At 33.6% G+C, this 72,089-nt stretch overlaps 1 protein-coding gene and 2 long non-coding RNA genes across 5 annotated transcripts; 1 reads left to right on the forward strand and 2 right to left on the reverse strand.

Annotated features, from left to right (window-relative positions):
- Positions 1–5,747: 5,747 nt before the first annotated feature.
- Positions 5,748–29,075, reverse strand: LOC113701962 (protein arginine N-methyltransferase 1.5-like). Its single transcript, XM_027222884.2, has 23 exons — positions 28,723–29,075; positions 21,639–21,756; positions 20,391–20,500; positions 17,694–17,783; positions 17,498–17,563; positions 16,618–16,697; positions 16,461–16,536; positions 16,283–16,369; positions 15,765–15,849; positions 15,412–15,503; positions 15,263–15,298; positions 15,095–15,163; positions 13,857–13,925; positions 13,717–13,770; positions 13,570–13,644; positions 10,629–10,721; positions 10,405–10,508; positions 9,740–9,788; positions 9,532–9,618; positions 8,839–8,944; positions 8,524–8,611; positions 6,657–6,750; positions 5,748–6,410 (listed from the first exon to the last, which is right to left on the reverse strand). Exons 1-23 carry the CDS (start codon positions 28,858–28,860, stop codon positions 6,327–6,329), a joined length of 1,950 nt encoding a protein of 649 aa, XP_027078685.1. The 5' UTR covers positions 28,861–29,075; the 3' UTR covers positions 5,748–6,326.
- A 13,775-nt stretch (positions 29,076–42,850) lies between these two features.
- On the reverse strand, positions 42,851–48,735 carry LOC140011411 (uncharacterized). The gene is made up of 2 exons (XR_011818565.1): positions 48,183–48,735; positions 42,851–47,554 (listed from the first exon to the last, which is right to left on the reverse strand). It is a non-coding gene; the product is annotated as an uncharacterized lncRNA (long non-coding RNA).
- A 303-nt stretch (positions 48,736–49,038) lies between these two features.
- Positions 49,039–55,404, forward strand: LOC113701477 (uncharacterized). Of its 3 annotated transcripts, XR_003450921.2 has the most exons (8): positions 49,044–49,356; positions 49,480–49,555; positions 51,848–52,000; positions 52,330–52,418; positions 53,396–53,451; positions 53,739–53,872; positions 54,154–54,202; positions 55,138–55,404. It is a non-coding gene; the product is annotated as an uncharacterized lncRNA (long non-coding RNA). The 3 variants fall into 3 exon arrangements; XR_011818564.1 differs by having other exon boundaries at positions 49,039–49,356; positions 52,330–52,423; positions 54,154–55,404; XR_003450920.2 differs by having other exon boundaries at positions 49,046–49,356; positions 54,154–55,404.
- Positions 55,405–72,089: the final 16,685 nt, after the last annotated feature.

The following is a 72,089-nucleotide window of genomic DNA, read 5'->3' on the forward strand; positions in this document are numbered from 1 at the left end:
CATGTGGATTGTTATAGGTGAAACCACATTTGTGAGTGTCCTCAAATGTCTTGATTTGCACACTACCTTCCCTACTCAATTTTCTAGCATAGATAAGCCAGTCACACCCTTCACTTCTACACTTAGCCCTCAATCTTATTTTGTCCTGCTTCACAAATTTACATGGTCTGCCCTGTCTTACACTATAATTTGTGATAGCCAACTTGCACTCATTTAGACTACTCAACAGCTTTTTTAACTCTAATTTTGGATTGTCAATATCTTTAGAGTTGAAGACTGTATGTTCAGTGCTGGTTTTTTCATCATCATGTTCATTCACAATTTCAAAATCAGATTCAGAAGATGGGGCAACATCATTGTCCTCTGGCATCACCAAATTGTCATCCCTTTCAATTTCAATTGGCTTATTTTTCTGAAAATTCTTATGGTGCTCTACACCTAACTATTCAACATTTTTGTCTACATTGTCACGCAACTCACTATCATCACTATCAGTCATATTATAATCAGAGTCCACTGCTCAGAATAGGGTTGCAAAACGAACCAAGCTGCGCGCGAGCGGCTCGAGTCAAAGCTCGACTCGAGTTCGATATTGATCGAACTCGACAATATCGAACTCGAGTCGAGATCGAGCTGGCGAAATCGAACTCGAGCTCCAGTTCGAGTTCAAAATATTAAGTTCATTAGTTTGCGAGCCTGCTCGTTAGCTCGAGTATATATATATATTTTTTTATTTTAATAGTAAAATTACATATATATCCCTAATATTTTATTATTTATTAAGAAAAAATAATTAATTATTATTTTTATTAGATTAATTTCTAGAAACTCGAGCTAACGAGTTGCTCACGAGTCAGAAATTCGAGTTACGTTCTGAGCTGACAATTCGAACTGCTCGTGAGCCAGAAATCGAGCTACAACTTGCGAGCCTTGTCGAGTCGAGCTCGAGCTCAATTTTCTTGGCTCGTCAAGCTCGGGCTCAAATTCGAGCTCACCTGTTATTAAGTCGAGCTCGACTCGATAAATCCAAAATTCGATTCGGCTCGACTCGTTTGCAGCCCTAACTGAGAAGAAGGATTCACTCCCTGAATCAGAATCATTATTATTATTCCCATTAGCCTCATTGTCATTCCCTCCCTCTCTATGGTCAGCATTAGGTGTATTAAAATTGTCATTACCATCAGCCCCTTCATTCTCACTAATCGGATATGGATCGTAGCCTAATTGTTGAACAAAGATTTCATGGAATAAGAACTCAACATACAAAATAATTTCCCTATTTAAACCACCATTCCTCTTAATATATCCATGCAATTGTCTACTTGTTTCTATCCTTATAAAATTGCTATTTTCCCAACTATAATACACTTTGTGTCCATACAAACCAGCATTTTCAGTCAATCTATCTACTTCAAAAACACTTAAACCTATGCTTTCAACATAGTCAATGACACATGCATCTCCACCCTCATAACGTGGATGAGGAGTGTAGGAAGTTAACCCTCCATGGTGACAACTTAGAGTCATAAGTGTGCTGCCTTGTTCTGATAAAAAAATGCACATATCAACATTCAATAATCAACAGGGCATACATTAACATTAACAACAATGCACTCAATAATGCATAAATGTCATAATCACAAATAAGGAGGACATCTTATGGACCCATCTTAATATCATAATCACAAATAAGGACCACATGCATATTATTCAAACATTGTCAGCTCTGACAATCAGGTTAAAAATAATTAATCTTTTTAACCCAATACAAGTCAAAGTAACCAGAATATACCCACAATGCAAACCTCAAGGACCACATCTAAATATTATACTCACAAAAGTTAAAAATTTTTACATTTAACTCTTTATCTATATACCCTAGAAATTTTACCGTAATTTGGGGGTGCACGATTGTTGAATTCTTTCTTCTGAACTGACATTTTCTCCATGTTCAGTTAGGGGTGTGCATTCGGTGCAAATTCGGTAATTCGGTGCACTGAATTCGGTGAATTCGGTTATTCTACCTGTAAAAATTTAAACCGTTTTCAATTCCGAATTGGGCATAACCGAATTCATTCCGCAACCGATTTCAAATTCGAAAACGGTAATGAATTCGGTTAAACCGAATTCATCTATGATTTATAAATTATTACTGATTTGATCCCTAAATTTATTCATAATTGAACACATTACTTATGTTCTAATCATTTTGTGGTTTAATTGGCATTTATTTGATCACTTATACCTAGAATCCTTAGTCTATGATTTAAGAAACACATAAAAAGTGATTAATTTAAACTAGAATAAACCTTAGACTATACAATGATTGGTGATAATTTATGAATTTATAATTTACAATGATTAATTATAAGCAATATTAGTTAGTAGTTACAATTAATTTATAATTTACACTGATTAATAATAAGTAATATTAGTTACAAACTTACAAATTACAATGATTAGTGATAAGTTATATTAGTTACAAACTTATAATTTATTTCAAATCAAAATAAAACTTATTTACTTACACATGTTATTGTGAAAGTCAATACACTAATACATTGATTTGCAATTCACATACATTCACTTATAGTCTTACACTGCTTAGTTGTCTTGTCTATACTTAAAGCCTTAAGATTAGTAAATAGATAATATGAATTTTAACTTATTTGATAACTTATGCCTAAAATCATTAGTCTATGATTTAAGGAACACATAAAAAGTGATTAATTTAAACTAGAATAAACCTTAGACTGTACAATGATTAGTGATAATTTATGAATTTATAATTTACAATGATTAATAATAAGTAATATTAGTTACAAACTTACAAATTACAATGAGTAGTGATAAGTTATATTAGTTACAAACTTACAAATTACAATGAGTAGTGATAAGTTATATTACTTACAAACTTATAATTTATTTCAAATCAAAATAAAACTTATTTACTTACATATATTATTGTGAAAGTCAATACACTAGTACATTGATTTGCAATTCATATGCATTCACTTACACTGCTAACTACTTAGTTGTCTTATCTATACTTAAAGTCTTCAGAATTAAGATTAGTGAATAGATAATGTGAATTTTTATGTTAAATATGTAGAGTACACTAATACTTGCAAGTTAGAGATTACACATTCAAATATTCAATAATTCAAACATGAATGATGTATCAAATTACCAATATCTAAATTTAATTACTAATTATGTTTATTGTTTAATATTTAGTATTATACATATATGTGTTAATTATTATCTAATTCTAGTCATGTTACTCATGTATAAAATAATAAGTATTATAGTTATCTTATATTGTTATGTATTACTATATATTGGTATTATTATAGTCATATAACAATTAACAAATACTAAAATAATATATTGTACATTATTATATATTATTATTATTATAAGTACATGATATGATGATAAATTGATAATACCATATACTAATTATTATTAATAGCATTTACCTATATAATATAATAAAGTATTAGTAGTATATACTAATACTAAATAGCATTTATCTATATATTATATAATTTTATATACCAATTTGGTAATTCAAATGCGGTAATGCGGTATCCGATTTCAATTACCGAATTTGAATGCGAAATCAGTTATTACCTAATTCATAATCTCATTACCTATTTCATACCATATTAGAATTCGGTGAATTTGGTACGTACCGAATTTGTACCAAATTACCAAATACCCGATTTCAAATTACCGAATTGAATTTGAAATCGGTTATGAATTCGGTAAGAACCGAATTTGCTCACCCCTATGTTCAGTGGCCTTCAATCACAAATTAAAAAGCTCCACTCAGAGGATGGAAATATTTCAACCAGTGGGAAAGGGGGAAACTTGGAGAAGAAAAGCAACGGTTTAGAGAGAGTAAAAATGTGGGTTCTATTTTGTTGGTTTTCACAAATATTTGGGCTTTGGTTAACGGCCACGTGGTCTTCTCCGTTCAAATTGAGTAATTTCTCGTTTTTTGACTAAATGTGGCAAAAAATCATTAATTCATATACTCAATGTGTTCTGACGAAAAGTTTGGGGACTAAATGTGTCTTCATGTCAAAGTTTGGAGACGAAAAGTGGATTTTTCCCTTTATTTTTTTAACTTTTCCTTTTCCTTCAATTAAAAGAAACCTACAAGCCAATGAAAATTCATGCTAAAATGAATTGAGTAAATGACTAATAAATAGATAAGTAAAAGATAAAATTTCAAGAAAAATTTGGCAAATAAGATGAAAACAAAACTACATGAGATGAATATGAACGAAAATTTGGTATCTATAATTGCAATCTACATGGTTTTAGGGGGCCCCTCCAATAAAATTGCCGAATATTTCCACTGAAATTTTAATTGTTTTTGAATTTTTTGCAATGGTATTATTTCCCTTTAATTATGTGAAAATGTTTTTGGAAACTACCTTGCCCAACTCCCTCCCTTTCTCGGCCGCTCCATTACCAACCCCCCCCCCCCCCCCCCCCCCAAAAAAAATAGATGGAGAGTCTAGAAGGATTTAATCCTTTTGGAGTTAAATAGATGAATTCATTTTCAATTCGATTTAAGCAAATAACGTGCACACTATGCTTAACTGCTTAAACAAAAAAAAACCTAATTCTTGTCTACTAAAGGTGTTCATCAGTCATTAATCAGGAATTTAGTAAACAAAATATTGGACGTTTTCAATTTTTTCTTCCAAGACCAACATCCAATTACCATCCAAAATTTATTTTGACAAATTGAATATTGGTAATTAGATTTCGGTCGGATAACCGATAATATCCAATATCCAAAATATCAATAGTAAGCCAAAAAATTTTCATTTTCCTCCAAAAAAAAAAACTATTGCACCAAAACTAAATCCCATATGGTTTTATATCCATAAAATTCATTCAATTTAGCTCAAACAAGCATAATATATTAAAAAATGATAATAAACGTTAGCACTCCTAATCATTGGTCATTATCGCATTAAAAAAAAAAAAAAAAGGAAGCTAGTCAACATGCATGCGTTTCGCCATTTCCACTTTCCAGCGTTATAACTAATCAGTTGCAAGAGAGTTTAAAAATAAGTAATTAAGTACTTTTAGTAGACTAGTCAGTAGCCAATAGTTAATAGATTAATATTACACACACACATACATAATAGCATTTGTATATAATACCAATTCTGGAAGTTGGGTTAATAATGGAGAACTACAAGATTCTACTTTTAATATCCGTTCCCAAACTATTTTCTCATACATTATATGTTGGATATACTCCAATTTATTGAATTCCATTTTAACAAAATCTGATATCAATCGGATTGATTGATTTTTTATTTTTATTTTTACATGTGTATAATAACAATTCTGGAATTCGGTCGGTAATCTAGAACTCAAAGCTCTACTTTTTGTCTTTCTAAACATTATATATTGAAAATGCTTCAGAATTCCATTTTACCGAAATATGAAATTTTGATCCAAATTAGCTTGACTAATTTTTCCAATTTTCCGAAATTTGAACACCCATAACTAACTACAACCTATTTACACCCTACCATTTGGCAATTCCACTCCGTAGAGGATGACAACAACGCCGCTTTGGCTAAATGTTTATCATCATGAACGGATAGCATCACAACATGTTTTTTAGATGCTTCAACTTTAGACCGAATTTCTTCACACATTATATTCAAATTGGTTCTAAGCAAATTCGAGGGTACCAGCATTGTCATCTCTTTTGGGGGCCAGTTGAAGAATTTTATGTAGAGAAATAGCTCGACTCATGCTGTATCATATGCATGAAACAGAATTTCTAGGTATTTTGTCCAAAGGAAGCAACTTGTATGGCTTAAACGATGCATTTCCAATGGGCAATACCTGAGCTTACAATTTACTTTTCTGTTATTTGTACATGAACCATAATCTGGAATTCAACAAAGTATAATAAATGTTCTCACAAAATTGAGTCTTTGGTGGACATTCTCTTCCATGTTATTAACCTTATCCCCTCTAATGCCCGCAAGATGTAAGCATGTTTCTGACGGAAAAAAAAAAAACCACCAACAGACTTCCAAACAGAAGTCAACAATCTCTCCTGTTGCTTTCATGAAGGTCGATCTTTTTCCCACTGTAAAGGAGTTAATGGATGAAGAGGTTGCACCAGCATGTGCCAAATAGGAATACAGAGGGGCTCTGTCATCATTGGCATCCATCTCATCGTAAGCAGAAACTAAACTGGCAAGTGCTTTCTTTCTGCACTAGATCAGCTATATCAAATCCGCCTCACTTCCATGTAAGACCTTAAAAGGGAAGTCCTAAAGGCCCACCCAATATGACCGACCATTAGGGTTTTGTACAGGTGTAGAGACAGGAGAACTTACGCACCATTCATACCAAACCTAGTTCACATTGAAGGAAAAGCAATGCATCAGTACATAGTTACCAAAGGCAGAGCAGAAGAAACGAATCTCCTGCTTCCAAATAAAGATCCTGCCCAAGCAATGGCAGGGAGCTAGGAACTGGTTCAAGAACAAAAGAGGTTTTTCTAGGTCCGGGGAACAGAACAGGTGGTGGTGATTGTGGAGAGTATAAAGTTTGATTAAATATCTAGATAACTACTTAAGCATGCAAAGCAAATCAAGTACCTTGGTAGAACCACAGCAACGCCATAGGTGAACTGTTAATGGAATACCCGGCTGGACGCAGACTGGTGTCCTCAATGGGAAAAAGATCGGAAACCTGCAAGATCAAGATCGTTATCAAGTTAGAAAACACCAGCATGCTCTGTAAGCTATTTAACATTTTAAGTTTTTACATAGTGAAGATGTAACAGGCTTCCAGAGATAAGAGGTATCTGGGAAACAAAACTTAAAACATTTACACACTGTTTTTATGGTAGATTCTAGGGCTCATGCATGTGTATTTGCACTTCTGTTATAGAGATGAATGCAAAACCCAAAAAAATACATACATACATATATATATATATGTGTGTGTGTGTGTGTGTGTGTGTGTGTGTGTGTGTGAAAAGAACATGCTTGGGGATTTAGGAATGGAGAAAAAGAAACATTTGCCACACAAATGCGCTTAAAAGAGTAAAAAACATATTGTCTCAGTGGTATGTTTCTACATCACTCAACTATGTTCAAATGTGATTCTTAAATGCATAGTTTACGCACTGTCAGTTTTAGAGTAATCAAAGGAAATATTAAACAAGTCACCTTATGGTCTTTGGGATCCTTCAATGCACACATAAGAAAAACAAGAACTTAAGCATTTCAGGGGGGAAAAAAAAGAAAGAAAAAAACTATCCCTCAGCCCATTCCATTTTTTGTTCAATATCCCTGATGTCCCCAAACCCTCCCCCTTCGCACCACTTCACACATGCAAGCCCTCACCATCGACCTCATTCAATCCACAACCAAAACCAGAAATATTTAAATATTTCTTGTTTGAAGAGTACAAATGGTGCTTGAATATATTTTTTTTTAATTTGAAATTAGGCAGTGATGATCAATCAATGGTTTAGTAAGAGATGCAAACTCTTTTTAAAGGTAAAGCCAGATGCTTGCATTCTACCTTGTACAACACTAAGCAGTGAATATTTTCAAGTTCCTGCGAATGATGTTAATAAGAGGTTTGCCAAACTGGGCATTAGGAAGGCAGTGCAGCAGGATGGGCTTGATGGATGAGCCAAAGTGGGCCCAGATATGAGTGGTAGGGAAATTCAATAGGTGCACAAGCTGGGCTCAGGAAGGAAGAGTAAATCACTAAAGGAGGATTTTGTGTTAGGGGCTTCTAGGAGCAGCAGGACTGGTAGACTAGATTGGTGAAGGAGATGAGGAGGGATGGGAGATGCTGAGGAAGTGGAGGTTTTGTTCCTGGGTGGTTGGGGTCTTTTGGGAAGGTTGGGGAGGAAGGGGGGGTGCGTGTGTTGTCAACTTGCACCTGAGGTGAATTTTCAGGGTCAATGGATTGAATCTAGAAGGCAGCAGAATCAAAAGTTATAGCAGGTGGTGGTGTTTTTTTTTTTTTTTTTGGGTGAGGGAGGGTTTTCTGGGGAGCGAGGGAGGCAGCAAGAAGGATGCAGGAAGCAGAAATGGTACAATAGAGTATAGGTATATTATGCATGGACAGTGGTTCTTCTATAACAAATTAACTATAAATATTAACACTTTGAGGCTTCAGAGAATTTAGTTGCAATTCCAAATGGATAAGAGATCCCTTGAGATTTTTCCATGTAACATTTCCAAGAACTCAGCTTTTCAAAATTAACTCATTGACACCATCTACAAATAGAAGGAAATATGCAAAAGGATGGTTACTATTTCAAACAACAGAGGCACAGAATTGGGAACTTAGGGAATCCATCATTATCAACTTAAGCTCCATTTTTGAAGGTCTTACAGTAACAATCATTGTGAAGATATACATGCATAAGGTTATTACTCATTACGTCAGGCTTACTACATAATTTGGTAGGCAGAAAAACAAAAGCCACGCAAATCATACCAACTAAACATGTTAGATGTTGCTGTTGATAGCTCAATACCGAGATGTACGTCTTTATAAAGTGTTGCATCAAAGTAGCCAGCAAACCCTATAAATAGGGGCTAAACAGTTAGTCACAGGTAGATATGAAATACTTAAACATAATCAAAGTATATGAAGAAATGCGTTTCTGTAATGAAATTATGTAGTGGCACCCAATCTATTTGCCTAATATTTCAAATCCTAATTCCTGATGGCTATCTATCAAATGCTTAATCCAATTCCCAACAGTACATATGACTAGATATAAAGTAATATAACTTTAGCTATACCTACCATGAACCATTGCTGATCCAGTGTTGCAGGGAATCTCAAACTCAAGTTTCTTATACCGATCATTTTTTCTTTTAGTTGAGCTCTCTGGATGAGCAAAAGTAAACACCTAGCAAAACAGATAACTATTTTAGCTAATTCCTGTCAATACACATACATAAAGAAAAAATTCACTATAGCATTGTATTAACTATAATACAGGCACTTTTGGCATTTTTGTTCTTTAGGTTTTCAGGTCATAATTCTTTTGGTATTCAAGGTCCCTTCGAGAGCTGGATTCAAAATTTGTCGTCAGCTTCTGTCACAAATGATGAGGATTCAGAGATATACATCGTAAGTTTTGCAAACCCTTGTTCAGAAGCCTATGGAGTACAAATAGAAAGCTGATGGTTTTCAAAGATAGTCATTGGAACGAATATGTCAGAAGCTACTGCTTTCGACAATGTAGAAATATCAAAAATCTCTAGCACAGTATTTTGTTCGAACAGCCAGTTAAGAGCCACTGCTCCACTTTCCAGATCTGAACAGATGAAACGTGGATACTTGCATTAGTTCAGCCATTTCTGCCTAAGCAATTGTTCTCGCAATTGTTATGCTTACAAAAAGTTAATGCGCATATGTTATACTTTTTGAGCCTTTTAAACAGAATTATCTGCAACTTGGTTCTCCAAATGTTTCAAAGAGAGATGAACTCACAGGTTGGGTAGAAGCCAGCCTAGCTACACGATGTAGTTTAACAACATAAGCGGTTTCAAAGTGCAAAAGATCTTTGTGTGATTTGACCTGCAATAAATACAAGATCAGCCCGTGCAACATGACAAACATTACAAAATTTCAAATTTCTAGCAAAATAAAAAAGAAAGGAAAAAGTTCGCTAATAGAACCAAATGACAACAGAATTTACATCATTGTAGAGTTTTGATGCCGTAATAGGTTGGATAAAGCTTGTATACCTGAAATGGGTCAATGACGCATGTGAATAAAGAATACATACCCATCAAATTTACTAGCTAAATTTACAACACGTGAGATCAGTAGTTAGGAGAAAAATAAATCATTTCCACCCAAATGCACCATGCCAAATATTTAAATAAGTAAAACATACAAAAATAATACTTATTAAGAAGACCCCACCCATGCCACTATCTCCTGAAATTTCATTGCAAGTCCATGACATGTCTTTTACTTCTCCTGTTACATGGCATTTGTATATCCTTTCCCCATATTGCTCTCGAGATTCTAGTACTGGTCAAGCAGTAAAATTGACCGCGTTTCACCAATATTCAGTATTGGTCAAGCAGTAAAATTGGCTGCTCCTCACCAATATTCAGTATCAACAGCCACATACTAGCTTCCTATATTCCCATAAATGCCATAACTTATTGGTTATCAACTAAGAATGTTATGTACAGCCAATAATTCAGCATGGTTGTACAACTGCAGAAATGGAGATTATGATCACATTCTGGCCGCATGGGTACTACAACTGTCAATAACCCCCCAAGTTTGATGCGCACTGACACAGATAACCAAATTAGTAGTTACATAGCTTAGAACACAACTACATACGAAGAAGGAATTGAAATTCCATCAGGCTTCAAAAATCTTTGTGCTCCATCAAGACACTCTGGTGATAGCTCATTGTCACCAAAAGAACCCAGCAATTCGCTAACCTAAATAAGATGAGAATTATCAAGAATGTTAGCAGTTCTAGATGGAAAAGAAACCACGTTGCAGTCTTATGCAACTTCACTTCTCATCCTTATAAATTTACAAAGAAACATTTCACCTACCAGAACATCAGCTTTCTCGGGAGCATCCCAGCAACGCATGTCACAAGAAACTATAATAACTTCTTTTTCCCAGCCCTCTAGCTTGACCAAGCTCTGCTCAATAAATTTGCACAATGCTCACACAGGTCATGTGATATTAATACTTGCTTGCAAGTACAGAAAAACAGTCCATTCAGGAAGAAGTTAGGGGCAGACAAGCTACCATCCCATGCAGTTTGAAAACAAGAAAGCACACAGTTCTAAATGTTGTATATGCGTTCTTTGTTATAATTCGTTAAAAGGATAAGAGGAGGAAAAGTATTAACTCCATAAAACTTTGGAGAAAATAAATTGACAATCAATTACGATTGGGCTTCCCCAATGAGATCTTTAATCAATTCTTTCAATGCATTAGCAGAAAATAAGGATGAACAAGCAATTCACATTTGATTAGATTACTTAACAAAATTAGTTCTATTAAAAGAAGTACTAGCATAAAACCTAGAATTCAACTATCATACATTCTCACACTCTAATCCTTTTGTCCCTTTTGACTGGATCATGTGAACATCCACATTAGAGTTTTCATAGCATTCTGATTGGTTTTGCAAGGTCATTTAGAAACAATCACAAGCCTTTAATGCAATTCTGTGTTGAGTGAAATCAAACCAAAAAGTTCAATATTTTTCTCTGCTTTATGCAACAAAAGCATAGCAATGTGGCTTACAGAGAATAGTTTACACTTGTCACAATGATTACCACCAGTTCAGTTCTCATGTATAAGTAAAATGCACAACTTTAAATTTCATACATCTTAACATCATAAATATGAATACTTTTTTGCAAGTGGCCCTAAGAGTTCCTTTCTTAAATGAAGGCAACTTGTTGATGCCACAGGAATGGTGTGGCCTTAGACTCCATCTGCAGCTTGGACAAGGTTGGGCCACATGCACATATGCAGCCTGGCAAGCCCTGTAGTACATGAGAATTCTGAAGGCCCTGCTGAGTTTGGATACTGAATAGCAAATTCTAGCGGTTAGATGCATTTGATGGGCTTCTCTTAAGTGAGAGAAGTGAGGACTCATTTTGTTGCTCACAAATTAGGGTACTGAGAAAACTCTCATTATGTGGTTGTTCATTAAGAGATTAGGCATGCTCACATGAAGATAAACTGCTCTCAGTTAAACTGTCAACTCTTCTTTAAGAAATTGGGCCTTCTCACTTGAAGATAAACTACTTGCTGAGCTGAAATCTTGGGAAAAAGTTCATTAAGAGCATTAAAGAAAATTAGGATTCTTCAACTTGTTCACCTTTTCTACTATCGTCATATTCAACCTTCTCCACCCTGGCATTTTCAAGCTCCCTCCATCTTTCTTTCTGTCCTCTAATTTCATGCTCACAAGAAGACAAACTACTGTTTGAGCAGAAGTGCCAACTTTTCTTGTAAGTCTTTAAGCCTTCTCACTCAAACTATTTGTGGAGCTATAATCTTAGAACAAGGCTCTTTAAGAGCATTATTGAAAATTAGGAATTCTTTAACTTCTTCCACCTCTTCTACCCTTATATTATGCAAACCTCTCCACCACCCTGGCATTTTCAAGCTCAGTCCATCCATCTTCCTTTCCTCTTGAATATAATTGCCATCTTTGCATTGCACTCTTACGCTTCCCCTCCCTCCATCCCCCCTAAATTGTTGAAGTAGTAACAGTGTCAGTTCCAAAGATGAAAGTGAGTCCATTAGTCAAGTAGACTTTTCAGAAAAGAGAACAGATGTAACGGTTCGATATAGATGACAATGCAGGAGAGGGTTTTGATGTTGGGACGGAACATTCAGGTGTGTGAAGATGATAGTGAGTCCATTAGTCAAGTAGACTTTTCAAAAAAGAGAACAGATGTAACGGTTTCGGTATAGATGAAGATGCAGGAAAGAGTTTTGATGTTGGGACAGAACATTCAGGTGCATGAAGATGATAGTGAATTCGCAGGGGAAGAAAGAGAATTGACATGAGAGTTGCCCCAAATAGGAGAGGGACTTGACCTGAATTCTCCTCTAAAGGGGGACCTGGCCCTGATGAAGATGAACTTCCCAGGGATGTTGGGCTGGCCTTATTAAGACTGGCTTCAACCCCCAACAATGGGGCCCTAGTTGGTGACCTCCATGATTGGCCTCTTTCAACTGAAGTTGCGGATGGGCTCCACACTGGTCTCAAAGTATCTTCTCTCATGTTGTAGTTGGGTTAGGTGTAGAAAAATGCCCCTCTAGGACATTACCTACCTAAGGATCTAGGGTAAGCTATATGTGTCATCATCCAAATGCTCATATTTCAATCCATCTAGATGGGGGCACTAGAATAAGAATGTTAATTAGAAGCGTCAAGGGCTGTATCTAGCAAACAAGACCGAGGGAGCTCAATGTTTCTGAAGATGATCTTAGATAATCTCAACATGACAGAAATCCTCAATTGCAAAGATAAGTAATACGTCTCAACAGGTCATAAAATTGGGGTTCCTCCCCTTGCAATTTCTAGCTTTCCTTGTAACAATGAATAAATATAGCAACTAAGCAACATAGAAACTTTTATGCTACTTAACAATACAATGCATCAAAATTTACAGGATTATCAAGCTGCTATTTTGTCTGTCAATCCATGAAAAAATGCAGATTTTCAGATCTCCAACAAAAGCACCATATTCTACATCAATTTCACAAGCAAGCACCATTAATCATTTACTTAATATATTTCAGAATTGGATTTGAGGTTGCTACACCCCTTTATGGAAACATAATCCTTCTATGAGTTCTTCATCCCACAAATATAACAAGTGCAAAAATGAGGCCTGGAGCTAAAACAAACCCAACCAATAAAGTTGCAGAACCCTCAAAATGTGACTGCATGACTTAGGTCTAGGTTGGCAAATGCATTTATAGCACAAAGATGTGTATTCAGGAAATACAACTTACATGAAGAGTAATAATTGCATTTGGATTTTTTTCTACAGCATAAACTCTCAACTTCCTCCCTGTTTCTTCAGCTGCCTAAAAACAACAATAATCATTAGTTTCAAATCCTCTTCAACTATCATGTCTATATATGATAAGGCATATCACCTGCAATGCAGCTCTGACAAGAGGCCCTCTGCCCGCACCAACAACCATCAATACCTGAAAGTAATCAAACCAGAATCTTTCAGATTCACCAGCCATTATAAAGTTAAGTATATCACACCATTAGTGACTAAACATCTTACAGTAGTCAAAGCAGATGCTTCCTCATCCGAAACCCTATCCAGCAAAGCTTTAGAAATTGCTCTTTGGTACTGCCAGACGTAAAGCATCAAGTAGCATCAACATAAACTAGGTATCTAATTTAGCCAGTTACTTCATACTAATGTTTGAAAGGTGAAAGCATTAAGTAAGGTATTCGCAAATGGTGAGGCGAAACGAAAGTACCATAGGGTGGGGAAAATTCATATTTTTAGGTATTTTAACATTCAAATAATTCCTTAGATGTGAGATATAAATGCATTGAAAATGACTAAAAGGAAAGAGACACGCCATGCATGTCTGTTCAAGTGAAGAATTACTTTCAGCTATATTAGAATTTCAGAAAGGTAACACTGAACATTCATCCGGTATATGTTGGTAACAGGAAGAATGTTTTCATCATATTCGGTACGACCCTAAGCTATCACGTTCCACTTCCAACAAGCTTCAGACACTACTCCTCGTTGGCAACATACTTTTTTATTGTTTCAAATTGTTATGCTTTACTCCATGAATTTCTCCTTTTAAGCCTTTATGCAATCTCAACTGTTAAGAAAATGTAAAACAGAGCAATTATTTTCCCTTCCTCCTCTCCCGTGTACTTGCAGGCTTTTCAAGCTAAAAGTAAGTTGACTGAAGGCTCAGAACAATGTTGTATACATAATAAATCGTCCCAGACTGGCCCAGCTTGAATGAATATCTTGAGTGAGTCACATTTGCGCATGGAGGTGTTTCAGTTTGCTAGTTTTAACTCATGAGCCCACTTACATGTGTGTACAATTCTCTTCTGAAAATGTATACATTCAGATGAGTAATTGAATGGAAAAACTGTAAGTCAAATATCAGAAACAGTAAATGGAGATTCCCATGCAATTGAAGTTTGTGTGAAGGAAAAGACAAATTAGAATACACAGCATTTCCTTCTTAGCAGTCCACACTAGGTAATTACTTCGAAGACGGGCGAAAGAATGGCAATTTATAAAGTTCTTACAAATTTATATTTCTCCAAAATATGACATCATAATACACACACACAGATAAGATCTAATGATAATTACAGACAAGTAAGATTGTTATTTCGGAAGAAAAAAGTAGACATATAACAGTCCATGGTGTTTCATCATAATTTTTCTAGCCTATCTAGGATAACTATTCTGCAATTTTCAAGTAAAGGCCAGTCAGCAGGTCCATGGCAAACATGGCTTTCCGAATCAGAACATACCTGTATGTATTTTACTGTGTCCTTCTCAAATGTTTCATAAGTTTGAGCCTCCAGATTATCCATGAGAGGCTGCAGTGGAAGACAAATGACAAAATCCAACAATCAGTGAAAAAGGATTGCTGTCTGAATTTGAACAAAGCAAATAAATCTGAAGTGGGAACATTGTACCTGCAACGGTGATTGCAAGTAGTCCCTGTAGCCAAGCTGATAAAACAGCAACAGTCAAACAATGCATGATATACTACCAACTAAAAAACAAAAACAGGAAAAAAAATCACTGTATGTGTGCCTTTCTTGTATCAGACCGGGGAGGCTACCTCAAAGCGTTCTTGCTCTGGAAGAGGATCCATCCTTTGATACAGATAAGCAACATAGTCCAAATAGGAACGCAAAGGATGTAGATGAAGACCTGACTAAGAAGATAATTATAAGGTAGAGGACACTAAACAAACTACTTCATTATGATCAAAAAATCTAAAGCATTAAAACATAGGAAAACCATCTCAATAATCACAACAATGCAGCTTCATTTCTCAACCACTGAAAGTGAACAGAAGAATAACAGAATAATAAAAAAGAACTTCTCCATCAAAAAGAAAAAGGCAAACTCCAAACATGTTCAACAAGTATTTGTAAGGCACTTTTCAATGGCTAAACGACTATGAGGTACCTTCATTGTGGTTATCAGAATTATTGGCAGTTGTATCCAAATTTCCAGGAGGCAGACTGTGTAATTGTTCCCCAGAAATCACTATCTGAAATATATAACAAGATTAACTCAAAAAGCAGAGAGACAGAGATCCATAAAATTTTAAAAACACTGCACATCAACACACTTAGATGACATGGAATCACTTTATAAATGATGGCCAAGTCATTTTGCAGGATAGGACACCAACCATTTGCTAACACAGTCGAGGAGGAAAAAAAACAGATCCACATTCTTCACAGCCCTCTTGCTAATGAACTAGCTAGTACTATCAACAGCATATTAACTAATACGACAATTAAACTACCTCACTAGAGAAGAACTCCATGTATGATTTATGAATTTAATTTGTAAGGCAAAAAAAAAAAAAAGCAAAATGAACACCAAAAAAATTGCAAACAACAGAGATAAGAGACATAATGCCTTTGTAAACCAAATAGAACATCCCTCAAGACATAACAATTGAAAAAGAATGCTACCTGAATTGAATGATTGAAAAATGCTGCCATCAGGTTTTGGTGGCGTTTAGATAGACATGGATAGCCTCGCGCATTCGTTAGAAAAGACTGGCAAAGCAGTAGAGTTATATTCCTAAGCACCTTATATCAATGGAAAAAGCAAAGCAAGACAGCCCTGCGAGACAGCAGGAATACATACATTGCTACTGATAATGGCTGCTTTAACAGATTCGCCAAACCACCGTCCAAGAGAATTTGCAGAAGGTAATGAGGGCCTAATAAACCAATAAAATTAGCTTTCGGAAGTTTGTGAATTGGAAAGATGATCTACATTTTAAAAGGTCATGAACACTCACAAAACATCAAGTGCAACTGATAACTGACTATGATGTTCACATAGTAGACGAAAAGAATTCCACAAGTCCCAAGAATCAATCTGCAATTCATGCAATCAGATAAAAACAAAAGTCACAAAAAAGAAAATCATACATTACGTGTGCAAGCCAAGTGAAACTGTAATATACTTTCAATTACTTTTCATATATCCACAAATCTACTTACTTTTTGGTATGTAAAACACACTTGAAACTGTAATAAGGAATGCTAGAATAGATCATATTGCAAATAAGAAACCCAAAAACATTTTAAACCTTAATTTGGAGGGTCACTCTTTTTTTTCTTTCATTTTGAGAAGGTAATAATTTTATAAAGATGCACCAAGAAGGCACAGCTCAAGATTAAAACAAAAAAAAAGAAGTTATCTTCTTAGACCACATGACCCCAATCACAAAAAATCAACAAAAGAATGACTAATAGCTGAGTAATTGGCATATATCCATAAAACTAAGGGTGTCACAGAATTAAAATTTGAGCTCTTCTTGATTTTGATGGTTTCCATTGGAAACTTTGCTGTTCCACACTCTCCACAGCATCCAAAAGATACACAAATCACATATCTCATCCAGCTCTCTTCCTTTTGAGTAAAATTTCCAGCTTGGTAAAATGTCACGAGATGCATACTTTGATGCATCTATTAATTTATAACACCAAAACAGAAATTCCCCGAAAAAAGATTTCTTGGGCATTTTTCTTTCTTCATACCATGCACTACATGTAGATAGATAACAAACCCTGCCATATAATTTAATAAATATCTCAAGCAGATAGAAGTGCTAGAACTATATATTTCTACATCCTAAAATGCAATCCACCCAAAATGTTTGACCATTAACTCACCATATGATCAGGATTTGCACCTCCAGCATCACTGTCGGATTTCTCTAGTGGAATCCTAAGCCATAACTTCACACAGAAATGCAGTGTGTAAACAAATAGAACAGTAAAATAAAGAGAAGATACAGTAAACAGAAAAAACAATAATTAGAAAAAGCAGATGGTAAACTTAAATTTGAGATCCAGTTTTGAATGGAACCTGCATACTGGTTAGATTCTGCAGAATTTCATTCACGCATCTAGCATAATTGGCACAGGATGGTCCCTTGGGTGAAGGAAGAAGACATGCCTGTAGGAAAAAAGTAATCAGTTTCTTACACATATATGCAAATACAATGGGATGAAAACATTCATATGTATAGAAAGAAAATGAGACCTTAAGCCTTCAATTCAATTTCTACCAGCTAATGCACTGATACCATTTACCTCTTTAGATTGACAACATTTATAAACATAAAAAATTCTCAGTAGCACAAGAAAAAAATAGTGCAAAGATTTTCAACGTAAATGAAACCGCAACTTCCTATTACTGTCAAGTTTATATAATGAATATGCACAATAGCAATCATTATGAAAATAAGATATTCATGAACCAAACTTTTAAAATTGAAGGAGTTTTTTTTTTTTTTGGGGGGGGGGGGGGGTGGAGGATTCCAGCTGACAGTAGAAAGAAAAGATAAGAGGGAAGAGAATTAGAAGGGAAAAATCATAACGAAGTAGAAAAATGAACCTTGCGCTGCCAATTTGCAGATTCAATTTAAAATGGAAAAGCCAAGGGCATATGGGTTGCATGCACAGATGCAGGAATTATAACTTCTGATTTTTTTATGGGATAATTTCAGAAACCTCCCTTGAGTTTTTTAATAATTTCATTTAGCTTCCTCGAGGTTTTAAAAATTACACATACCTCCCTTGTCATTTAAAATGACAATACTACCCTTAAATATTTTAATGACATTCCCTTGTTTGGTATGTTTATACTTAGAATGACTTTTAAAATTATTTTTTTTATTCTTTTTCTTCTTATACCCATTTTTAATTTTTTGCCAATAAAATTATAGGACTACCACTATTACCTCTAGTTCCTATTGTAACCAAATGTCGAATTAGTGATTTTTTTGATGAATTAACTTTATATGCAATCCCATATTTTTGTTGTTCTTTATTTTCTATTTTTTGGTATTAAAATTAATAATAAATCAAAAGGAAATGGCCCAAAATCACTACTAAATTATGATAATCCCACTACTTGAAAAATTCATAAACTCTAAATGAATTATTTCAACATTTTCTTTTCTATCTTAGAAATTTAAATCCATAACAAAATACCATCAAAAGTATTCTATCATAGTGATAAAATTATTATTATAGTTGTTTATCAAATAGTAGGTATAGACATAAAAAATTTGGTACCTTCTCTTATAATTATACTAGATAATCTTATAATTGTATAGGAAAGTAAATTAAAACTCATTACACAGGGGCATTTTTGGATATTCATTTAAAAATTTGACAAGTCAATATTGTTTAAAGGTTTTGTTACTAAAACTATCAAATCAAGAAAGGTAGGTGTAATTTTTCAAACCTCAAGGGAGCTCAGACAAATTGTTAGAAACCTCAGGAGGAGGTTTCCGAAATTATCCTTTTTTTTTGGTTGGTGGGGGGGGGGGGGGGGGGGGGGGGGGGGGTTCAGGTGAAACTTGAATGGATATAGTTCAGGGGCTGCCTAACTTATACAAGGCCTAAACTTAGGGGTATGAGGTGTAAGAGGATATAAGACAATGTTTTAAGCCCTTTAGGGGCAAATATTTGGATTTCTAACATCTTTGGGGAATGCACTTGGCCCCCCCCGGGCCCCCAACACTCAAAAAAACAATCCAAGAGGTCTGCCTATGATGGGTTGTATTTGCTCCGGAGGCCTAAAATGTCAGGGCAAGTGATGATATGCTATGTTAGGCACTCTTTGTTCTACCCCAACATATCCCTGTCGATATCACACGACACGGTACTGTTAGGCACTTTGAAAGTTTTAGGGTACATTGAATTTTTGTCATGTGGATGTTGATAGTGCAGGAGGAGAGATGGCCAACAGGCAAGAAACTCATGAGTGGGAAGCGAAGTGGAACATTGAAGCATATCTGTTCACAGCTCAGGGACCTTATTCTGAACAAGTGCAACCGTTATGCCTATCTTATATTCAAACGCCACCCATCCCCCCTCATCTTCCTTCCCATTGACTAGCAATCAATACTAAGGTCCTCATTCCAACTAAGTGAAACCATTGTGCCTATCTCATATTCAATCACCACCCATCACCTCTTACCTTCCTTCTCATTAACTAACATTTCTTGTCTTTCTTTCTCATGAAAAAATCAACTCCAATTTTCCACCAAGAAGAGAGCCATGAATAGATCTGATCCAATGTTCCACTTCGTTTCCCCTCTCATGAGTTTCTTACCCGTTGGCCATCCCTCCTCCTCCTTCAATGTCCACATGACAAAAAGAATCAGTGTACCCAAAAAAAATTCAGTGTGTCTGAAAAAGATCCCATACCAGTACCTGTGTCATGTCACATCAAGACACAGGTATGTTGGGGCGAAAAAAAAAGAGTCGGAGTAACATTGCTCAAATGTTTGCTGTAAATTATTGTTCAAGATGGCTGGCCAGCAATTTGTGCAATGGAGGAATCTTGAACTCCAAACCCCAGCACATCAGCAAAACATAAGATCTACATCTCCAAAATTTTGATGTCCATATTTTAAGTAAAAAGGACACCAATTTCAGTAAAACGTGGAGGACAAAAAATCAGTAAAACGTGGAGGACAAAAAACCAAAAAAATCTTCTTCTATAAGTAGCTAATTTACCAAAAATTGCAAAAAGTGTTAACTTACACACCTGTAAGGAGAGGTGGGAAGCCCAAGATATCTCCTGCTTCAGAGTTATTTCAGAATCCGTACGAAGCACTTCATCTTCAGAATCCAAGTCGATCCAAGAACTGATCTTGCCTAAATGGCGCATGGAAATCTTGTGTTAATACTTGCAATAGAGATCACAAACGAACAAAGAAACATATGGATGGACAAGCACAAAGACAGCAACTAGATCAAATAAGCATAAGATATTGCCAGAAACATACAAACTCAAGGCAAAGCATTCAAGACAAAAAAATGAGACACCTGGAAAGTACTCATTGGCCTATTAGATCCAAGCAAATATTCCACAGTGCAAAGAAATGTCAAACTTCAAAAAAAAATGCTTTTTCCAATATATGCTTTGCAAAAATTACATTCCCCTACTCAAGATTTAGTAAAATTAAACTCAGCCAGATGGAGCATGTGATGAATACAACTAGACCAATATAGATTGGAAACAATTACAGATTCGACAATTTCAATTCCTCACACTAAAGATAATGCATGCCCTCACATTTAAAAAATATTTTAAAAAAAAGGAAAATTATGCACAATCACTTTAAACATTATTCAATGTCGGAATCTCAAATTGTCCTCCTAACATAGAGAAAACATGTTCATAAGTAAATCAACTTCAGATAGTAATGACAACAAGCACAATCAGTAAAAGGAAAAACTTTTAAAGAAGAATTTGCTGCTGAACAACCATTGAGGGTAAAATGGAAATCGAAAGAATACAATCAAATTAAATTTCCTTTTGAAAGATTCCTTTCCTTAAGTGTTGTCATCTCATTTGGTAAATATCCTCATTGCAAATATCACTATTTTAGGGTCATTCAAAATCAGTTTTTCATAACCTTCTGCCGTAGTTGGTGGAATATCTCTCAAACTGTCCTCCTAACATTTAGAAAACATATTCATAAGTAAATCTACTTCAGATAGTAATGACAAGAAGTAAAATCAGAAAAAGTAAAAGCTTTTAAAGAAGAATTTACTTCTAAACAACCATTGAGGATAAAATGGAAATTACAAGAATACAACGAAATCATATTTCCCTTTGAAAGCTTCCTTTCCTTAAGTATTGTCGTCTCATTTAGTAAATATCCTAATTGCAAATATGACTATTTTGGCCTCATACAAAATCTTTTATAATTTCCCACCTTAGGCGGTGGAGTATATCATCTCCAACTTTCATTTATCTATGTCAATTACCACAAGAAGAAAGCCATACCAACAACATGACCACTCCATTGCGAGGGGCTAAGAACTAAGTCTGAACCAGCAAATGGCAGTAAACCAGCTCCATTGCTTCCATCATCCATTAAGCTAGGCCTGTATGTTGGGTCCATCTGCAACATGTCAATTTTCTTGGATGAGATATACAGCAAATTGCGCGCCATTGATCAACCAGAATAATTTGCGTCATTAAGCAAAAATTTGAAATCAACACAATTCGTAAAACCAGATGACATTCAGGACAAGGCAAAGAAGACAATGATAACTGAAAGAAGCTAAAAATGATAAAAAAATTAGTCACATAATGCAAATTCTGCAAGTTGGGAGATCCATAGGACTTAGAGCTGAGAATAAGCTGACCATATTCAGTAAGATGATATGGCTTTAATTACATTCTTATGCAGAAACACTACTGCGGTTTTCCGCTAATTCTTTAAGTTAACATCATAACTACCAAAAGGGTCCATCCAGGTTCAAAAGTGCCGATGCACAATGAAATTTAAATCCTCAGAGAATTGAATAATTGGAAGAAAGGGAAAATAAACCTTCCAACGAAAAATGAATAAGTCACCAGAATATTTACTATATTCAAGAAAAACTTGCAGTCTCAAAATTCTTCTTTGCTTCCATCTCCAAACAGAGGATAAGAAATGGATACTTTCAGTCAACATAATTGCAGAGTACCTCAAACACATGCTTACTTTAGAGTTCATTATATGCAGCACGATCAATTTCAGACCACAGTTGGAGACAAGGATCAGCGAAAATGCATTGTTCAATGAACAGAGACCAAAAGTCTCCTCAAGAGATGACATACATAAAAGTAATTTGCCAAGTTTTTGCCTCCTAATAATTACTCTAACAAAGGAGGTAGGGCAATATCCATGGACCACAAAATCCAGGGAAATTACTCCAGGTTTCTGCATAACCTTTGGAGATGGTTAGGTCAGTTCAGAGTTCCAAGAAAGATGTTTAAGCATATGCAAGCTAATGTGTTTACCATAGACTGTAGGTAATTTTATTTAACAGGTGTAGTTTGGGTCAGGTCAGCCTTATTAAATATATGCAAGCTAATGTGTTTACCATAGAAAGTAGGTATTTCCATTTAATAGGCGTAGTCTGGGTCAGATCAAGGTCAAACAATTTTGGTCAGTAAATGTGTCAGTCGGGTGTGTACTGAGAGTTCAAAAACTCCAATGATTTCATTCTCCAATACATTGATGATGAAGTTACCATCTTCAACATAAAACTAGACAGGTAATAGCGAACGATCTTTAGCCTTTCTTGCCCTCCAATTAACTTTAAAATTCAGCTCTCCTATTAACTCTTGTAATGTGACACATAATATAACACCATCATAGCATAAAATACCACCAGAATTGCTGAGCTAAAATTTGCGTTTATGCAAATATATTTATGATCATACAAAAGTACACGTCTACGATTAGCAAAGGCAAGTGACCGACAAGCAGGTAAAACAATTTGCACAAAAAATTCTGGTTGATGATAAATGAGAAGTACCTACTCATTATGGTAAGTATGGAGCTAAAACTAGCTGTGCCGAAATGCAACCAAAGATGATCATTCCATGAGATGCAAGACATATTAGACCTTTCCAGTAGGAAAAATAGAAATCGCTCTCGAATAATGACATTATCCATCTCCTAAGACGGGCATGCCTCAAAACATCATTCAGAATTACACTGCAAGTAAATAATGCGAAGTGAAAAAACATAGTTCTAGAAAGCCATTACACTAATACCTGATGGACAGGTATAGTTCTCTTAAAACCAGTAAACCAACAGACTCACGTCAGGGTTTTCATATCAGTTGTCAGAAAAGTTCATATAAGACCAACCTATAAAAGATTTAGCAAATATCCTTACAGGTAAACCAATTACCTTCATCTATCAAGCACTACATGCAATTAAATGACAAGGGAAGAAAAACCTCAAAATTTTAAAAAATATCCTGCTTATGCATTATACCATACTGAAGTAAACCAATTCTTTCTTCCATGATGCAAGAAGAGCTTGCCAACAACTTTTCTTCAACAAAGCAAAATATCACTCAGTAACAACTGTAACTCTTCAACAGAATGAGCTAATCCCATAGTCATCCATAAAGTAAAATTTTCTCAAGGACGAAGCCCTTTTTGACAAAGACCAAAAGCATAAGCCACAAGACTAGTAAAGCCTCTGACTCTCCTTTAACATATAAGTATCTAAGTCCTACGTGCCTAAACTATTAAACTTGACGCATCCTCCACAGTGGGGAGAATTTCTGATAGTTAACAAGAAACCGAACCCATGACTTCTGGGAATTAAATAAACAACTTAAGTTGACCACAAGAAGATAATAGCATATCCATAGTGAGGACATCATGGCACCTCCCAACTGATTAGAAAGCTTCTTGCATAAAAGTAGTTTTACAACCCTCAACTTAACCTTCCACTACAGGTTTTTCCAAAATTTGAAGTCTCATATTAAGCATACTTGGCATATAGTAGTCACAATACAATTCCTACCCAGTTTGCTTTGGTCTTATACATTGGACCAAAATTGGTCACAAGAATTTACTAAATCATGAGATAATTTCTGTATGCTGGTGCAGTTATCCTGAACGAATAACCAACTTCAATATGCAACCTTGTATATATCCAAGACATTGTAGTCATTGAGAAAACCAGACATAAAAGTAGGTAACTATTATCTCATTTTTGTTCGCCAAAAGACCATAATTAAAGTACTTAACCGGAATTTTAACTTGTGATTTAGTCATAAAAATGCGATTTAGTAGAACTACTAAGTAGAAAAGGGTAGGTAGGTTCCAATCCAATTAAAGTATTTGAATTTCTTAAGCTTTCAACTAAGAGTTGTCAAAAACAAGAAAACAAATTATAAAAACTATCTAGATTATGAAATTTTTGAAAATGACATACAAATTCAAAATGCCTCAAACTGTTGAAAACATTAACTTTGCCCAGATTTAAATGAAAAATAATGTAGCTAATAGCCAGTAAGTACACTTTTATGTTCCACAATCTAAAAGTAGAAAACTAGGAACTATTAGCACAATGATATAGGTAAGCGCACTGACCATTCACACTCACTGCCAGCTATTCAGCTGATGTGTGATTGGCTAATTAGCCACCAAATGCCAAAGGAACACTGCATTTATGTGCAAATTTATCTGGCAGGAAATATAAGACTACCAAGACACAAGGAAAAAAAATTACCAAGACACATGATAAGAAAATCCAGAAAAGTTGCTTAGCAGAACATGGGAGATCAATGGCTAACTTTCACAAATTAAATGCCAACTAGTGAAGACTTTAACCCTCAAGCGATCTACCAGGTACTGGCCTAGGACTTGGATTTACCAACGACAATAGAAGCAGGAAAAAGAGCACCGAGAAACACTGAGACATGGGGCTGGTATGCAACTTGTATTGCTATTAATTTTAGGACAAAATCTCATAAAGTTTCAAAATTGAGTTTTAGTTTTTCCCTATTTTCTTTGAAAATCAATTAGTAAGGTTGTCAAGAAAGGAAAACCTTCTTAACACATGATTTCTCAACAATAGAAGGTAGACAACTTCCTGAATCCTTTCAGGTATCAGGAGAATGTTAACTCCCTTGATAGCAATTGAAATTCATATGAATGACAAGTAGCATTAGACATTAGGTTTTGTTTAGTTCATAGAACTAATAAATGATGTTCCAAAATCACCAGGAAGTGACTCGCTCAGGTCCACTACACCTAACTTATCCAAATTGTCCAACATGGTTGTACTTAACTCTCAACGTTGATTTTAAATGATTGATTGAATTATGACTTATCCCTACTGGCTTGTTCTGTGTAAATTAAGTTCACTTCCTTGTCTTCATCTCTTACTTGTTCTTCTTTTTCTGGTTTCCTCTACAACAACATAGTATGCAATATTGACCGGGATTTTTAGCACCAGGCAACAGGTACCAAAATTTTGACACTCATTTTTAGTTGTTAAGAAATGGAAATATGGGTTTACAAGACCCCACTGTCAGTTCTCGAATAGCCATCCCCACCCTAGTTATCTATCAACCTCCACATTTTTTTATTATTCTAGAGAAAATGGAAGAGAAGCGATCAAGTAAAGAAAGTGAACTGAGATGTCTCCAGCATGCACAACAAACCACCAGGCCCCCTCATCTTAACCTTCCCTTCCATTATTGCTGCTTATCTCATTCTTCCCTTTTCCCCACCTAGGCTGCCAATTGCTCTTTCTACCTCTCTGCCTCAAAGGTTGTCAATGCATGTTGGAAGAAGTTATAGCAAAATTTTCGGATAATTGAAAAAAATTCAAAAATATTTACAATCCCTCATAAAATTTTTTAGAGCATACAGGCTGAAAAACAATTAGTAGTTTTTGGAATTTCATTTGATGTATTATCTGGATTTTGGTAATCTATGGTCACCACTTTACTGGCCTATTCTTTTGGATCTTCTCCTGAATTTTTCTTAGCCTAGGCAAGTAAAGGAGTTCAATTATGCATGTATGGCAAAGAAAAGTAAAAGGTAACAAAAGAAGGGCGTATCACTTTTAAATCTCATTCCTATATCGTAACAAACTCCAAATATGATAAACAGACTAAATATTGTCTTACAGCCTTTTCACACATTAATGGTCCACTCAATTTTAGCAAGAGAAACAAGGAAGCACACTGGTAGATTTAAAACGCGCTTGAAATATCTCTATTCAAAATCTTCTAGAATACATCAATATTGGACAGAGCCTCCTTCCACCTACAGGGCATCCATGTTTACAACCACATGACACGAGTGTCGGTAGGTACAGAGTACATATCTGACTCAGTCAATCTCAAGTGGGTGTTCTGACTTTATTTCCATCTCAAGGCTATGGTTCTCAAGATGAGAAACACACAACCGCACTATATAATGTTATAATGGAAGAGATAGCAATGAACCTGGTTAAAAGATGGTGTCTTTTGCATTAAAAAAAATCAGAAAAGAAAAATAACAAGAATGAGATGGAGAAGATGGTGTTAAGTGAGAAATGCCAGTAAAAGCCAAAACACCACGTGAGAGTTAAGTTTAACCATGTGAGAGAAATAAGTCAGGTAAGATAAGCATAGCCCGATCTGAATGATCACTCATTGATAATTTTGCAACATCTACTACTAATTCTTGATTTCTTAAATTGGCCAACTCCTTCCACATAAAACTTTACTATGCTTGATGACATTAATTTTTTCCTAGTACTCAAGAAAGTTAAGGAGCTATCTGATTTTCCTTGATAAAGTATTTAATATAGAAAAAATTTTCTCTCTTGAACACCAATTACTATCCACTTAAGTATTCGTCACATATGAAAATTAACAATGTAATATGAACTGTATGAAGTTTTTTTGGTGAAACAAGTATGAGAATCATATGTTGGTGGAGTTCACCACTTACCCATACTTGACTCATTTGACTCTTTTGTACTATAGCGTTACCGTGTACTTGTACATGTTAACATCTTAATGGCTAAACACAAAACCCACCTCACCCTTGTAACATAGTGTTGGCTAATACCCATGTTGGATGTTGTTGGGCTCTTTTACCAAAGAGCTAGCTTTTGGAGTGGGAAGGCCCAAGAACACCCACCATTGGATCAGAGCCCGGTTACAACAACTCAGCCCAAAAAATTTCAGGCAATTTAGAAGATAATCACGCCAAACTTAGGGCCCGATGCATGAAAGGGAAATCATTGGGTTGTCCCACATTGGTTGTAGAAGGGGCTAGGTGTTGGTTTACAAGTGTAAGAGAAAAACCTCACCCCTTAGCTAGCATTCGGGGTGGGAAGGTCAACTAGAGCCTAACACAGAGAATTACCCAGCAAACCTTGTTTTGGAGGTTGTTTCATAGAAAGGAAAACGAGTTACAATTTATAGCATATATTGTACATTCTATAACTCCAAACGCTTCATCAGTAAAGGCTCAATTGCTTCTACCAAGATGCAGTTAGTAAAACATGCAGAAGTGACAAGGTAAGATGACAGCTGGCTAAAGACCTGTTTCAAGGTTATTTTGATGATAAAGTCAACTGCAATTAAATTTTATAATATCCTCCTTGTTTTCAAAGACCTAAAATCAAGATTAAACTCTTCAACCTACTGTCAAACTGGGATAATCAAGTCATAGAAATTTTACCCATTATGAAAATGGACAAGGAATCTAAATAATGTCGCGTCAACAACCAATGAGAAAAGTCAGAAGTCCAATGTTCAATATTCTCAATTTCAAGGCTATTTGACGCATCAGAATATGCTGTCGGTGATTTACTGACCATTCACACATAGCAACACAGCCTTAAGGGCTGATATTGGTGTGGCTGGCTAATTAATCACCAAAAACATGCAAAATTAAATTGAACAAAAAGCATGAATTTGGTGTAAGCATTTTTTTGTAGCATTTTAAACTCCAATTTTACTCCTATAACCACTATAACTAACAACATAACTATCATTTCATCAAATAAATATTAAAACATCATAAATTTGCTTTAATGGTAAAAATTTGAGGGAAATCAGTTCATACATAAGAAACAAAAAGCTATTTACTCCTACATTTCACAGACATTCGTTGTGCATCTAATCATCCACATTTTAGACCAAAAAAGAAAAATAAATGTAAATCAAACACAAGTTATAAATATCTAGTGCTTTTCTCAAAACCTTAGACATGAGAATACAGACTAACCAAAAGGGACACAAAGAAATAATGGGAATACACCATTTGAGCCACTTCATCAATTAACTACTAAAACATCAGAATTTTGCGTTAATAACAAAAATTTTCATGAAATTAGTCCAAAATAAAAAAAAAATAAAAAACTATATATCCCTATATTGCTAGACATTGTGGTGCGCTTAGCATTATTTCCACATTTTAGACCAAAAAATTTAAAAACAAAAAAAAACACACACACACATGCACAACCACCAGAAAAGTGAACGTAAATCAAACAACAATAAAGTACAAATTATCTAGTGCTTTCTCAAACTGTCAGAAATGAGAATACTGACAGACTAACCAAAGAGGCTACAACGAAATCGAAGCCGCCATGGAGGTTAGAAGAGAGAAGCTGAGGCATGTCATCGCTGAACTCCGTCTCCACGCCACAGTATCTAGACTCGCTCTTCTCATCACCTGTCCTCTCTCCAAGCGGCATTTTCCTTCAAGTTTTGGTTAATTGTGAGGGAAATTGAGAAGAATTTGCAGGCGGGAGCAAGAAGAGGGTTTTAGGGAGGGTATTGAACTTTATATAGGGAGTAAAGAGTCGAGAGGTGGTCAGCGGTGTCGGGAAGCTAGGGTTTTGACTACTGCTGGAGTCGGACCGGTGGAGTGCTATTGGGTCATTTTGCATCTAAAATTTTGAATTTTGCTGTATGCTATCCGTCCAAAATTATTAAAAAATATATAAAAAGTTTCCATTACCTTTATTTTGTGTGTATATATAATACAAGTAGATATATTATTTTATCCAAAATTATTAAAAAATATATAAAAAGTTTCCATTACCTTTATTTTGTGTGTATATATAATACAAGTAGATATATTATTTTATCCTCTCATATCAGTCATTAGTTTTCTCCTATCAATCTTATTTTATTTCTCAATGCATGAACTATAGAGTTATTTGTTTAGTCTACTTTTGTGCTCATGATCTATATTTATATCATATTCTTTTTACCTATGATGTCTTAAATATATCATATTCATGATGTTTAAACCCAAAAATTCTTTTAAAAAATGAAAGACAATTCAACAAAATAGTAAGATCAGGTTCTTTAAGTACACATTTGACCACAAGTGAGTTCATGCTACAACGAAACAAGAATAAAGCCACATATTACGCAAGCAGAAAATTCATAAAAAACTATTCAATGGTGTTGAAATGCACTTGCGAACCATCGTTGTATTCTGTTGGCTCCGTTAAATAGTTGCTATAGAACATTATCACTATTAGTAATGGTGTTTTTGTAGAAGCTGGTAAATTTTCTCCTTTTATCACTTTCACATGTATTTTATTTCTTAGAATCTTAACAGATGATTTTTGTTCTTATTTATCAAAAGACACACGTAATAATCCCTCTTGCATCGAAATAGAAGGAAGATTATGGTGCCATAGACTGCATTGTACAAGTAACGAAAAACACGATAAGTTACTTTCAATCACTAATTTACTATATGTTTTAGAGTTATATTAAAACAAATTATTTGATTACAGGAGATTCTTGCTACAATTTGTGAGTAACATATTTTTAGAGATAGCCAAATCATTACCATGTACTATGGAATAGTTAATCAAACACATATAGACTAAGCACTTAGGAAGCTTGCCAAAATGTTTGTGGTTGCTGCTAACATGTCACTCCGTGATTCGCTGAAAAGTTGTCGTCCTCCATGAGCTATGCATGTGACTGGATGCATGCAAATTGGGGTCTGTTGTACATTTGTGAGCCAAAGGGTAATCTTCTCCCTCACGTAATCTTTATGTGACAGAATGGAGCGGCCCTGAAAGTGGTTGCTGATATAATGAAGCGGTTGATTTCATACTATGGTCACTGGACTCAATCTGAGATTACCATTTTGTCCATGTTTGCTTTAATTTACGTTGGGTCTTTTATTGGATGTTGGAATTTGTGGTTTTATTTAAGGTTTCTTGCATCCTTCTACCGATTTCTAATGCATAAAAATTGAATTGATGAGTGTGTGTCTCGAGGTAACCACTCCGTATTGCAACTCACCCATCCATCGTTCCTTTCTCTCTCATCTTCTCTCTCCTGATTTTTCACTTCTCCGTACTAGACCTCTGAAGATCCATTTTTTGAAGAAATCTCCATCAGATGCTTGCAAATTGGGGTATGTTGTGCATTTGTCAGCCAAAGGGTAATCCTTTCTCTCACGTAATCTTTATGTGACAAAATGGAGCGGCCTTGAAAGTGGCTGTTGATATAATGGAGCGGTTGATTTCATACTATGGTCACTGGGCTCAATCTAAAATTACCATTTTGCCCATTTGATTTGTTTTAATTTACGTTGGGTCTTCTATTGGATGTTGAAGTTTGTGATTTTATTCAAGGTTTCTTGCATCCTTCTACCGATTTCTGACGCATGAAAATTGAATTGATGGGTGTGTGTTTCGAGGTAACCACTTTGTACTGCAACTCACCCATCCACTGTTGCTTTTTCTCTCACCTCCTCTCTCCTGATTTTTCACTTCTCCGTACTAGACCTCTGAGATCCATTTTTTGAAAAAATCTCCATCGGATTCAACTTTCTTCCTATCTCCTCTTGTTTTCCCTAATTTCTTTTCCTCCTGTACTGGAAGGTGAGAATCATGTAGTCACCGTTTTTTTTTTGCCGTCAATTTTATTATCCTTTTTTTCCTTGTGCATATTTTGTTCCTTATTTGAACCCTTCATGCCATAATCATTTTGTTTCTCTTTTTTTCGCGAGAAATCTTTGTCTCCCTTTCAAGGGAGGAAGGGTATTATTTTTTTCTCTCAGTTTTATTTCCTTTTTTTTCCCCCTTATGCATAATTTTTTCCTTACTTTCTTGCCATAACTATTCCATTTTTTCCTTTTTTATCCAATAAATATTTGTCGCACGTTAAGAAGGAAAATAAATTTTTTTTGAATGTTTTGTCTCTTTTTCTTATTGCCTAGCTTGACTTGATTCACGCATCTTGAAGAGCGATCATCCAGGAGGAGAAGGAAAGAATAGTTTAACTTTTAGTGACACTGTTAGCTTTAGGTTTTTCTTCATTTTTTTTCTAGTATTTTTGGTGATTTTTTCTTGGGCCAAGATTGGCAAGAAAAGTTTATTTTATTTTGTCATTTTTTGCACATTTGATATACTCATTAGATGACTATTTCTCTTGGTTTCTTTTTTTTTTCTCTCGATTTTGAGGATTTAGCTGACTGCATTTTTTTTGCCTTATTTTTAGGTTAGAGAAGATAATGAAATGGTTCTGGTGTGATTCTCAAAATATTAGCCTAAGACGATTTTTTTTTGGGACCTTGTAAAAAAAAAAATACTACTTTCTCCCATTTTGCAAATAAAGAACTTCTACCCAGGCAATATAAACTTGTAATAAGCATAAAAATTTAGGACTTACAATGAAATTGAGTAGACAACGGAAGCTTTGAACAAAGTAATTCATTGATTCTTTTATTGAATAAGCTTGACAATAGCTAGAGTACAGGAGTTGTTTGAAGTAAGTGAGAGTAGGTTTGAAGTAAATGAGAGTAGGTAAGAGGTTTGTACTAAAAGATGTAAACTGAAATTTTTTTCTGATCTATTCGCCGATGCCTTCATTCTACAATCTTCCTTCTATTTATAGAGGCTCGGGACTTTGTCATTTGAATTTCATTTCTTCTGCATTTGAGTTTCATCTTCTTTTTATTTGTGGCCGACATCTTTTTCAAAAGTGATCGGCTTCTTTTTCAAAAGTCATTTGGATCTTGTCCGCATGGTCCTCCGAATGGATCAAAAGTAGATTCGGATGATTCTGCTGACTCGTCAATTTTGTCGGTTTCTTCTTTCTTATCTGGCTTTTGTAAATAATCCAGATATTCTTTGAGTAGCCTTGGATCTTGCATCATCTTTTTCATCAAAAAGTCATTTGAAGTTGCTTCGGATACCATCTCGGTATCTTTTTCTTTCGTTATTGGAGTAGTGGTTGGAGTGGGTGCCGTAGTGGTTGGAGTTGGTGAAGACTTTGTTGTAGTGGGTATAAAAGTTGTTGGAGTAGATGTTGGTTTGGTCCATTTGAGTTTATCTCCGGTAGTTAGGAATCTGATAACATTTACTTGATCTCCGAATTCTTGGTTGAATCCTGTCCACCATTTAATTTTGAATTCTCTAACTAATGACATTGGAAGTGGTTTTTCAAGCTCTTGGTAAATTTTGAAACTCCAGCAAAATATCCACGGGACTTTGAACTCCATATATTATAAAATTGGTCTTGCATATTCTTCCCCCTTTGCTCTTTTTAGATACGTTTGAAATCCCATAAGCACATTTAGAGGTAGTATATCTGGTTGAGGTCCAAACCATTTCCACCAGTGATTGAACCAAATTGGAAATTCTCTGGTACAATTTTCTTTGAACGTGAAGAACCATGAATGATTGAATGGTCTAAAGAGGAAGGCACGATACCATGCCATTTTGTAGTCTTGATATGTGAATCCATCTGGAATGAACCTTACTGAAAAGGATTTTTTAGAATAAAGAGAAATCCATTCATTTGGAGAACAAACTTTCTTTATTATTCATTTTGAGTGGCTAATTATATTTGGATTTTTTCTGTCTGGAATTGGAAATATTTCTACAGATTGAGTATCTGTAAGAATTAACTCATAATAATCCAAATTCTTTGAGGGATCATCTGGTTGCCAAAAACACTTTTGAGGAAAGATTCTTTGGGTAATTTGATTGAGTGTAGAATACAAAGGTACTTCTTGAAATTTGGTTAAAGTGATATGTTGAGTGAATGGCTTGGTAACATAAGTATTTTCATTGGATTTTTCTGGGGTCTTTGGAATATGTTGAAGAGGTTTGATTTGAGAAGAAGTTGGAGTACAAGCAGCTTGACTGTAAGTCAATGCTGGAAAATCTGATAAGAGTTGGAATCTATTTTGAGTTACAGGAGTAAGACTCATCTCATAATCCTGAGGAGTCTTTGGCCTGGAATTCCCTGCTTTTGAATCCATAATCCTGCAATATTAATAAATAATTTTGTTAAGTTTTTCTTTAAGCTGTTGAATTTGAGTATTATAATATTGGATATCCTCGTGAGGATGGCCGGCTTTTTTAAGGACGTCTTTAAAAATAATATAGGAATTGATTTGTCTTTGGAAAAGAAAAGCTTGTTCTTTTGGAGAAGTAGCAGCCCAATAGCTGTGTCTGATATGTACTGTATCATGGTTTCGAATTTGATGGTAAGGAATGGGTTGAATCTCGGTTTCAGAGGTTTTAATATAATAGGTAAAATGTCTGTGGGAAATATTTGAATCTCTTCTTCGAAGAATAGGATTATCTCTTTCAGCTCGTAATCTTCGAATATATTCTTTGTGAGTTTCACGTTCCATTTCCCTGTAAAAATTCTCTAGTCAAGAAGTCAGGGAGAGAATTATCTTCTCCTTTGATGAATTCAATCTCGAAATCGAACACAGATAAAATAGCTTGCCATCTAGCAAATATTTGTTTTGAAACTATATTTTGAACATCTTTTTGTAAAATCTCTTTTGCAGATTTACAATCTATTCTAATTAAAAATTTCTTATTGTATAAATCATCTTGAAATTTTGATATACATAAGACTATTGATAAAATCTCTTTTTTAATTGTTGAATAATTCTTTTGAGCATCTGACCATGTTCCTGAATGAAATCTAACTAACTCTTCTTTTGACTTTTCAAATTTTTGTTTTAGTATTCCCCCATATCCTAACTCTGATGCATCTGTTTCAACTATCATGAATGCATTAGGATGTGGTAAACATAAACATGGTAAAGATTTAATTTTTTCTTTTAAATATTTTATTTTTTGAGTATGTTCTTCTGTCCATGGCTTTGGATTTTTCTTTAGTCTATTAAATAAGATAGAGCATTCTTGTCTTAATTTGGGAAAGAAATCTGCTATATAATTTAAGCATCCTAAAAATCTTTGTAATTGATTTTTATCTTTTATTTCATCTGAAAATTTAGTAGTGAATTCTAAAGCTCTATTGATTGGTTTTATTGTGCCTTGGTATATATCATGTCCTAAAAATCTTATTTTTGTTTGGAATAATTTCATTTTTGGTACAGAAATTACTAATCCATTTTTCTTAACTATTTTTAAAAATATATTTAAATGTTTAAAATGCTGTTCTAATGATTCAGAAAATATTAATACATCATCAATATAAACTATACTAAATGAACTATAAGGATTGAAAATGTCATTCATTATATTTTGAAATTCTGATGGTGCATTTTTTAATCCAAATGGCATTACATTCCACTCATAATGTCCAAAGGGTGTTGTGAATGCTGTTTTGTACATATCTTTTGGATTTATTAATATTTGCCAATATCCTGATTTTAAATCAAATTTTGAAAATATCTTTGCTTTAAATAATCTATTAAGCAAATCTTTTTTATTAGGAATTGGATATCTTATCTATTGTAATACTTTATTTAATGGTTTGTAATTTATTACTAATCTTGGAACTCCTCGTTCTTTTTCTGCTTGATTCATGACATAAAATGCAGCACAACTCCATGGTGATTTAGAATGAGTTATTAATTTTTTATCCATTAATGCTTTTATTTCTTTTTTACAAAATTCTAATAATTCAAAATTCATTTGTATAGGTCTAGCCTTTGTTGGAATATTTTTTTCATTGAATCCTGCTTCATAGGGTAATTCAACCATATGTTGTTTTCTATCCCAAAAAGCGTTAGGAATATCAGCACATATTTCTTCGTGTAATAATTTTTCTATTTCTAAAATTCTTTTTTGCATCTTTTCTTCTTTTAATTGTTCCTCAATTTTTAAATAAGATTTTTCTTCTTTAATATAATTTATTTGTTGTTGTACTTTAGTAATACTATTTATTGTTTTATAAATAGAGGAGGTTTGTAATATTTGTAATTCTCTTTGTTTTACTGGGGTTAGAAATCTAAATATAATCGTTTTTCCCATTATATTTATTGAAATTCCTTCATGACTTACCAAAAATGGATATATTTGAATTAAAAAGGGTGTTCCTAATATTACATCACAATTTATATTTTTTACAATTATAAAATTATGTCTAATACAATATTCATTATTACATATTGATCCTTTTGTAAATTTATATGTTACTTCTAAATTTTCTCCATTTGCTGCCATTAATTTGTCTTTTGTTTTTTCACAATATTTAGTAGGAATTATTCCTTCTTTAATACAACTTGTATCTGCTCCACTATCTATTAGAGCTACATATGTTTCTTTAAAATCTTCAACTGTAATTGTTACTAAAGCAAACCATTTTTGAAATGTCATTCTTTCTATAATATTTATGTATTGAAGTTCATTTGTAGGTTTTTCTGATATATTTATTTCTTCTGTTTTAGAATTAGAAGTTGAAGGTTGATTTTCTAATAATGTTAATTTTGCTTCTATTTCTAAATCTTTTGTTTTTAAATCTATAATTTCTTTCTGTAATTGTTTTACTTGTATTTTTAAATTGTTAATTTCTGATTGAAGATCTTTGGTAGTTTCTTTTTTCATTATATTTATATTTGGATACTTATCTATTAATTTCGAAATACTAAAAGGTTCTATTATTTTTGGCATTTTATCCTCTTGAATGATTAAACTTTTTAATCTTTCTAAATATTCCTTTTTAGCTATTGGATCTTCTATCTTTTCTATCATATCTAATAAAAATTCTTTATCTTCTTTTTTAGTGATAACATTTATATATTTTGGAGTGCAATTACAATTTTCTTCACTATCTGAACTAGATATATCATTATAATAATCATCTTCAGAACTTTGATCTTTTTCATTTATTAATAAATTTATTAATTTATTTTTAATTTCTTCTTCATTAACACAGATTTCTGAAATTTTTTCTTTTAATCTACATTTATTTGCTTTATGTCCTATCTTTCCACATTTATAGCAAACAATTTTTCTTTTAATAAACTTTCTCTTTCTTTCTGGTCTTTCTAGTTTATCTTCTGTAGGTCTTTTGTATTTTAATTTTTTATTATATTTTTTAACTTTCTTTTTGTATGCTGATGGTGATTTAATTCTTTTAATTCCAAATGCATCACAAAATGATCCTACTTCTTTTGTTTTAGAACCATATTTTATTTGTAATCTTAATTCTGAACATAACATTAATCCTTCTTTTTTGACAAATGCAAATAATTGTCCAAAAGTAATATTTTCAAATGAAATTACATCTGTTCCCATTTCTTTTTAAATTATTTAATACTTCATATTCAGCTTTGCCATCTATATTCCATTCATAAATTGAATCTCCATCATATTTGGTGGTACGAAATTTTGATCTTTCTTCATATTGAATATCTGGAGGACTTGGTCTTGGATAATAATTTTTTGTACTTACCATTTTCCAATTTTTATTGGTAGTATTATTTATCCTTTGTCTCCTTATTCTATTTAATTGATTATCTTCTTCTTCAAATTGAGTTTCTATGGGTAATATTATATTTTCTTCTAGATCTGAATTTATTGATTCGTTACTTGAATTTTCTAATTCCTCAGTTGAATTTTCTTCTATAATCTGATCTAAAGTATTTATTTTAGGAGTTTGAGGTTTAGATATATTCTGTAATGATTGTGATATTTTATTTAATAGATTATCTGTATTATTTATTTTTTGATTATTAATATTTTGGATTAATTCTTGTTCTTTTTCTTTTGTCAAACTTCTAGGTTGAAAATGCGGTGCTGAAATATCATTTGGAAACTTTAAGTCTGGTTTCTTTAATGTATCTATTTTTGTATTTAATACTTCCATATGTTGAGATATTGTATGTAAGATTTGATTTGTATAATTATTCTGTTGATAAATTTTTTTAATATCTTCTAAGTTTACTGAATTATTTGTACTTGATTCAGCTTCTCTTCCCTTTTTAAAAGGTGAAGCTATTACTTCTCCTTGTCCTATATTTAGTTTTACTTCTTGTAATGGAGGATGTATTGATGTTATAATTTGGTCGTCTTTTAACTTCCATTTTTTATATAAATTAGTTTGAACATTTATTTGAGATGTATTTTATATATCATTTATTCCTAATTTTGACATATAAAATGTTAACCATTTAAAGAAAGGAAAATCAAATTTTTGTTTATCTAATTCATTTTTCCATTCTATAATTAATTTATTTTTGTATTCAGATTCTAATTGAAAGAACCAAATTCTTTTTTCTGTATTTTCTTCATGAGTTTTAACTGATAAAGCTGTTTTGAAATCTAAAGGGCCTATTCTATAAATATGTTCTATTTTTTCTTCTGGAATTGTCCAATCAGAATTATTTATAGGCATATGATATTCATGACTTTGTACTATATTAGTTTGCTTTGAATTAGATCCTATTTTAAATTGTCTAAGAAATGCAGCCATGTTTTATATTTAATTAAATTTTTACCTAACCTGGAACAACCGAGCACTAGGTCTGAAACATCCTATCCTGGACTTACCAACGGTCTTACAAGGCATCAAGTCTTACCAACGATTTCAGTAAAAGTTTAATAAAATAAGTAAACATAAATGCATGAATTAGCCAAATTGAAATAGAAACGTAATTCAAATAAAGTAATAAATTCAAAGTCTAAATATGCAGTCGTAATGAGGCTCTGATACCACTTCTACCCAGGTATGTCTAAGACAAGCAATAATCATAAATATAAGGACTTACAAGATATTGAGTGACGAACGGAAGCTTTGAGCAAAGTATAAGATATTTCTTCTTATTCAAACTTTTCTTTTGAAACACTAAACAATATCTTGAGTACAAGAGTTGTTTGGAGTAGGTGAAAGTAGGTTGGAAGTAGATGAGAGGTTTGCACTGAAGATTTCAAACTGTTTTTTCTCCGATGCTAATTCCTCTGTGTTTGAATCTATTTATAGGGAAACATCCTTCTGCATTTTATCTGAATTTGAATTTCATTTCCTTTTCTTGAATGATGGCCGACATCTTTTTCAAAAGTCATTTGAGTCTTGTCCGCATGATCCACCAAAAGGATCAAAGGTGGATTCGGAGGATCCAGCTGACTCCTCAATTTTGGCAGTTTCTTCTTTTTTATCCTGCTTTTGTAAATAATTCAGATATTCTTTCAGCATATCGGGATTCTGCATCATTTGCTTTATTAAAAAGTTGCTTGCAATTTCCTCGGATGCCATATCTGTCATTTTCTCTTTATCTTTCTTTGGAGTGGTTGGCAAATGCGTAGTTGTTGGAATAGTGGTAGCTTGTCTTGTCATATTTGGAGAAGTGGTTGAAGTAGTGGTTGGCTGATTTGTCCACTTGAGTTTGTCTCCCGTAGTGAGGAATCTAATCACATTTGTTTGATCTGCAAATTGTTGATTGAATCTCATCCACCATTTGATCTTGAATTCTCTGACTAGTGACATTGGTAATGGTTTCTCTAATTCTTGATGAATTTTGAAACTCCAGCAAAATATCCATGATACTTTGAATTCCATATGGAATACTATTGCTCTAATGTACTCTTCCCCCTTTGCTCTTTTGAGATAAGTCTGAAATCCCATTAGCACATTTGGAGGTAGTATTTCCTTTTGTGGGCCGAACCATTGCCACCAATGATTAAACCAAATTGGAAATTCTCTAGTACAGCTTTCTTTGAATGTGAAGAACCATGAGTGATTGAATGGTCGATACAAAAAAGCACGATACCATGCCATTTTGTAATCTTGATATGTGAATCCATCTGGAATGAATCTGACTGAAAATGATTTTTTAGAATAAAGAGAAGTCCATTCGTTTGGTGAACAAACTTTCTTTATTATGCATTTTGAATGACTGATTATATTTGGATTCTTTTTGTCTGGAATAGGAAATATTTCTACAGATTGAGTATCTGTAAGAATCAATTCATAATAATCCAAATTTTTTGAAGGCTCATCTGGTTGCCAATAACATTTGGGAGGAAAGATTCTTTGAATAAGCTGATTAAGGGTTGAATAAATTGGTGTTTCTTGGAATCTGGTTATAGTAATATGCTGAGTGAATGGTTTTATGAAATAGGTGTTTTCTGTGATTTTGTCTGGGGATTTTGGTATCTGTTGAATTGGTCTAATTTGAGAAGAAATTGGAGTACAAGCAGCTTGACTGTAAGTCAATGCTGGAAAATCTGATAATAATTGGAATCTATTTTGAGTTACAGGAGTAAGACTCATCTCATAATCCTGAGGAGTCTTTGGTCTGGAATTTCCTGCTTTTGAATCCATGATCCTGCAAAATTAACAAATAATTTTGTTAAGTTTTTCTTTAAGCTGTTGAATTTGAGTATTATAATATTGGATATCCTCGTGAGGATGGCCGGCTTTTTTAAGGACGTCTTTAAAAATAATATAGGAATTGATTTGTCTTTGGAAAAGAATGAGGTGTAGCGGCCGACCGAACAACAACGTGAATCAAGGGTCGAAGTAGGAGATCAAGTAACAATGCAATCCAAGAAATGACTAATATTTTAGCACGGTTAGTAGAATAGCAGAGTCAAACCCTTGTTAACCAGTCTAGAGACCCTGAAATATGAGAAAATAGGGCCCTAGAGCGCTTTAAGAAATTCCTCCGGGCGGTCCCGACAATCTCACACCACTGGTCCCTTTTTTATTATATGTCTAAAACTTGTCAAGTTACGTATATTACAAAGCCTCATGCAGATTGCGCAAGTAGTTGAAATGTCATGACACTAGTTACAAGTTACAATCAACACGATTGGACTCTCTGTTTCATGGAAATGCTTATAAAGTGCTATTCTACTAATTATTGTTGGAAGGTAACAAATAACTTTTGCTTCCAAAACATATAATGCGGAAAACATTTTTTCATGTTTTAATTTACAAAACAAACAAGTTTTTTCAAGGTTCAAGTTGTTACTACAAGTTTTGGGAAATAGTCTAGCAGCGGTAAATTATATATTGGTTGTTTATAAGTTTTGGTTGGTCCATCATCATTTGTTTCATAACTTCTATAAGTAATTTGCATCTTTAAGGAATTGACAGAAGATATGAGTTAAATCACTATCAATGAGCAAGATCTCCATTTCATTTAGAAGAGGCGATATTACTATAACTTATAAAAATTCCCCCATGTGTTTATCTAGTATGCCCCTGTAAATCCCTTCCAATTACAATCTCTGGCTTTTCTCGATTTTGTTGTTTTGGTCAGAACTTTAGAAGTCTTAGATGTTTTGGCTTGCAATGTTTACTGTCAGGATCATAAAAGTTTAGGCACAAAGGAAATCCGGGTTGGGGGTTAAAGAGCCTTGGGGTGGAGATTTCTAATATTTGAATTTTGCATGGATTGAATTATTTGCCAGATAAACCCCATAAAAAAAATACAGAGGCCTATAGATGAGGAGCAGACATTATATACCGAAGATCTTTCAAAACGAAACTCATATTTTGTCAAATGAATTTTTTCATCCTTCACTTGTCAAACGTCAACAATCTACGCCTGTACCTATACTATGAGAAAGGAACAAACCCATTAGGAACGAGAGAGACTAAACTACCTTTGGACCAAATAAGACACCCATTAGATTTGGAGAAGTCACATAGTATGGCAATTGATGGGAGACGATATTTGAAATCTTTGATTCCCACCCTACAAAAGTCTTAAGTGCTTCTGTGACGGACAACAACCCAAGGGACTGATGGTTATTTCATTTATTTTTAAAATGGTAACTTTACGTTGTTTAATAAATCAAATCAATAATTTTTTACCTCAATTTAAATTTTCGATTACTTTTTACCTTGAATTTATCATGTGATCCTACACTGTCATTTTTATAGGGACAAAAATGTTAGATTTCATTTGTTATTAAATATATGGCCCGATCCATATTCATTTTTTGCCCATAAAAAAATAGAATATAACCCAAATTATATTCATTTTTCTCTAAAAAAGTGGGATCTAATCCAAACCATATTCATTTTTATTACTAAAAATGTGGGATTTGACCTTTTTTTTTTACACAAAAATATGACTACATGTGAACAACGTGATGATTTTAGACTAAAATGTGGTTAAAAACATAGGTTGGGATCAAAATTTGCTATCTTGAATGTGTAAGAACTGTAAAATTAACATTTACAAAATGAAAGATGAAAAAATTCATTTAACAAAATGTAAATGTATATTTTGAAGAAAATTCATTTACAGGAAACCACCTTTTGGAGATTCTGATATTTTGAAGCATGAGTTGAGCTAGTTTTAATCTTCTTTTGTGTAGCTCCTCGATGTATGGAAAACCCTAAATGTATCTTAATACAATGTTTTTCTGGATCTGTAAACTTACTAATATGTATATTTTGAAATGTTTCCTCATATTTATGTAACATATGTATTCGGGAATGTACCTACTTTCATGGCGAACAAAGTTTCCTTGTACTTGGTTGGATCCTGCATGGCGGCGGCCCTTCCATTTCGTTTTGATTCTTGCAGTTTTATTCCGGTTTTGATGGAGGTATGACTGAGTCCCGGCGAGAGTTGAGCAAGCGGTCCGCCGAATCATTTGGTTCGCCTTAGGGTGAGGTGGGGCTGTCACAAGATTGATATGTGAGGATATTTTTTAGAGATATAATTGTGGAAGCCAACCACACTTTTGAAGCCAAGCATTTGAAATAGATGAATTTTTTGTATTGGAAGTGAATTCTTAAAATCCATGCTATTTTTTCTTTTTCATTTTTGAATGTGATGTGATGAAATTTGTGACGTTGACTTGTGATGAGATAATGCATGATATTTTATTGTTAATGTATCATAAAAGTTTAATTTTGTGGAATAACTTAAAATGCCCCATACGACAATCAAATTGCTCAAAATGAAATAATAACCAAAGAAAGGACAACTATTGTACCATGATCTGATAGCCTTCAAGTATTTTAAAATGTAAACTCAACTTCATTTATTATTCATCGAGATGGAAGGTTAGGATCTACAATCCAAAAAGTAAAAGTAATAGTTTTACATGAAGAATACATGCAAATTGCATGTGCGTTGTCTCCTTGGCACGGACAACTAGAAAAGAATCTCAAGGGATGATTAAATTTGTGGTGATTGATCAAAATCTCATTAAAGCAACAACTAAATGAGCAAACCAAAATAACCAGCATTACTCTTTATGTAGGTGGCATCATCTGAATACTAATCCAATAACTTGAAAAAACTTGAACAAGCTTGTCCTCAAATATAGGCAAAATCAAGTAATTATTACTTTATCAAGATTACAAATTCAACATTTCTTTCATCTGGTTAATCCATTGCATGCATGGTCATTGTGCTTTTTAATCTTTTTAAAGGCTCTTGAAGTCAAGAAGGTTCACTTAGGCTAAAGACAGTGTTGTATTTGAACTACAAATGGAAGGCAAAAGAAAGGCCATTGAGCAAAAGAATAACAGTCAAGAACCACGGAACTTCATGCTCAATTAATCACATAGGTGTATCAAATAAGGAGATGAGCAAAATAACTTAGATAGAAAAGATACATGTGGCTCTCAGGAGCCAAATCCCCGTTGCAGTACTTGATCCGACTACGTTGACCCTCCGTCAACTTTCAAATAAGGAAACCAATTCAGTAGAACACCACTTTAACGCCAAATCCCGTTCACCAAACATACCCCCTTACCGGGCCCGAACGCCAAATAGAAATAGGAATGGTAATACTTGAGTATACCGGAATCAAGAGTCTCAATACTTAAAGATTCCATAAAAACAGGCACCCACGGATTGTCAATTTTCTCGATCAAACCCTTGCATGGCTCGATTTAATTAACTCCCATGAGGTTGAGCTCAGGTTTAACAAGGAGGTCGTTGGACACACTTTCAAACGATATTATAACAAGTGCAGGTAACAGGCTCAAGTTCATAACAAGTACAAGTAATAGATTTCAGTTTGTACAACACAAGCAAGAGAACGAGTGTGATAACGTACACCCTCGTCTCAATCAAAGTAAACAGGATTCATAGTCATTCATGTCATAGATTTCAAGTACAAATAACTCAAATAGCAATAATGCAAGGGAGTGGTACACTCACCAGTTCAAATAAGAATAACTTCAAAAGTTTCCTTCCCAAGTGTGGCTTTAATCGTCGGCACCTTCTAGAACAATCAAGGCAAACACTTAAGACTCGACTCCAAGACCTAGTATGGAATTCGCAAGTGAGACTCGGTTACGAGTCATATGCCTAGTCAAAAGAACCATTAATGCAAAGCAAAGAGGTGACCTCGAAATGAAAAGGTAACAATTAGTCTTAAAGGCATGAACAACCTCAAAACCCTACCTACAATGATTGACCAAATCCAAATTTGGGAAAGTAAGATAAATACTAGGAAAATAGGATTTTCCAATTTGCACAACCCTATAAGAAAAATCATATCTCAAGTTTTGTAAGTCCAAAATTGATAAAATTTATACCGTTGGAAAATAAATTCAAAGGGCTATAACTTTCCAGAAAACACCATTGTAAGATTCAAAACACAAGGCAGTCAAATTCGAGCCTTAAGTTGCTGCTTCAACCAGTGAAAGATAGAACAGGTACAATATTTCAGTCAATTTTAAAAAATCACCATAAATTTCACAGATAGAAATAGGGCCTGAAATTTACACGGTTTATAGCCCTATGAATCTAGTTTAAAACTCAAGAAACGGAACTCAATTCCAACATTCCTACATCAAGATATAGCAAATTTCCCGAGACTGTGCAGAAGCTCCGCGAAAATGTTGACAGCATTTCCCTTGTCTTTCTTTACTTTCCAACCAAACCTCAACATCCACAAATCACAAACTATCAAACACCTTTAATTAGAGACACCATAAGGCTTGAATACGAGTCATAAACCAAATCCACATATCACTAGAGTAAAATCATATAAAATCATATGAAACGTATAAGTGCAAAATCAAACTAGGACATGCGGAAATGAAGTTTGGGTTGAAAAACAAAAGGCAGATTTGCTGTTGCTTAGCGGAATTAACACAACTGAAGCTATTCTTGTCGGATTGAGGTGTAATTTACACCGTTTCAAAGTTAAGAGAAAGGGCTATAATGTTGAAGAAGGCCACTCAGTCCAGTTTGCAATGTATCTAGGTCAAATGTACCAAAACAACCCCAGATTTTCCAGTTTGAAGTTTACTATGAAATGCAACCAGCAGTCCTGATTCATTCACTCATATCTCAGCACCTATGACTCCAATTCAAGTGATTCCAAAGCCATCTGAATGTTAAGATACCAGGCTATAAATGTTAAGAAGACATCAACAACTAAATCAGTAGTATTCCCAGTCAACCTAACCAATTACCAAAGCTGATTATCAGTTTCGGACAGAAACAGGGCAGCAGGGGTATTTCAGTCTTTTTACAGGCCACGTTGCTCCGATTGGGCTGAAATTTTGCAGGCAACTATAAAACATCATTCTCTACAATTTTCATGTTTTGTTCTAAGGCCAATTCAGCCTCTAACTAGGTGTAACAGTACCGGACAGAATTGGGAAAAAAAAAGAAACCCTAATCTGGAATTCATGCATTCAAGTGCTAATCTTCCACAAAACAACATCTAAAACAACTAAAAACCACTAATAAGCAATTAATTGAAGTAAAGAGGATGTTCTTGACAAAATACCTTAAAACCACAAGAAAGGTAGAAGCTTAATCTTTTCTCCTCCAAAATAACTCCACCAACACCTTTAACTTTCCCTAATGATCACTTGTATGGTGTAGTTTGTGATTTGGTTGGTTGAAACTCAAGATTTGGACAAGAAATTGAAGTGGAAGATGAAGAACTCTCTTGGTTTCTCTCTCACTAATTTCGGCCAAAGGAGACAAGAAAATGAATGAATTTTGGTCAAAAATCTGATTTTAGTAAAGTTACCAATTTTAGTCAAAAGTCTAACTTCTAATAGCATAGTGACACTTGGCCCCTTTTAGGGTTTTAAACTTATCCTTTTGTCTAACAATGGTAATTTATCTAGCTAACTTCTAATTGTCTCCTAGCACATTGTAAAATAATAATACTTAGCACAAAAATCATTTAATCAACAAAATTTTATCGCACTAGCGGGTCCCACGTCCATAACGCACTTCAAATTTAACCGAACTAACTTATACTAGAAAAATGGTTAGAAAAACTATATTTACTTATAAAGTGTCCAGAAAATTAATGTAGTAAAATAAAATAAGGAAAATACATGAAAAGTAATAGAATTAAATGGTATAAATTAAGAAAAACTTTACGGGCTCACACAAATCTCTTGCAAGAAGTTTCTCAATCTGCAAGTTAAATTAATGAAGTACATTAGCAAAAAAGATAATTTAGGTAACGTTATAAGAAGTCAGCTAATGCAGATGGTTAAGATAACAGCTAAGAGGAAATAATGCAATCAGTAGAAACTTCTTATCTTAGCAACCCATGGATTTCCGGACAATTGAACAGAAGCATTCAATCCATAAATCCATTACAGCTATTAGCTATAAGACGAACTACAAGCTAGCTTCCATTTAACTCTTTTTAACCTCTTTGCTTGTTGCAAGATAAAGAAAGTAATACAGAAAAATTGTTCAAAAATCTGAACTGTCAATATCTGTTCTATTATTTGACATTTTTTCGATCTTTTTTGTTGAATATTTGATTGATCAAGTTTGGAATGCTTGTTAGTTTTCTAGTCACCAGTTCAGTAAGTCAAATAAGACAAGTACTGGTGTATAAACCACATAATCATAATATGCAAGTGATAAAATAAGAACTGCAAATCATACCTACTAAAAAAAGGATGAGCAGGACAGCCATAACCAGTTCAGATTGTTAATTGCCCAATCTGAATCAATAAGAAGCCTCTCAAATACATCACGACTTTTTTCCTGATGCACATACTGTCAGAACAAGCATGTCAGAGAATAAAATAGTGAGGACAAACTGTATCTCCACTTGAGGTTGAAGACTATAACTATATCTCCACGAGTTAGAAAACAAGCAACATAATGCCATATAAATCCATGATAAGCATAAATTAGCATTCGGGAAATGACATAAAAGCATTAATGTAAACACTTCTAACAAAATTTCAACAGTAAATTAGGAAAATCATTCTTAAGATACTGAACTTAAGTCTAGAACATAATATACCAAACTAACGAGACAGTAACATCAGAAAATAGGCGATTAATCTTGTTGTAATTTCATTTTGAGATTTTTTATTAGTTTCCAAGTGCTCTTGCTTAAAATTGAAACAATTATCAAATGCACATTGCTAAATGCTAAAAATGCCGTCTTATATCGTCAACTTGCAGGTCCTACATGTTTAAAAAGATTTTCTTTCTATGCTCTTTAATCATAGAAACAGATTTATGCCTTTTTATTTGTTTGAGAAGAATAATCCATTTAGATTGTTATAGATAAAAATCCAATGCCATCAACAAGCGCTTACACTTTTAACATACCGTTCTATCTAGGAAGTCAGTTATTCCACTTTTAAATCTTAACAACTAAATTAGGCTCCAACATGTAAATCAAAGTTTGTTAGGTACCTCAAGTTCCATTTTAATAGAAAATGATGCTTTTATTGGGTGGACGCAACTAAATCAATATCAACTTTTTGGTCAGGTCACTTGCAAAGCCAATAAATTCCACAACATGCAAATCTAGCCCAACTAGCTTGACTAACAAAATGCAGTCCTTGACACAACTAAGTAAAAACAGGCAAAAAAGAAATGGGCCTTGAATTCTAGATGCAGAAACACCACAAGGCAACAGTAAAGTATGAAATTGTGAAAGAGCATAATATCAAAACTCTATAGCAAGCCATACCTCTTACAATAAAGAAAAGTAATAGTAACATTAAAAAAAAGCATTAGACTAAATATATATCTTTTGTAGATGGTATTAGAATGGCAATACTAAGGTGAGATGAGTATTAGATCAGGATAAGTATTTTAATGTCGTAAGTCATTCCCTGAAATTCATAAATAAGTATGCAAGAGACAAATCAATTTCTGGAATGGAGGAGATGGATATCTAATGAAATTCTCAGAGAAAATTACCTTGAATTAGGATCAAAATAGATCAAAGAAATCCTTATCTTACACATCCGAATTCTTTGAACCTACAAAAGCAAAGATAAAATCAAAATGATTTTCATGTTATGAAACTTCAAGAACTTTGTCAAACCATCTAAAGAAAAGTTATTCATTATATATACCAGACTTCTGTTCACATTTTGCATATACATGGCTTATTTGGGGATAAGTAGTCTAATAAAAGCCATTTCACATATTAACCTCGGTAGAAGAAACACAGACATATTACCAAATGAAAAAAAATTAGGATTGCAAAGACAATTGTCTAAATGCGCTATTACACAGGCCTCTAATCTCTTAACATGATCCTAGACAAAAACTTGCACACTATTGTCAGATTTTGGATACTATGGAACTACATAGACCCTATGTAAATACTCATAGCCAAACAAAGTAAACAAGAGACGGAAGACAAAAGGTGAAAGAGAAAATTCTTCGAACCCAAAAACAGAAGACAAAATTTTAAGGCAAATTTTGTTTCATTCAGTTTATAAATCAAAAGATGGAGCTAAAACAATAGAAAAGAAAATCAAAGATTAAAAAAGGACCGAAATTAATCCAGCTTTGTCGTGAACTAAATAATTAAACAATTCCAAACCAGTAACTTATCACTTGAATCTAAGTTCACATAAGTAGTCAAAATCCAAATATTACCTCAGAAGATAGTGTTCATTTTTCAGGACTTGAATGAAGAACGAAAGAAGGAAATGGTGCATGCGTTCCTATAGAAGACGACATCGTCTTTCGAAGAAATGCGAGAATGATACTGCAACTACTTCTACTCTTCTCGTTAGTTAAATCCAAACAATTTCTTGCTATTGAATGAAACATGCTTTTAAATCAATCTGCACAATGATTAGTAATCATTCAACAAGCAATCAACCAATAAATTCTGATTTTTGATAGAGAGATAGAGAGATTAGTGTTGTAGATTTGCATAGATTAGGGTTGATGATAGGAAATTCATAACAAAGGCATTGAGTTGTTAAGAGAGGAATTGAATTCAAAAATAGTAGTTATTCATAGATTAGGTTTTTGGATGGTAGAGAAAAAAAGAGGAAACTTCTTAGATTTGGGGAAGACAGATACGAATGGGAATATTTTCTCAAATAAAGACCTTTTGATATATAATGATACAATTGATCAAGGAGTTTTCAATATATGGTAAGAAAAAAACAAAAAATAAAGGGTACAAATTTTTGGGTGTGTCTTTTTTGCTTTTCAACATAAGTAGATAACGTCCCACCAGCATTCAGCCAAAACTTTCGTCGTCCTCTCTCGTGCGATAACGTCCCACCAGCATTCAGCCAAAACTTTCGTCGTCCTCTCTCGTGCGATAACGTCCCACCAGCATTCAGCCAAAACTTTCGTCGTCCTCTCACGTGCCCGGCGTGTGGATTAGAACCATTCAGTCCTTCGCGCCTCGCGCGCTAGCTTCCCACCTGACCTTGCTGCCAGAATCCCATGTGCTTCTGCTGCGTTCTCTTTTTTCCCGCTGCCCTGTCTCTCAGCTGCTCTCTCTCTCTTTCTTCTGTCATTTTTGTTCGCCTTTTCTCTTTCTCTTCTTTTTTTTCCCCCTACCTTGTCTCTCAGCTGCTCTCTCTCTTTCTTCTGTCATTTTTTTTTTGTCTTTTCTCTTTCTCTTCTTTTTTTTCCCCCCCCACAACAATGTTGCTCTGGTACAAAGCTTTGTCTTCTTACCGCCCAAGGAGCTTCCGCCTTCGCTGTTGGCTGCATCGGTCTGGATCTTGTGCCGTCCGATCGCTTTTCGTCCTCCTTCGTCGCGAGCTTTCTCCTTCTTCCTTTCCAGTGAGGTCCGATCTTCTCTGTAAGCTTCCTGTTTTCCTCCCCCCTCTGGAGTTCGTATTTTTTTTCGTCCCTTGTCTGATGCCGTGCAGTTTTTTTTTTTTTTTTTTGTTTCTCATCCACGATTTTCTTCTTACTGACAAAGAGGTGCCGTCTTCGTTGTTGGTTGCTGGTTTAGGATCTTGTGCCGTTCGCCTGAGTTCTCTTCTTCCTCTTTCACTGTAAGCCTTCTTCTCCCCTTCTTCTCCTTCCTGTCCAGTGGAATTGCTTTTTTTGCTGCGACCTTCTTCTGTACCCTTTTTTCCTTTGCCTGGAATTCATTTGTGCTGTGCTTTGTCCGGTGAGGTCCATTATAGTTCTTAGTGAACTGGTTGTTTGTGCTGTGGTTTGCGCTGTGTGGGGGAACCTTGTCTTTCTCTTGTGTTCTTGCGCTGTGTTGGGTTCTCTGTGCTTGCTGGCTCAGGACGGCTAGCAAAGGCCTTTTCTATGTCTCTGTCTCCCTTGTTCTGATATGTTTTTTGTTCCTTGTTTTTTTCTTATCTAAAAAAAGGGTCCTCGTCGTGTCTGCCTGGATGTGTTGAAACCGGTATCTCCTGCAAATAAAACTCTATGTCTTCTGCCTAAAAAGGCTTCCTAAAAAAAAACCTTCTTCTATCTGCCTTTCTTGTTCACGTCCGCTATTTTAGGCCCTGCAATTTGCTTGTCTTTTTGCGTTTTGTTAGTTACCAGTTTCTCGATCCTCAAATCAAAAAACTGTGGCCCTGCAATCATGCTTATCTTTTCATCTTTTCCATAAGAAGTTCCAATACCGATTATAATTTATAGTCGCCTGTGCACAATCTTTTTCTTCTATTAAATTACACCTAATAGAGTTCAATTTGTTAATATACATAGCCATGATTTAGTGGTGCAATTGCTAGCTGACAGTGTCCATTTTGATTTTCACTTTCAAGGGAGACTCCAATTTATAAAAGGCAAAAAAAGAAAGGAACGAAGTTAAGGCTTTGATGATCAAACCTTAGACCTCACAATCACTTTATTAGCGGCTTCACTAATTAACTTACATTTTTAATGTTTCAGATTTGGCCTTAAACACATATTAGAGGATTTGGTAATGGTAGTTATTTAGACAAAAGAATGATACTAATTTGTAATGCTACGGTTCATATGATATTGAATCTGGACATTTTTTGCCCCAGGTCGTAAATGTTTGGTCCGCAATTAGACTAGGCTAGAACTTGATAAACTTTTTAACTTGTCACTGTGCATATTTTGATTTTGCCTTTATAGGAACATTTTCTATATAATTGTAAATTACATTCCCAGGGAGAAAATGTTCTGTATTTTTCGCTTGTACGTTTTCTTGGCTTTTATGTTTTCTTGGCTTTCCCCCCTCCATTGCTTCATGGCATTAATCCTTTAGTATTTACAGAATTGCTTGAATTCTGTAAGGTTCTATGGGTATAGCATGCTTAATTTATTGGAGTACTTTCTGGGGTTTCAAAATTTTGAACTATATATCTAATTCACGTTCGTTTTTTGGCAGAGAGAATAATTTGAGTAGTGGAGTAGTTTACAAAACTTTGTTAATGAAAGTCAATAAGATGAGATTTGGTATGATGAAATTCTAAAAAAAAAACCAATTTTTAAAGCCATAAACAAAAAACATAAATGTGTGATTACTGGTTTTACAGAGGCTGCCATGCACACCTGCAAATAGATTACGTAATGTAACAACCATTTGAGTTCACTGCAAAAACGATGACAAATCTCAAAGTCCAGCTGTGGAAGCCTTGAAAAATGTTCATAGTAAAAAAAATATTCGCTTTCCCTTAACCTGTAGAAGTTAGCCACTTTCTTGCGTACATGCAGGCTGGAGAATATTGGTGGAAAGAATAATTTAAGGTCCTTCAGTCCACTTTTTCCTTTAGGAGCAATGCTAATAAATTAAGGAATTAGTCAAGTTTCGTTAGTTATATAGTCACAAATGAGGAAATTAATTTGAGGTTAATCTCTGCAATAAATCAAACAAGGTCACAGTTAAACAAACTCAAATTGTCCATCATCGGCGCAGTTTAAACAATGGAAACACACTTATTAGTGCCAATACGATGTCTGGAAAGAAAAGCCCAAAAAAAAAAAACAAAGATACAGAAAGGTAATCAGACTGCTTAGTCATGTGGCATCTCACCCCGCTTCTTCATCAAATAGCAAATTTCTTTCATGCTAAAGGATTAAAAACGCGCCAGTTTTTCCTAATTTTCCCGGCGGTTCCAGGCGGCACTCTTAGAAGAAATTTCTTTACAGCTTGCACTTAGCTACTGGTTCACATCTCTCTCTTTTTTTATTCTACTCAATTTGCGTGCTTTCTGTTGCATTATCAGCTCTTGAATCCTGTTGCCCATTTGGGCTATGCTTTCTTTTGCATTCTTTCGATATATTCCCGTTCTTCTAGCCCCTGATGAATTTAGCCTTTCCTCAACTTGCCTTTGTTTCCGTTTTTTATTTTTTAGATGGCCATCGAGCCTTTACGCGTCTCTGAGGTCCATAGCTCCCTGCCCCGTTGGACTTCTGTCATCCAGGTTATTGAGGCTTCTCATCTAAAAACAACCTATGCAGATTGTGCATCCAGGATGTATCGCCGCTTTGTCTTTGCTGATTCCCATGTACGTTTTCTTTTGATTCTGTTATTGTTTTGTTATTTCTCCCCGCTCCGCTGTGGTTAATTTTTCCCCGCTGTCTTTTTGTCTTGTGATGGATAGAGTGTAAAGTTTTATGTTCTTTGAGTCTTCTTACTATTTTTATGTATTTTTGTGCTTCATTTTTTCCTCTTTGTATTTCTTCTTGTTATATATATATTTTTAAATTTTTATGTTCTTTGATTTTTGTTACTATTTTTATGCATTTTTTTGATTAGTTTTTTTTCCTCTTTGTATTTCTTCCTGTTAATGGTGAATAAACTGAAAGTTGATTTTTTGAAATTTTGATATTGCAGATTTAAAATGCTCGATTTGCCTAGAGTTCAGGTGGCAAGAAAGCTTTGATTTTGATGCCCAGAGTTAGAAAGCCTAATTATACCTTTGTGTAAGGTCCAGCTCATAGTTATACATTTATTCATTTCTTGTTTCTTTCATCCGAAAAAGTTTGGGTCTGAATGAACAAGCTGACCATCCATTTTCTTTTCTTTGACTAAAGTTCCTTCATAATACCTGTTGGCTATGATAATCTCATTGATCAGATAGCCTAGATCATAACTTACCCATTGCTTCAGTATAGTATTGTGCAAAAGTATATGTAATGTGCTTCAGTATGTTAACTGAAATTGAGTTGCCAAGGGTTTCATCTTGCTTCAAACATGTAGTAAAAATCGCACTCAATAAACATAAAATACTTAATTGATAAGTGGTCCTAGAAGGATGATTACAAGTATAAACTTTCAAAAGTACTACACCATGACAGCAAGATTAGAGAGGGCAGGACTGAGGGAGTTTGCTGTGTGGGGGAAGAGGAAATGTTGCTGTAACTCTTCTTCCTAGGCTTTCCCATTTAATGTGGAATAGCTTTGCAACTCAATTGCTTGGTTAGCCTCTCTCTTTCCCTGACACAAGAAATTAATAATCTTCCCTTAAAGCTCATCCATAGTTTTGCCATCATCTTTATTAGCACTGGAAGAACTAAAACTTCAAGATCTTAACTATCAAAATGGTAGCTACTTTTTGCATAATTTTTGGGTCTAGCTGAATCCTATTCCCCTGTCTTGATGTTTTATATAGATAATTTCAGATTTTTTGTATTCTCATTTTCTGTTTCGGTGTATTTTTAGCAGTTAGAAATGAAGAGATCAGAAGTAAACATAATAGGTTTTTCACCTCCTAGAAAAAAGAAACCCTCCTCTTGTTTGGCCAAGCACTGTTCTGATAATGATATTTCTCTCCCTGTGTCCATAATTTTTCGAAACAAAGGAACCAAAAGGAACAGACATTTTCTTTTTTTCCCATCCTTGAGTTTTTGGCTTTTCAAATAATATGCCTAATAAATATGTTATGATTTTGTTGCTGTAGAGAGATACTGCTCTTCGTTTCCTGTTGCAATACTTACCAGAATATGCAAATCCAAGGTATGTTCTTGTGCATTCTCAAAATGCAGCATTCATTTGAGCTAATGAATCCTTTGCTCATAGCTAATGAATTCTTTATGGTATGTACATCAAGGGATGAATGATGATTACAATTGGTATAAATGATGTAGAACTACCTGTTTTAGTCATCCTTTAATTGTGTTTGTTTTCTTTTCCTAATTTTTGTGCCATTTCTTTTGTTTTGTTTATTTTTTGGCTTATTCTGCGATTGTTTTGTGCCACAAAGTTCAGTAATTGTTATACTCATATTTCTGTTGATTATGTAGGTTATTCTTCTGTGCTCAACAGAGGTTGTGCTGCAGCGAAGTTTAGCCCTTTTATGTTACGGGATTTGCTTGCCTGAAGTGTAGTGAATTTGGGCAATCCCTGATAAGTCACCAAAGACTGATGCAATGAACATGTTAGTATCATCTGTTAGGTCAATATCAAAGCAGCACCTGTATTAACATAGATTTGCAATTGAGTAATTAGAGCCCCTCTATCACCTGTTCTATTTGTTTTTTACTATTTTTCTTCTATAATGTAGCTTGAATGTCATGATAGAACTGTTATAGGAGGTTATTATATCAATATACAACTACTGGTCTCATTAGGGAGTAGAAAATATTGTAGTACATGCTATGATTTGTGTACAGATTTTTTCCCCATCATATTCATTACTCTTATGATGTATATTTGCAGACAATCACTCTGCCAAACTGCCAGAGAATAGTTACTCATGATTGCTGAGGTTAGTTTCCACCATGAAATGTGAATGGAATGCCAAAAAGTTAATGACTTTTGTTCTTTTTTATATATTATGGACCAATCGCAAGATTAAAATTACAGTCAGTTTTCTTTGTTTTGGTTGCTTGTTGAGTCATTCCAAATGGAATGCCAAAAAGTTTGACTTACTTTTGTTCTTTTTATATATAATGGACTGATCACAAGAGAGAAATTACAGTCAGTTTTGTGTTGGGTGCATGCTGAGTCATTCCTAATGTCTATTTTTTTGCTTTGTTTTAGATGTTTGGTGTGTTGCGATTATTACTAGTGAAGTTGCACCTGCTGACAGCCTCAAATCTTCTGTTTTCTCATGAATTTTAGTTTAATTTGGTTGATCTTGTGGAAACTGATAGAATATATATATTGCCAACAAAAATGCAATTTTTTCCCTAGATTCAAAGAAAGTTAACTGTCAAAGGTTAATGGTTGTGTTTTCATATGGCTATAAATAATGAAATTTTTTCTAAAATCACGGTCAATGTTTTGAGTATGTTTGAACTTCGTCCTTGAGAAAAAAACCAGATTTTCAATAAAATAAGTTCTTGTTGATAAGAATCCAATTTTCAATGCAGTTTTGAATTTTGTTTGAGTTTGTACCTCAGATATTTGAGTTGAATTGCTTTTGGTATTTGACATTGTGACATATGGAGGAAATTTTGTGCTTCTTGTCTATTGATTTTGTATGAAACTGAAATTCTTTGTGTGTCTATTTTTCTATTGAAGGAATAGAATTTGGATCGTTAAAAATGACGTTCTTAATGGTTGTCATGATCTTATGCATACCTTACATTGTGGGGCTGATCTTTTGCAATGGAGTCGAGAGACTAATTTACGTTGTGGGGTATATTGGCTATTTATTCTTATGCTGTTTATGATTATCCTTGTGATTTTTTGCTTCAGAATGTTGAAGTGCAGGATCATGTGGTAGAGCAGCTAAGAAGGAGGAATCTGTTGTGCTGTGTTAGGCATTCATGTAGTCTGATTAGGAGTGCGACTCAATGTTAAATTGATTATTGCAATTTTTTAATCTGTTTAGTCTTTTTCTAGAGAACAGTTTAGTAGATGTTTTTAGTTAATGTGTAGATATCATTCTTATAAAGAATTCAACCACAAATATTTTGTAGTAGTTAGGTTGTTGATTAATATGGCTCAAATGCTATTTTAGTTTGTACGTGGCTTATTTTTTTATAAGTATTTATGTACAATTTTTTTTTTTTTGCATTCTATGTTAATCTGTTTTGTGGGTGATCATTTGTAACAGCCAAAATCTTGACTTGCAATTAGTGGTTTATGTGTTAAACTACAGCCAAATAATGATTTCTAGATAAATTACTATTTTTAATACCTCATATATTATGCTTTTTGGTCAATATAAAACTGGCCAGGGCATTTTCGATTTCCATCGCGCGAAGCGCGTTTGTGCCTCCTAGTTGCTTTAAAAAACGAAGTGATTTCAGCCATCTAATTGTCAACATTTACTAATGTGCCACAACCTCACCAAAATAAACCAAATATATGGTGAAATCTGGGGCGAAATTGGAGTTGCGCTGCTGATTTGGGGTAGAATCACTATGTGCCTCATCAAAAGTGCCGCAACTGACCATATTTGTTATAGTGGATAATTCAAGCGGTAACAAATTGATTACTGATATTTATCAAGATTATAATGTTGCTATTTTTTAGTCTATAGGTTTTGATGGTTATGACAAATTTTATGAATAAACATGTAGAATTTTATATTTTTTATATAGGTTAAAATATCGTAGACGGGTGCTCCACTTTGAACTTATGAGAAGTATATTTAGATACATCAAAGAAATCATCAGCTTCCATAAAAAGGGCAAAAGAATAAATTCATTGCAAGGCTAATTATTAGAGTAAAGTTTCTTACAGAAGTCTTGTCCGAAACAAGGTCCAAAGATTGCAATTCAAAATCTGCAACAAAAGTGGCGAGGAGAAGTGTTAAGATACGCCAATCTTCCTATAGATTTTATTAGATTCTATTTAGCATTAGAATAATTTAGTTAGTAGTTAAATAAATCTTGTTATTATGATATTTATTAACCAAAGATTGTGTTAATTTGTTAACAAATATTTTAGTTAAGATTTGCTGAGTAGGAGATTATATTATCAAGTAGTTTTGTTGAGATTTTTTAAAGAATTGATAGTCCAAATGAATAACATAAGTTCATTTTCAGTTTCAATACAAGTCTTTTGTGAGCCATTTTTTCAATATTAAGGTATTGTTTCTTAGTTTATACTCCAAAAAATCAACAATGTTTGAAGTTTTCCTTTTATCCTCATAATCAAAAGTAAAATACTACAATCCTGTCCAGAAAAAAAAATTTGTTTAGACTTATTACAAATTACAACTTACAAATTATGTTAGTAACAACCAAATACTATGAATAACTATCTAAAAAAATTATTACAATTTTTATTTTAGGTTTAATCTCAAGTTGCCCCTCATAATATAGGTTCAGTAACAGGTTGTTCCCTATAATTCAAAACCTTACAAATTACCCCTTATAATCAATTGGTCAAATATGTTGGTTAAATTTTTGTGCATGTAAGATATGAAAGTATAGTCATGCTCTTCCATACATAATACTTTGATAGTTTTGTCCTTAATAAATTACGTTATTATATTTTTTTTATAAAGAATTCTATAATGATTAAGAAATGATAATACAATAGCAGGTGTAAATAATTACAGAAATTATTTTTACTAGATAAATTTTTAGTTACTTATGCTATATAAGTGTTTTTCACAACAAAATATTAATATATTTGAATATAAAAAAAATGAAAGTGAAATACTTCTTATGAGTATGCAATTTCCACTTTTTTTTATTCGTGGAAATCAAATATATATGTGTGTGTATGTGTGTGTGTGTGTGTGTGTAATTTGGTGTTATTTAACGACCCTTACTTTGGACACTTGATCTAACGCTTGCCTGACTCTTGTTGATAGTAAAACTAAAATTAAAATCATTAATACCTTTGTAAATATCATATTAATACAAATTAAACTCCAATTAAACTTATGAAATCAACCAAGTATATTAGTTAGAAATTACTATTTTACAGCATGGCTTACATAAAATTCAAATGATATTGTGTCACATAAAATAATATACTATTTTTTTGAAAATATTCAATTTTTAGCTATAACTTCTTATCATAATAAATGGAAATCAAGTATTCATATATTTTTCTTTATCTGTCCTTCTTAATAATTCCTGTTAGTCTATTGGTATTCTCTTATGAAAATTTTTTTGACTATCATGAATTATCATAAGAAAGTAAAACATTATTTAATAAAAATAATTTACATAAATTTACTTATTGCATGTACATTTATGTCATCATTTTCTACACATCATAATGTTTTTCAATAAAAAGTTATTATAACACCATCATCTTTAAAGGATAAAACTATCAAAATATTGAATGCCTTTTTAACACTTTTATACACTAAAAAGCCAACCCATGTGTTTGACCATTTGTTCGTGAGGGTGAGTGTTTAAGATTATATGGGGTAATTCCATTATGCAATCTGTTATCCAACCCATATTACAAGAGGATAATTTGTTATTAAACCTTTACTTTATTACATCTTATCATAGATCACTATTAGATTTTGCCACTCATAACATATAAGCTTGGAGTGGAGTCTTATTAACTTTGTCGACTTTTGAAATTTCTCTTTTACCCTTACAATCAAAACTAAAATAGTCCAATCTTGTTAGAAAAAAAAACTTTTGTTTAGGTTAATTACAAATTATAAATTATGTTAGTAACTATTAAATACTATGAATAACTATTAAAAAAGCTTATTATGATTTTTTATTTTATTATATCTGACCACAGAGCACTATTACATGGAATAGACATGTGGAGACTATTTTTGCCACGTCCTGCCACCTTGTTGCTAATTAAGTTGACAATTTCTATTCGTGCGATGCATAAGCAGTAAATGAAAAGAGGAATTGGAGAAAGGAAAGGAGTGGTGGCTGAGGTTTGAGAGAGAGAGAGAGAGAGAGTTTGATTCTTCCAATTTGGACTTTAGGGTTCAATGCATTGACTATTTGACATTTCTAGTTTAGTGTAGAAAAAAACCAGCAGTTCATGGTTCAATTCGGTTCTTATGGTTTTTACGATTTTGACGGTTTTGACCGAATTTTATGACTTTTGAACCTTAGACATGAATCGTACCGGAACCATGACTGGTTCACGGTTCAATCGATCGAACCAGTTGGTTCGGTTCAAGTTTCAAACCACTATTCTTTAGCATGGATGTTGGCATGTTGCACACTAGATGATTGTTATTTGCAGTTAGCTACTTGCACTAGAGTTACACTCCTATGAATCTTGATTTTACAATTTTTTGATATAGATATCAAGCTCTTATTTGTTTTGCATTATGATTGATTTCTCATTTTCAAGCTCTTATTATTTTATAATTACAATTCATTTTCTGATTTGAATGGTTTAAATGCTAAATATGAATGACTATGATTGAAGATGCGTTGTCTGAAGTTATGCCCTAAATAGAACATCAAACTCCGTAATGAAACTACGCATCCCCATATTCATAGTTTCATACATCCCAATAACACGACCTGCTCCATGCCATACTCCTTCATAGCCATACAAAATCTTTTCAGATCTTTCATATTAGTCATTTTTTTTATGCAACACTTAACTCCACAACGCACACTTGTACTCCTTATAATGTAAATAGTTGTGGGACCCATCTTAACATTTAGATTTCTAGGACACGCACACTACTAACTATGCATCATTTTAATTTACTTTCAAAATTCAAATACATGTTCTTTGGCATCTATGTTAGATGTGGCACAATCATGTGAAGGCCAGATGTATACGTGACTTGAGTATATTGTGAGTAAATGAAATTTGAATTCAAAACCAAATTTCAAATTCAAAATCTACCTTTTGAAAAGAACCATCCGCTGTCGAAAAGCAATGTCTCATCTTTAACTGGCATATGGGACCCACATGTAACCAGTTGGCTAGTAGCAGTTGACTACGTGACTAAAAGTTTCAACAGGCCACATGCCTACTCTTTTCTCCTCCTTCTCTTCCCCATTTTCCTCCTTCTCTTCCTCTCTCTTCGTTCTTCCTCCTCCCCTCTTACCCTTCCCTCTTCCTTCTCCTCTCCCTTTTCCAGTCACTTCTTGCCCCTTCTCCACCCACCCACCTAATCTGGCCCCTCCCATCCCATATTTTCCATCGCGATCTAGTCATGGCCAAATTGGGTGGGGGGAAGAGAGAGGCGGACGGTACTAGGAAAAGGGAGAGGAGGATGAAGAAGAGGGAAGAGAAAGAGGAAAGGAGAGGGAAAAGGAAGAGAGAGGAGGGGGAGGGGGAGAGGGAGGAGAAAGGATGAGAGAGGGGGTGGTAGTGGTGATATGTGAAAAATATTGTAAAATTTATATATATTTATATAAGAGGTGGAGAAAGAAAGAGGAAGGGGATGGTAGTGGTGATGGTTAGGGAGGTGGTGGTGGTGGGTGGTGGTGATAAGTGGAAAATGTTGTAGAATTTATATATATATATATATATTTTTTAATTTTTTTTTGTATATTTGTGAGTTATTTTTGATGTATTATATGGATAAAGTGTTTTTAGAATTGTTTTTATTTGTGTATTACTGTAACATTGAATTTGAAAAATTAATTTTTGAAAATAGGCCAATCCAAACAGAGCCTAATAATTAAAATTATGCATGAAAGTTGTATAAAAGTGCATAATTATTAAAATATACATAGAATACTAAGTTTATATTTTTTATATATACAATAAACAAATAATGTCAACGCAATCAAACTATCAAATAAATGTTTGGTTCGCTTATAATTCATATAGTTTGACATATGACAAAAGTTTAATGAAAATATAGGATTAGGATTCTACTAGCCATCTTAAAATTTTTGTGGTTTAGGATTTACTGAAAATATATTACCAAGATGTGGTTTACTTTCTTTCTTTGTTATAGGTAATCTTTTAAATTGGTCTGTCATTTCTTCTAAATCTTTTTCAAACTTATCTATTTGTAGTACTCTGACCTTTTCTATTATCGTATCTACTTTTTTATGTAAGTAATAACCATTGTATACATACACTCAGTAATTTTTTCCTCAGAGCCACTATTATCTTATCAAAATATTCATCCCCAAAGATACTGAGAGTAAATGGGGAAAGAGTTATTTTAACACCACAATTTCTTATGGATGCCGGATTCCTGGAAAAATTATTGTTACAAATCCAGAAGATACTCATTGTCTTGGAACTCATCTCGGATACTTCATCAGAAAAATGTTAGACTATGAACAGTGGGCAACTGTACATATCAAATCCGCACCGGCAGAATGGATAGGACTTTTTGATATAGGGAAAGGGAGAGGAGGATGAAGAAGAGGGAAGAGAAAGAGGGAAGGAGAGGGAAAAGGAAGAGAGAGGAGGGGGAGAGGGAGGAGTAAGGATGAGAGAGGGGGTGGTAGTGGTGATATGTGAAAAATATTGTAAAATTTATATATATTTATATAAGAGGTGGAGAAAGAAAGAGGAAGGGGATGGTAGTGGTGATGGGTAGGGAGGTGGTGGTGGTGGGTGGTGGTGATAAGTGGAAAATGTTGTAGAATTTATATATATATATATATATATATATATTTTAATTTTTTTTTTGTATATTTGTGAGTTATTTTTGATGTATTATATGGATAAAGTGTTTTTAGAATTGTTTTTATTTGTGTATTACTGTAACATTGAATTTGAAAAATTAATTTTTGAAAATAGGCCAATCCAAACAGAGCCTAATAATTAAAATTATGCATGAAAGTTGTATAAAAGTGCATAATTATTAAAATATACATAGAATACTAAGTTTATATTTTTTATATATACAATAAACAAATAATGTCAACGCAATCAAACTATCAAATAAATGTTTGGTTCGCTTATAATTCATATAGTTTGACATATGACAAAAGTTTAATGAAAATATAGGATTAGGATTCTACTAGCCATCTTAAAATTTTTGTGGTTTAGGATTTACTGAAAATATATTACTAAGATGTGGGGCCTGTTTGGAACCCCAAGTTTTTTACAAGTTTGTATGCTACTAGTTTTTTAACAACTTTTGCTATAGGAACCCCAAAAAACTTATCAAAGTTTTTAACCTACACACTTAAAAAAAATTTTCCTTCAACTTTTCTAATACGTAAAAAATTTCCGAAAAACTTTTCTTGAGAGAGGGAACTTTTCTTCATTGGCATCAGAGAGTTCTTTCTTCTGGTGAACTTTCCCTTCAACTTCTCCCACGGTCTGGCACCAGAGGGAAAAGTTCTCCAACAAAAAATTCCCCTGCAACTTCACTAGCGGCATTAGAGAGTGGATTATTAAACTTTAGGAAAGGTTTGACCTTTCTTTTTTAAAAAAAAAAATTAGGGTGAGGGTGGCTGGGGAAGGGGGAAGGTGGGAAGAGGGGGAAAGGGAAAATTGCAACAAAAATAAAAAGTTTCTGTACCTGACCTGTCCGGCAAGAGAAGGAGAGAAGAGGGGAGGAGAGGGAGAGGGAAAATTGAAAAAAAAAAGGTTTATGTTGCTCCCTCGTCTGCCGGTAGGGGAAGTAGCGGCGGCGAGGGAAGGGGGAGGGAGAAGGGTAGAGGGGAGGAGAGGGGCAGAGGGAGAGGGAGAGGGAAAATTGGAAAAAGAAAAAAAGATTTCTGCTGCTGCCTCCCCTGCCGGTAGGTGAAGCAGCGGCGGGCGATGGGGAATGGTAAAGGGGAGGAGAGGGGGAGAGGGAGAGGGAGAAGAGAGATGACCCTGAATCTGTTGCTTGGGGAGAGAAAAATGCAAAAAAAAAAAAAAAGCCTTGAATTTGCCGCTTCATTGGCAGCTTCGGAAGAGGGAACAGGGGAGGGAAGGGGGAAAGGGAAGGGAGAAGAAGCACGAAGGGAGGAAAGAAAAGAAAAAAGAAAGAAAGAAAAAAAGAAAAAAGAAAATGAAAAGGAAAAAAAGTTTTTTCTCTTACAAAAATTTTTCTACAACTTCTACAGTGATCTACAGTAAAGTTTTAGACAAACTTCCCAAAAACTCAGGTTCCAAACGGGCCCGTGGTTTACTTTCTTTCTTTGTTACAGGTAATCTTTTAAATTGGTCTGTCATTTCTTCTAAATCTTTTTCAAACTTATCTATTTGTAGTACTCTGACCTTTTCTATTATCGTATCTACTTTTTTATGTAAGTAATAACCATTGTATACATACACTCAGTAATTTTTTCCTCAGAGCCACTATTATCTTATCAAAATATTCATCCCCAAAGATACTGAGAGTAAATGGGGAAAGAGTTATTTTAACACCACAATTTCTTATGGATGCCGGATTCCTGGAAAAAATTATTGTTACAAATCCAGAAGATACTCATTGTCTTGGAACTCATCTCAGATACTTCATCAGAAAAATGTTAGACTATGGACAGTGGGCAACTGTACATATCAAATCCGCACCGGCAGAATGGATAGGACTTTTTGATATAGGGAAAGGGAGAGGAGGATGAAGAAGAGGGAAGAGAAAGAGGGAAGGAGAGGGAAAAGGAAGAAAGAGGAGGGGGAGAGGGAGGAGAAAGGATGAGAGAGGGGGTGGTAGTGGTGATATGTGAAAAATATTGTAAAATTTATATATATTTATATAAGAGGTGGAGAAAGAAAGAGGAAGGGGATGGTAGTGGTGATGGGTAGGGAGGTGGTGGTGGTGGGTGGTGGTGATAAGTGGAAAATGTTGTAGAATTTATATATATATATATATATATATATATATATTTTAATTTTTTTTTGTATATTTGTGAGTTGTTTTTTATGTATTATATGGATAAAGTGTTTTTAGAATTGTTTTTATTTGTGTATTACTGTAACATTGAATATGAAAAATTAATTTTTGAAAATAGGCCAATCCAAACAGAGCCTAATAATTAAAATTATGCATGAAAGTTGTATAAAAGTGCATAATTATTAAAATATACATAGAATACTAAGTTTATATTTTTTATATATACAATAAACAAATAATGTCAACGCAATCAAACTATCAATAAATGTTTGGTTCGCTTATAATTCATATAGTTTGACATATGACAAAAGTTTAATGATAAGTGAATAAAATTTGTTAGCAAGAAAATGAAAATAGCATAGTCTAATATACACATTTCAATGTTTTATTATAGAAATGATCATGGTAAATGTAAATATTTTAAAACTTTTGGGAGGGGAGGACAATTATGGGGTTAGAGGGGATACTAGCATTATTCAGGGAAGGGGAGGAGGGAGGGCAAAAGTAAGGTAACAATAGAAAATTTAGATTTTTTATAGGCTATTTTAAAATTTCTAAAAAATTGAGGGCTTGGACTATCTATGGCACTGCATATGCAGATGTGCTTGATGCTATATCATTATTAGTAATACTCTTACTGTTATTCTCATTCCCTAATTCTACCATAAATAAGGGACGCAACATGCCGACAGTTTAAGAAATAAAATTCCCTAAACACGTAAGACATTTTGCTTTAACTATAATCATTGAAAAATTGCATAAAATTTGAACCTTATGCTTTTCCAATTGATATAAATTCGCCACTTATTACATCATTATAAAGGTGCTACAAATAAGAGATAACCTCGGTGTAATATTCATTAATCACACTGCTAAGCTTCCTTGCATATTTCATCCATCTCATTTCTCACTTGGGCTATCTTCTACCAATTTGTACTCATTTAAATCTACAAAAATAATTATTAATATGAGATAAGCGAATCAAATTGCTCAGCAAATACCCTCGGCGATCCTTATGGACCAGTATGCATTACATACACATACGTTTTATCAACGAGTCATTTGTCAATAACATTAGTAAGCATGCAATTGAATACAATATATCATACATAGCATCTTCATTGGATAGAAAGTGGTTCAATAGCTATAAAAATAAATTAAATAAATCAATAAACCAATCTTCAATCTTTACAACAAGCAAAACTTTTCACACATTAATCTCAATTAATGACACAAGTCTTAAATGGATCACTGAGGGATGCAAAGAAGCTAGCTAGGCTCACAAGGCACAATTATCCAATGAGTACAATTATTTAATTAGCCAATTCTCGAGGAGAACTATACAATTGAGTCATTTCAATACATGTAATCATGCAATGCATACATTATCCTTTGAAAACAATAATTCATCTCAATTTTCATGCCATAGAAACTATAGTGTAAATTAGATATGGTCCAATTTTATATAATAAAATACTTCGATTGATAAACATGCTTTTGCAAGCCAATTCTTCTTGCATATATTTGTAAACCTTAAAAACATATAGAAAAATATCAATAATAAGAGTTACTCACAAGCGTAATCTTGAAACATGCATTCTTTATACAAAATCATTTCATCAAACATTATTTTGAAAGTCAAAGATAGCAAAGACTGCTCATCTCACTTCAATAGACAATCTTTAAATTCAATTTTCCTTTTGAACTTGCAACAATCCTTGACTTACCCAAAAGTGAGTAGTCTTGGGTAAGTAAATTATCCATTTAAACCATCCATAAATCACTACTATCCATAGTCCATAATCCTTAACTTACTTACCCAAGAGTGTGCTCTAAGATGCTGCATTACTACGATGCATGCAATAAGTTCAACTAATTTCTAGCTTTTCACTTTACTTAAAAAGTTACTTTAAACAAACTACAAAACATGAAAAAACTCAGAAGACACTCTTTCCCTAACACCTTAATGAGTATGATATATTCCTAAGGCATCTCACATGAGCCTTTTAGTTTTTTGGCATCAAAAGCATAACTTAAGTTGCAAGCAGAAAATTTATAGATAGTCATATCTTTAGAAAATTGTCCACAACTTGAGCTAAAAAACTCGTTTTCAAATTCTAAAGATACTGGCAAAAACTATATTCAAAATGTCAAAATTTTTGTGTAAACCATTTCCAAAATCCTTCAATCCATCATTAAAATTTAGGATTGAAAGTGATTCTGTTGCAAAAAACTGGCAAATGATTTAACCTTTTTTTTTTTTTTTTTGAAAAATCACCATAATTTACAGTAACCTTGTTTGACCATGAAATTTTGATAGAATCATGTAATATTTCCAATTTAGCTTCAAATAAAAGAAACTGTATCCAATTTAGACATATGTATAAAATTTTCTAGAATTTCCAAGATTTACAAACTTCTGTCTTCTTCCTTTATCTCACAAACCAATACAACCACCACTACCTACCACATAAGCCACCACCCTAGAGAGTAGCAATGGCTAGTAGAAGTGGCGGAAGACAATGCCTTAACCCTAAGCAATTGCAGTAGCATTGGCTTTATAATATTGCACGAATGTTGCTGCTATTCGCAGCAATAATGCTGCAGTTTGGCAGCCACTTACAACTATCCTGCCGAACTTCTTTGACTGCCTTAAGGTACCAGTGAATGTCTATGGTTGGTTGGCGTTGCTGATCAGCCATGTTCCCCCTTCCCTTTTTATTTTTCTACAATATTTATTCTCTTTTATTTCATACAAATACTAGGGTTTTCTTTATTTAATGAAAAACTTGCAATTTCCAAACATCAATCATCAATAACCCATGCAATAAAATCCATAAGTTCATCCTAAGCAAGATCGTAGGGTCATCTACGTTCATACTGGAATAACTATACAAAAATGCATGAATTAGAAATTCTTAAACTAAATGAAATCTTTATACCACTAGGTTAGGGTTTCTTTTTCTTGCTCCACCACTAGGTTAGGGTTTCTTTTTCATTATTTCTTAATTTTTTTGAAGAATTTGTTTGGCCATAGGTCATTTCCCTCTTTTTTTTTTAAAAAAAAATTCCTTTATGCCATAATTTAAGTCCAAACTAAATAAATCAAAGCTTAAACTAATTTTAAAAAGTGAGTTATACTTAAAAAAACACTAGTATTATTATTAGCATTATTATGGATATAATTGTATTATTATTATTATTATTATTATTGTTATTATTGTTATTATTGTTATTATTATTATTATTATTGTTATTATTATTATTATTATTATTATTATTAGTGGCAAATATAAAAATGAAGGATTGGCCAAAAAGGAGGAAAGAAAAATGGCCTTAGGGCCAAATAAATTAAAATAAAAGAAAAATAGGGTCAAAGGCCTGAAATGGCCCAAGAAGAAATAAGGTCGAATTTCTCTAAAAAAAAAAGAAATGTAAAAAAGAGAAATTGGAGAGATTATGGGATAAGGTAAGAATTTCTGTAAGCCATCTATTGCAAATAATTCCTTAGTCACATATCAGAAGAATTGAAGAAAATTCACCTCAAACTACAGCTACAAGTATTCTAAACTAGAACAATCACTCATTATTGTTTTCTTTTTCTCTAGTGAATGATAAACAAAAGAGAGAAAGGGAGAGAGTAATCAAGTGAGAAGGGAAAAGAAAGGAGGATTCATCTAAGAGACAACAACCAAGAGATATAGTGGTTGCTTTACGTTTAAGAATTTGATTTTATGGTTGATTGCATAAATGGCAAGAAGAAGAGACCAAAACCTAGAGGTATAGTGGTTTTTTTAAGTTTAAGAATTTGATTTTATGGCTAATTGCATAGATTCTTCAAGAATAAACCTACATAAAACTATAATCTTACTTAATACAAGTTATTGTATGTTGTTGCAAGTGTCATTATTTATTTGTGTCTAGATATTGCATGTTTTTTCCCTAAAAAAAGGTTTTTGCATGAAGGAAGGAAAGTAGGAAAATTTCATAAAGTAAAAATTAAAAAGGAAACCATGGTTAACTAGTAGCACCACCCAACCATGGTGGCTTACTAGCCCACCAAGGCCACCGGAGAGGCAGGAAGAGACAACCCCTTGCAATAATAGTGTACACGACAATGCCATTGCTACTCACAATCAAAAGAGAGGCTTCTAATACCTTTGCCGATCACTGCTACTCCTCTACCTGGTGGTGAAAGTGATGGGTGATGGTTGTTGACCCAGACTAGCAAGAAGAAGTTTGAAAAAGTTGAAGCTTTCTGAAAATTTTCATAAAGATTGATTATATGTCTAAATTTGGAAATTCATTATTTTGCAAAGTGAGTCAAATCGTGCAAAGTGAGTCAAATCGTCTACCCACTTCTGATGATAGATTGAATTTGAACCCCAAATCTCAGTAATTGGTTCAAGGATTTTGGATTGATTTTTCATAAAAAGTTGTAGCATTTTGAATGTAGTTTATTCCAGCATCTTTAGATTTAGAAAAAAAAAAATTTAGTCCTAAGCTATGGTTGGTTCACTCGAGATATCTCAATTGCAAATTTTCTAATAGCGTCTTTAAGTCATGATTCTGAAGCAAAAAACCCCCCTTCAAAAGGCTTGTGTAGATTGCATGAGATGCTTAATAGATATTTTATATTCTATAAAAAGTTAAACAAAAGTATTTTCTTGATTTTTACATGCTTACAATAATGATTGAAGGTAGTGACTGAACTATAGATGACAATGATTGATGGATAGTTAACCTGGACGTAGGGTTTATTACAAGTGCAAGAAAAAATTGAAGTTTAAAGATTATCTATTAAAGTGAGTGGTTTTTACTATTTTTAATTTTTTAAAATGATATTATTTTGAGTAATCCTTGCTATTGATGATTTTCTAAACGTTTAAGAAGCATAGAAGAAAAAAAGAACCACCGAGCTTTGGCTTTGTGGCTACCAAAATGGGATTAAGTCCCTCTTTGACTTGTAAGTCGGGGTTTTAAACCCCACCTATAGTGAAAATAATCCAAAAGAGGTGCCAGAACACCCTTTTAATCTAGTTGGATCCATAAAACTACTAGCTCCTCAGTTCACTCCTTTGAATAACCGGACATTTAGCAATTATCCCCTTACTGTTAAGATGCATTAGTGATTCTGATGGTATCAGGAAATAGAAAACTTCAGATGACAAAATTACCCTTATTGTATCTAGTTGTCATTAAGATCATGTTCAAGTTCTGAAAATACCCTTTTTATCAGAAAAGAGTACATAATATTGGGATTATAATTCTTTATTCATCCATATTCCAAACACGTGCATCTATGTTCCTTTATTCTACACAAAGAATGAAGAGAAAGACTTACCAATTTTTTCTGAGTTTAATGAGCAGAAACCTCAAAAAGGATGACAACAAAAAAAATTGGAAAGAATCAAGTTATTTATTTGGAAACCAACATACTATTACATCAGGTCAGCATGTGTTATTCTGAATCATAGAATTAACATTGAATAAGTTATTGTTTAGGGTTTGGGATTTAGGAATTTATGGATTTGCCTCTAATGAAGTGGAATTTAAGGGTTCTTTAATTATGACATTTATCATTCTTAAATTAATTTGCATTTATGTTTTATTTATTTGTTTTGGTTGGTATTTTGTTATTCCATGGCCAGTTTAAGGATCTCTCAAGGTTTGGGTCTATAAAATTATGATTTTTGTGGTCTGTTAATAAGATGAAATTGAAGGGTTTATTAGCTAAAAATAATTTGCAAAGCAAAAACAATGAGTAATAATTTTCTAATTATTTGCAGTGAGCCTAATTGATTAGCTTTTAGTAAGTCTTTTGAGGGTTAATTACATTTTGTAGGAATTATATTTTTTGTTATTTTAATGCTTGTTCTAATTAATTTTGGTTTAGGTTAATAATTTTAATATGTTTAGATTATGACTCTTATTTTGCAAAAAATGGCTTCATCAAGTAATAGCTCAAACATTGAAAATTTGAGATTTGACAGCATAACAAGTGGTTGTGGTCAAATAGCTTCAATCATGGTATCTCGAACATAAAAGAACCCCGAAAGGCTCTATTATAATTGTACTGTGCATTGATGGTTGAAGTAGTTTTTGCCAAATTATGTTGTGAAGAATGAGATGAGCTATAACCCAAGATTTAGGCAAGGTGCAAGAGATGAATTTACTAAAATGAACTATAACCCAAGGCTGAGGAGAAGTGTAAATGGTTACCTTGGTGCAGCAAGTTACAAGTTATATCTCAAAGTAACAATGCAAATAAGGTGATTTGTTTCATTTAGAGTTGGCTTAGGCATATCACGATATTGACAAGAATAAATCTTGTCTTGTTGGCTGCATACTTGTTTGCCCAACTTTTGAGCATGTTAAGAAGTTAGAAAAACTGATATTGGCTTTCTAGATTGTCATGACATAGATGTATTACTTGATAGAGATGCCTTTTGTCTCTAGTTTAAAATCCTAAAAAGACTTGTTGTAAATGTGCTTGGATAAGTGGCACCTTGACTATTATTTCAGTGGTATACTTTTTTGTTGTTTTGTGTTTGTTTATAGTTGTTTATAGTCTACTTAATTTCAATCAATTTTGATAAAGAATATTGCTACATTATAAAGCATGTCGAAACTCAACTGTATTAAGTCTACAAACCATTGTAAATTGCAACCTAAACAATCAAATGAAATAATTTGAACTAAAGTTTGAAATTGCATAAAATCTGAAATATTCCATGCCAAACACTTGAGAAGAGCTAGTAAAAACAAACAAAGTTTTTTTAGATAACTCAGTTCCATTGTGCTATGAATCATCAAAAGAACCAAAAAAAATCATACAATTGTCACGATGTTTTATAGTACCAGCAACAAATATCTGCTATGAATCATAAAAAACATTGTTATTAAACCCTGTTTGACTCGACGGTTCAACCAGTCAATCCAGTGAACAGGCAATTGAGCCGGGTTGGATCGTTTATGCAATTAAACCATTGACTTTTCAATGGACCGACGGTTCAACCGATCAACCTGGTGAACTACCTGATTTTGTAAGGAATCCCAGTTTACATGTTGTGGAAAAAATTTTGAGAAGATGCTAAAGTGATGGTTCAAACCTAAGACCTCATGTGTATAAGTAAGTGCAATCACTACTGGACCAACAGCTCATTTGTTAGTTGTTTAGTCTTTCTTATATTATATATTATACTTTTATTTTTATTTTATTTCTCCAAAACAAAATTTATTTGGAATCTTTTAATAAATTTTATTATTATCCAAACTCTATAAATTATGAAATGGATTTAAAAAATAACATATCACACAATTCATTTTAAAGGCAAATATCATTCCTGATAAATTTTTACACTTAAAATTCATAAATAAACCAGATAATTACACTTAGATAAATTTTTATAATTGAAGTTTAGTGGATTACTAATTAAATTTAGATTTTGTTAATTCTTATAAGAATTAATGATTCTATAATAAATTGGACTAATTCAGCATTTACTATGGCATAATTTATTATAGTTTTAACCATATCAAAGATTATGAAATATAATATTTAAATATATTTTGTGACACACCAATTGAACCATTCACCCACTAGTTGAACCAATAACCCGTTGACCCACATCTTTCGTCGGATTCCTCGCCGAATTGGGTTTAATAATTATGATTAAAAAAACAAAAGGACCATACAATGGCCACAAAGGTTTTGTTAGTACCAGCATCACATATGTGTTATAAACCGTCAAAGAACAAAAAGACCAAAGGCTAGAATGCAGCAGATTCAGATGGTGAGCCTTTTTTAGAAGCTACTGGCAATGTAGAGGTAGCCCTGGTTGCGTTGAAGTGGTAGTAGCTCTAGAATCCAACCCTCCATTATTGTTGCCAACAATTGATCCTCTTCCAATGACCATAGCAACAAGATCTTTGCCTAGTAGTTTTGAAGCTCTTGAACTCCCAAACATTTCTTCAAGTGTTTTAGATAAAGCAATATTTCTAGTATTGCTTTCTCCCCACAATTTCAAGCATGTTTATAGTTAGCAAAATATGCATTTGTTTTTTGTAATGAAAAGAAAATTGATGTAACCTGTAAGAAACCAATTGTTTGCTATATACCACTAGAGTTTGAGTGTTGTATCGAAGCAAATTCATATATTTATGCATTAGATGGTTATTCTTGTGACTGGTAATCAGTACATGAAGCTAGAAAAAAACAGAACAACTAAACATGAAGGATTAGTAATATAGTAGTCACTTGAAAGACTTGAATGAGTGGTTGTGTACCTCCAACAGGTAGAGTAACTGATTCTTGTGTGAGGTGATAACTAGTAGTTGGTCTAGCAGGTCCAGTAGGTACATGTTTTTCCATTGCGGTGGTCTGACCAAATAACTTCAATAAGCATAAATACGTGGTTAGGAAATGCATAAGAATCCACCACAATTAGAGGAATGTAAAAGTTTGAATAGTATACTCTACTTTTCTTCTCTTAAAATGCCTTTTCTTTCCCTCTTTTGACCACCTTCACAGGTTCTTTTGTTGTGCCCAAATTGCCGACACAAGCTACACTTCAACGTGGATGATCTTTTTCCTTGGCCTATAGCTGGTGCTTCCCCTTGCTCCCTTCTCCAAGCCTTTCTTAGCCTACTAGCTTTTCTTCTAAGTACCGATGGTAGTACTTTTGAAGGATTCACTTCAATAGGTGGCCAAAACTTTACATCTGGGATTGGATGAATGATTTCATTGTATACTTTTATGTAAAATTCTTTTGTCTTGCTAAAATCATAATAACTTTCCAAATCTGCTCTCTTGTTAATAAGAATAGCTATTGCATGCTTGCATGGTGTTCCAAACCTTACAATTACATGTTCTCGCATTGATGTTCACAGTGTAAGAAACATTACAATCCTTCACTTGGAATCCATTACCACTTGCAAGTAGTATAACGCACTTTTTACATTCATTAGCAAGAGCATTAAGTTTGTTCTTCAC

The sequence above is a fragment of the Coffea arabica genome, chromosome 7e, assembly GCF_036785885.1.
Source record: "Coffea arabica cultivar ET-39 chromosome 7e, Coffea Arabica ET-39 HiFi, whole genome shotgun sequence".
Classification (NCBI taxonomy): Eukaryota; Viridiplantae; Streptophyta; class Magnoliopsida; order Gentianales; family Rubiaceae; genus Coffea; species Coffea arabica.

Excerpts from the sequence above, each read along its gene's own strand:
- LOC113701962 (XM_027222884.2), bottom strand. The coding sequence starts at position 28,860 with ATGCCGCTTGGAGAGAGGACAGGTGATGAGAAGAGCGAGTCTAGATAC. Across the intron at positions 20,501-21,638 it reads ATGGAGTGGTCATGTTGTTG|GCAAGATCAGTTCTTGGATC; the intron begins GTATGGCTTTCT and ends TGCGCCATTTAG. Across the intron at positions 6,411-6,656 it reads GTTGCTGTGGTTCTACCAAG|GTTTGGTATGAATGGTGCGT; the intron begins GTACTTGATTTG and ends AATGTGAACTAG.